This window comes from Telmatherina bonti (genome assembly GCF_933228915.1).
Source record: "Telmatherina bonti genome assembly, chromosome: 2".
NCBI classification, from domain to species: Eukaryota; Metazoa; Chordata; class Actinopteri; order Atheriniformes; family Telmatherinidae; genus Telmatherina; species Telmatherina bonti.
In genome coordinates, this window is record NC_136620.1 from 17,599,425 (window position 1) to 17,670,168 (window position 70,744).

The 70,744-nt window shown below is 38.7% G+C and overlaps 4 protein-coding genes across 5 annotated transcripts; 1 reads left to right on the forward strand and 3 right to left on the reverse strand.

Moving 5' to 3' along the window:
• Positions 1 to 24,436: 24,436 nt before the first annotated feature.
• On the reverse strand, positions 24,437 to 41,133 carry LOC306766248 (bromodomain-containing protein 1-like). Of its 2 annotated transcripts, XM_079253898.1 has the most exons (12): positions 40,947 to 41,133; positions 37,196 to 38,574; positions 36,204 to 36,360; positions 35,999 to 36,127; positions 35,488 to 35,616; positions 35,027 to 35,339; positions 33,440 to 34,186; positions 32,949 to 33,075; positions 31,646 to 31,776; positions 27,917 to 28,011; positions 27,467 to 27,621; positions 24,437 to 26,059 (listed from the first exon to the last, which is right to left on the reverse strand). In XM_079253898.1, the coding sequence occupies exons 2-12, from the start codon at positions 38,554 to 38,556 to the stop codon at positions 25,834 to 25,836; spliced, it is 3,570 nt and encodes a 1,189-aa protein (XP_079110024.1). In that variant the 5' UTR covers positions 38,557 to 38,574; positions 40,947 to 41,133; the 3' UTR covers positions 24,437 to 25,833. The 2 variants fall into 2 exon arrangements, with proteins under 2 accessions (XP_079110024.1, XP_079110023.1); XM_079253897.1 differs by lacking the exon at positions 27,917 to 28,011 and having other exon boundaries at positions 25,930 to 26,059.
• Positions 41,134 to 43,594: 2,461 nt separating this feature from the next.
• Positions 43,595 to 50,737, reverse strand: ftsj1 (FtsJ RNA 2'-O-methyltransferase 1). Its single transcript, XM_079255053.1, has 10 exons — positions 50,615 to 50,737; positions 50,057 to 50,126; positions 49,863 to 49,974; positions 48,621 to 48,699; positions 48,483 to 48,535; positions 48,355 to 48,408; positions 46,172 to 46,274; positions 45,778 to 45,861; positions 45,071 to 45,174; positions 43,595 to 43,972 (listed from the first exon to the last, which is right to left on the reverse strand). Exons 1-10 carry the CDS (start codon positions 50,733 to 50,735, stop codon positions 43,799 to 43,801), a joined length of 954 nt encoding a protein of 317 aa, XP_079111179.1. The 5' UTR covers positions 50,736 to 50,737; the 3' UTR covers positions 43,595 to 43,798.
• Positions 50,738 to 54,107: 3,370 nt separating this feature from the next.
• Positions 54,108 to 60,659, reverse strand: LOC306768277 (serine/threonine-protein kinase pim-3-like; the record flags this gene model as incomplete). The annotated part of the gene is made up of 6 exons (XM_079256565.1): positions 54,108 to 54,295; positions 56,271 to 56,447; positions 56,596 to 56,959; positions 58,366 to 58,416; positions 59,734 to 59,843; positions 60,587 to 60,659. 6 exons carry the CDS (start codon positions 60,657 to 60,659, stop codon positions 54,108 to 54,110), a joined length of 963 nt encoding a protein of 320 aa, XP_079112691.1.
• A 4,185-nt stretch (positions 60,660 to 64,844) lies between these two features.
• kbtbd13b (kelch repeat and BTB domain containing 13b) lies at positions 64,845 to 66,468 on the forward strand. Its single transcript, XM_079259955.1, has one exon. It carries the CDS (start codon positions 64,872 to 64,874, stop codon positions 66,306 to 66,308), a length of 1,437 nt encoding a protein of 478 aa, XP_079116081.1. The 5' UTR covers positions 64,845 to 64,871; the 3' UTR covers positions 66,309 to 66,468.
• The last annotated feature ends 4,276 nt before the right edge of the window (positions 66,469 to 70,744 follow it).

The window sequence follows — 70,744 nt, forward strand, 5'->3', positions numbered from 1 at the left end:
ATTATCTTCTCATCAAAGGCCTTCGTAAAACATTTAGGATGTCTGGCTTGTTTTATGACATTACGTGTGTGTGTTTGTGTGCTTGTGTGTGTGTGGGGGGGGGGGGGGGGTCAACCTTTTTTTTTTTTTTAAAGTAGACTTAAAGAATTCATTTAAACTGGGAAACAAAACTAAAATAGTAACACACAAATGCTGCTATCATCCTCTTTAGAAAGAGGACAAACAGCTAGTTGAGTGAAAGATGTGTTGCAATGTTCCGGCTGTCCCACGCAGCACATATAGTCATCCACTTTACCTGAACCCTCAATTTGTTGCAACCATTCCCAACCCCCAGATCTAAAGCAGTATTAAATAAAGACGAACAAATGTGTTTTCAGTGCAAACCTCAATCCGGGGTCACTAATTCTATGTAAATTCGATGGAGAATACTTTATTTTGGAATTAGTTCATTTGGAACAATACGCCAGAAATCATCAAACTGTGACAGAGTGGTTTTGGAAGCATGAGACCTAATTTTTACACAAAGACTGGCCACCGCAGAGACCAGACTTGACCCTCCGGGAGTGCAGCGGTTCCACTCTCACATCATCACTACAAGATTTTGGGGAAAAATGAAAGTAACTCAGAATGGAAATAAATGCTGTGATATTGCAAAAGCTAACTGAGACAATGTCACAGTGAATGTGGGCCTTAATCAAAGTTAGAGACAGTGTGTGTGTGTGTGTGTGTGTGTGTGTGTGTGTGGCGGGTGGGGGAGTCATCATCCGGAGGAGGCAGAATATACTCCATAGTATAGAGTATAGTCAAGTTTTGAGCAAAGCTTTCACCATGTGGTGCTGCAGTAAGTCTTAAAAAGAGAGTATAAAATGTGATCAATTAGATGTTAAGGTGTTGGAGGAGGGCACCACTAAATCAGATCCCAGGATTTATGGGAACTGATTTAAAAGGCAGAGCCACCCCAAATGGTCATTTGAGTTGCAGTTCATTTGCACTTCCACCTTGGCTAGATTTTGTTCTTTTTCTGTTTCTTAACAATTTTCACTGATCATTCAAACATAATGACCAAAGTTTAAGCTGGGTCAGAGTTTACAAATGTATTCAGTCAGTCTGGGTCCTGGAATTCGTGTAACCTGGGTAAAGTCTGTCCAAGATTACATTTCTTAGCCATAAATAAACAACCACGATATCTTCCTCCTTCACCTTGTAGCTCGGTTAGCATGGCAGCGATGGAGATGCTATCAGATGCTTTCAGCATTCTGCCTTGCAGTCATGTGTCAGCGATAGGTGTCAAGTCCTATTATCAGAGCATGGGTTGGTGTGGGTATCTCCGTTATCAGGCTGTCTCGGCTCTGTCGACAGCTCCATTTGCAGCTGCTGGGATGAATTTCTCTTCTCCTGCTCTTAAATCACACAGCCAGTCAAGCAAGAAATTTTTCAGTCTGATGTTGTGTTGCTGTGGTAAAGATATGGATGGGAGCAAATTTTCTAAATATCATGGCCCAGTTCGTGTAGAAGTTTTGCCCATAAGCACATCAGTCCTTCTCTCCTCTTGTTCCTTGTTATTGGTAGTTAAACAAGCTTTGACCATCAGAGCAGGCTAGATCGTTCATATTTGCCGTTTTCTCGTTGAATCAGCATCTGTTTATTACCTGCTTGGACTGCATTTTATAAACACACACACTAACACACAGAGCTGGTAACCTTGCACAAAGATTTCGGTTTTGCAAGCTCAGTAGGCAATTGTGTCAAAGCTAATTAAAGGTTTGAAATATGCTAATAAATGTGTTTGGAGGCTGACAGATATTCAATGCAATTCTATCATGCAAATGTGGTTCGGCTGAAAATGTTCCTGCTGTGTTTATGAATCAGCTGATCAATAAGTCATTTGATTGTGTTTGACTGACGGCACTGTATAAAAAAAATAATTTGGCTCTAACTCACAAACAATTTGGCACACCTTATAAAAGAAGAATTTGGCCCAATCCACAACTTGACCTACTTTCCCAGATTTATTAAGTTGATGGCAGCAAAAAAAAAAAAAAAAAAAAAAAAAAGTTGATGGCAGCAACTTTCTGCAATGCATAGAAAGTTAATATCACATAGATGTAAGATTATGCCCCAGAATTATTGCAACAAGTTAGAGTTTTGATAAAAATCACTTCTGTTTGTATCAAATCAAAATCCAATTTTCTTCCTGGGCTCAATTTGACATTAAAATGAAAAACAATCTGTTCTTTTGACAGAAGTAGATTGTACCACATTCACTATACTCAGTCTTAAAATTCCCATCCATCTATCCTTTTTCTATAACTGGTTATTTCAATGAAAGGTTGCAGCGAAGTTGGAACAATTGTGCTGCAGCAGAGAAACATTTTAACTTTCAGAACAGTTAGTGATCCATGCACATATTGGTCCTGTGGATTCAGATCTTAACAATCTATTGTAAAAATGGAAGAAAATATATTTAATCCATATTTGACAGCGCCCTTAGTAACATATGATTTTTTACTAGGAGTGGGACTTTCATTATAATTAATTATTTAACAAGATTTAACATGTTACAAAAATGAACTCATTTAATTGCAGTCTATGTTCCAAACAATGTGGAACTTAACAACTCTTACACCACATTTAATAAGGTTTCAGACCCCTGTGGCAACTCTGTGTCAAAGAAGAAATTACCAACATATCTGTCAACTTGTTTAGGTGCTAATGGAGACTTTTGAACATGAAAGCAAATATTGTTTACTTCTTCTCGATTAGCCGTGGGTGTAGAATCTCTCCTCCGTCCCGAAGCACATCAACTCTCTTTTTAACTGGTTTGGCACTGACATACAAGTTATTCTCACTAAAAACCCATTAATGCTAGAACCAGAAGACGGATACACAGACGGACGGATCGTTTTGTCCATCTCCTGCAATGGCTAAGTGCATAATTTGATCAGTGTTCAAAGAGCTTAGCCATAGGTCACCTGATGCAGAAAACAGGGAAATAACTTTGGAAATTACAGGGGCAGTGTTGAGTTGTATAGCTGACACACAGTCAGTTAAAGGAACAAACCAGAGAAGAAGAAAAGAAACTGGAAAAAGACTAACCAGAAACCACCAAGTAAAAAGCACCGGAAGAAGACACAAAAGTAGAGAAAATTTTATTCTTCTACTTTTTCTGGTGTTTTTGTGCGGCTTTAATTTATATTTTTAGCGGTGTACTGCTGACCAACCAGCTGGTGTCAGAACAATGAAGTGAACTCTGAACTTGGCACTGACAAACCTAGTAGATGAACTGACTTAACCGCTATGGCAATGTAAAAGACACATTGAAGTGTGAGAGCAGCAACATATGAAAACATTTTTAATAGATGATCCCATATTTGTACGTAAGGGAGTATAAATGGGCCTTAAATTTTACCTTTAAAATAATATTTTCTTACTTTCTTTCAGCCCAGAAATTGGCATCTAATGGCAACACCTGCATCCATCTGGATTTGCACTTACGATGTCCCCTTTTGTTGGATTTCTTGCTTGTGTCTTTTTTCACTCTTTTATTCTTGGGCATTACTTGTGTTGTCCGCCAGGGATAAGTGTTGGGCCCTAAATGGTTAAAAATAATTTTAAAAAATAAATTTAAAAAAACTTAAAATGTGTCAGAACAAACTATATCTGTATTTTTGCAAGTATGAACTTATGTATGTGATGGCAATTGTAAAATAGCACTTCAACGTAGCTGAATCATTGTTTTATCTGAAGAAACACTGAAAAGTTTTGTTCTTGTAAATGTTTTTTGCTGCTTTTGTATGAAAAGTTTTTTTTAAATAAAGTTTAATTTGACTTTAGGTAAAGATCTTCACATATTTTAGTAGTTCATTACTCCAATGACCCTTTCCAGTCCCCTTCACCTTCCAGTTTTAACAGTCTTATCCATTCATTCTGATGCCTAAGCACCTGTGTCAATCACTGCAACTGCTTAATAAGGCCCTCAGGGGGGTGGATCTGGGATTTAGCCATATCAGCAGTGATCGACCTCAATGATGGATGGCCATCCAAAGTTTGGGCTTGTGTTTCATATGCACTTTAGAAGCAAAATGAGAGCAAAGCTGAAAGAGCTAAATAAAGTCTTGTTAGTGTTAGTTCATATTAAGGAGGTGAGTCAATATGAGCTATATGGTAGAAGTGAAAAGTCTAAAATAGGAAAATCAACAAAGTAAAATATTCTGGTTTCAAGGGTATGCACAACCTTAATCTAAATGTTTGTTGAAGCATTTCTTTATCAAATCACACAATTCAATCTTTATTGCTTGCAGTATCAGCATGGAACATCTTGACTTGAGAATATTTGGCCAGTCTTCCTTGAAACCTATTCTATGAGATTGGTAGGTCATCTCCTGCACGACCCACTTTTGATCATCTCAAAGATTTTCTTTTGGATTTTGGTCTGGCTTCTGGTCTGGTCAGTCAAAAGTTTTAATTTTCCTCTGCAAAAGCTGTTCTTTTGTTAATCTGGATGTCTGATGTCATGATGAAAGGGAAAAATCTCTTCAGCTCCAGTTTTTCTAATAGACGCCTGAATATTTTGGGTGGAAAGTGGCATTTTACAAAACACTTGTAACTCATCCAGTTCAGTCACAAACTGCACAGAAGTGATTCAGTTTCGCTCTTTATTCAGCGCTCCGTTTCAAATCCTCACACGGACACACAGTAAAAATGCAGCAATAATGACATAAACACTTGAAATTTGTTAGTCCTTGTAGGGGCACCACCTCCAGGCCCAATGAAGGATGCTTCGTCTCAGTGTTAATACTTTCAAAACTAAAATCTGTGCATATTGTGCTTATTTTATGAAAACAATGTAAACATGAAAGAATCAAATTAATTTGATCCTAAAGTCAGGGTTTATTAGTATGATGAAAATATGCAGATTGTCATGAATTAGATAATTAAAATGAAAAAATAGAATTAAATCAGCAGAAATTCTGTAATCTGGCAGCAGTTTGAAAACACAAATTAAACTGGAATGATTAATCAATTTGAACTGAGAGAAATATGGATAAATAACCTGAAAGTCATTTATAGAGTTAAGAGGAATTCATCTTAACAGTAAAGTTTAGGCTGGGAACAGATATAACTTATATTACATTAAGCTTAGCTTTAATCTTACAACATCAGCCAGTGATCCCCTCGGGTCCCTCTGGGTTTGGTATTGATCATCTGGTATCCTTTGGGTCAGGTGGTCCAGCTAAAAAAATTATTCAACCCAGAGTGTAACTGAGCACAGAATCATTTTAGGTAAATAAAGACCAAAGTCTGAGCATTATGGCATCCTAAATAATTTCACAAATATTAACATTTTTTTACTGACACACTAATAAATTAAATCTGGCTTTGTGTACCTCAGGGATCTCCAAAATTCAGTCCTCAAACATGGGATCTGGAAATCCAGGGTGGATCTGGTCTGTACCACTACACTTCCTGTTTGAAGAGACCTTCCTTCATACATAGTGGTATGATCCTTATCTTTCTTTTGATGGAACTGCCTGCATTGGGTGCCCATTAAATTAAAGTCCCACCCCTTCTGATGATTTCACTCTCTGAAACAGAAATTGGTTCTTCTGGTTCACTACAAAGAATCAACTCATTCACATTACTATTAATCTTTGGTAAATGTCTAAGGTCCGTAATTAATATTTAATAAATGTATCAATATAAACCATTGCCCATTGTGCACAACTAGAGAATCACAGAGATAATAACTATGCCTTAATATCAGTCTCAAAGGTCTGTCTCTGTACGTGGCAATCGTGAAAAGTCGCGGACAGAACAGATAAAGTTCTCACAATACACATACACAATAATCACGCAACTTGTCCTTTATAACAATACTTTCAATCAAAGTAAAACCCAATTATTATCAATATGTTATACTTACATGCACAGTTATAAAAGTTTTCATTCATGACATTCTGTGCTGTCTCAACAGTATGAACTGAGTGGCTGTGATGCTGTTCATATCAAAATGGTCATTCGCCACTAATTCCTGGATTCAGCTCCTGGCAGGTTGCCCCTGTGCAGCTCCTTTCTGTGTATTCAAAGTATTTCTGTTTCTTATCTAACACAACTACCTAATAAAGAAACAATTCTAACAATCATAATAAATAAAAATATACATAAAAGTCAGATTTTGAGTTGGGAGTATTTGTCAGTGTCACAATTCTTCTCAAGCAAGAAATAATATTTCATCCATACAAAATTTAATTCAAACGGATTAAATTATAGTACTGTGTTTTGTCACCCGAAATGAGCTCTGAGTTTATTGTTATGAATGCAATATGCCCGACGTTTCTCTAGAAAATAGTTCCCTCTGATTATTTCACCTCATAAATCATTTAGATGAAGGGGGTGCAAAGTAATTTAGTTTAGACATACAAGATAAATAAAACCTTTACTGATTACTGGCTCCTCTGGAAAATGTATGAGAAAGTTTGGCAGAAATTCAGAGTAAATCTGAATTTCTATGACTTTGCAACATGTAAAGGAGAAGAACTTACAGGGTATATTAGGCATGTACTATTTGTCAGCGTGTTTATATGAAACCTTTGTTAGGTTTAGACTCAAAGGCAGACAAGAGAAGACAAAATAAATACAGATGTAATAACCAAAACCACTGCAGTAAGACAGCAAAAAAACAACAATACAGTTAATTATTGTCACGCAAATGAGATGATGAGACATAAAACAACTATCAGATGCATATGAAAGCACCATAAAGATCAAAAAATGCAAAACTGACAGAAAAAGACGAAAAAAATATACGCAGAGCTGGTGACCATACAGTTAAACACAGCTGTCAGTCTGTTTTATTCCTGGGGAGGACACTTCACCCTCCGTATGGCAGGTATTTGAATGTGAATGAATGTTTCAGTGAAAATGAGGTCCAACCTCATAAGATAGACCTAATAAAGTGGTCAGGGAGTGGATGTTAGTTTCTCTAATCATGACAGGCTCATATCAACATGTTTATCTACTTATATGATGGAGCAGCTTCAAGGCTAAATAATAAAAAAATATTACCGTCTAAGATGTCATGAAAGTATCGAAACATTTGTTTTAGTGCCGTGAAGTTAACTTTTAGCGTACGAGAGGAGAAGCTGAAGGGAGGAGGAGATGAAGTATAAAAGGAAGGATGGAGAGACCGGTTTCTCTTTCTCTGTGAAGCCTCTCGCTACATTGCCGCTAATGCCCTGCCACGGTTAACGTTCACTGCAGTGTGCTGTCATTTGGTGGCAGGTGGAGGTCATTGTTGGAGCCTTTCTACAATCTGCTGGTCACTTTTATTCCTTTTCTCTCACTCCTGCAGCCTTTTTGTGCCGCCCTCCTCCATTCTTCTCTGTTTTGAATTAGTTAACCTTTCTGTTCAGGTGTCACAGTGGGGTCCTGCTCCACAGATTAGCCACTGATGCATTTATCAAGGGATGACAAATGAGCTGTCCTTCCAGATGCCTGATTACTTGACCTTTATTCCAAAAGAGCTGGGTAGTTAGCGGGAAGGAGGGGAGATGTTTCCTGATGGCGCTAAGTGGTGCCAGTCTTGTATTCGCTGGCCCGTTGTGAGGGGAAACCACCGGGATGCAATGCCTCGATGCTGATGTGAACATGAATTAAGAAAGAAGTTATTAAGATTGGCCGGCACTGAGGCAAGGTAATTGAAATTCTCACATTCCCCAGAAACAGGCGAGGACCAGGCGTATCACTTTCTATCCGAGGTGAAGAGGCTGATGGTATCACACATTAAATCCTGGGCAGGGAAGATGTGCATCTATTGGACTCTGATTGGAGATCATTACATGAGTGGACAAGCATCAGACCCTGAATGTAGCTTTTCTTATTTTTCCTTCTGCCCACTTCATTTTGTGATGAGCAGTAGATTTTCATTCAGACTCGATTTCACATTTTTCCTTTTTTCTTTACTTTCTGCAGCCAGTGAACAGGGTTGTTGGTTAACATATCGAAACAAGACAAATAGACTTTCACAGTAGTCCGCTTCTAGATTTATAGTTAACATTGTCCTTCCTTTTAGTTGGCTGACTGAATCAGCAGTTTAACCAACTAAATTTCTCTTTTAAAATTTAAACTTTAAACCCTTTTTAGGTGCTCATGATACAATTTTCATCTTTTACCATGTTTTTAAAAAAACTAAACATTTATTACTGATGATCTGCATAATAGGTATACTTGAGCCTGCGTAACATTGTTACAACCAAAACAACACCACTGTGACGCCATTCTGCAAACAAGGAAGAAGCTGGAAGGAGCCGAAAAGAGCTGTAGTGACGACAGTGTCCATCAGGTTTTGTGGCAACCCAACAGGTCATATTTCAGTGGTTTTGCTGTAGCTTTTTGATAACTGTAAAATGGGTAAGAGTTTGTGAACAGTGTGAGCATGGAGGTGTGGCTGTGTATTAATATAGTAATTATGGTATTAAAACTTAATTTCACATCTCAGTTAAAAGAAAGGGAATATCATAGAGATAAAAAATGTCACATCTCTTAAAGAGCGTGTGGAAACTGATTTAAAGGTTTAAAGAAACTTGTAGAAGTAACAAAGTAGGAACTGATCATTTTAAAGAACTTAGCACAAAGAAAAAAATTTAAAAAATTCAATAATACAGAAACGTGTTCCTGTAATAACTTAATATAAAAGCAGAAAACTTCATTCATCTTGGTGTAAAACTTTACAAATTGTCCGTCCACTAACGTGAGCAAGAGCTAAAACTTTGAATAGGAGAAGTATTTTCTTAATCCTGTGGGTTCTTGGTAGTGAGGTCAGGACTTCATCAGGGCCCTCTGGGGCCCTCGAAACCCCTCTCTCATCTCTGCAGCAGATGAGGGGATCAGCAGGGTGTGAAATGGTCGTGGTGATTGCTTCGAGGCCACGGGGCCTCCTGCCCATTCTCAGCCCTGTCAGCTCTCTATTAGAGCCAGAGGAGATTAGAGATGACCCCACAGTTGCCAACCCCACCCCACCACCACCATTGTCACATTATTAAGGGTATAGTTAACTAGAGAATATTAAAAATGAAGGGAAAGTATTACCAAATTTCTCTATAGCTGCTTATAATGTTCAAGCTTTACTAACAACTGAACTGTAGCTGATCCTGTGTGGGTGTAATGATCATTTTATTTTGTTTTCATCAATATTTTATGACCTGATTATAATTTAGTTTTAGTTGTTATTTAGTAATCTGAATCATTTGAATATTATTCCTTTTTTAGTAAAATCAGTTAAAAGTCAGTAAAATGACAATGTTTGATCAAACCTTTACAGCAGATTTATTCAGCTATTGTAAAACTGTTAGAGTACTGCATACTTTTTTTTTTTTTTAGTTTTCCTTGAATTTCTGAAATTGTTATTTATACCCAATGCATTCACTGTGGCCCTGTGATGGACTGGCAACCTGTCCAGGGTGTACCCTGCCTCTCACCCAATGATTGCTGGGATGGGATCCAGCTTCCCCCTTCCCCTTAATTGGAACAAGCTGGTTCAAGTTGAATGACAAAGTCAACAGATACAGTGTGAGAGTTGATAGTTCATACATGCCTCTCAACTCAAAGTCCAGCAGCTTCCTGCAAGTGGTGATACCAGCTAGTAAATAATAACTGCATGTAGTCAGCTCCATCCTCTCCCTCACTCAGGTATCATTACACTGCAATCAGTGGTCTAATATGATACAAAACTGACTCAACTTGTGATTTGCAGAGCAGATATGTATGTCAATATGATGCAACATTGTGTCCAACATTTACTACACACACACTCACAAGCACAGAAATCTTCTCATCAAAAAAGACGTCCTGAAATGGTGAATGGCTGCAATTTATATCTCTAAGCAGATGTAGCATCTTCCATGTACAAGGAGTAAGCTGTGCGTGGCAACTCCTGCTAATTGTAGCCATGTTGTTTTCATATTGTTGAGTCTCAGAGATGTATAATTCATCACCCAAGTAATCTGGAACAAAACAAACTCTCCTCTAAGCTCCCAAGAGGCTGAGCGTGTAATGAGTTCACTCCATAAAATATTCATACCTCTGCAAAAAGGTACTGTCATCTTTACTGTAACACACATATGCACACACACACATATAAATACACCTAAAACACTGACGTTCTATTAGATAGAAGGTGAAGTTGTGCAATCTTAACACTGTGTTGATCGCTGTTACTGGTAGCTACATAATGTCTGTGTGAATGATCAGGTATGATAACAAAATGAGTTATAACCTAATAACTTTCAGGTTTTCCATCAGTTTTCTCTGAAACAACAATACTCAAGGAGAAGTTAAAAAAAAAAAAAAAAGTTATCTATAAAGTTACTCCAATGAAAAGACTACTTTGGTGAAAAGTCCTTAGTAACTGATTTAAATGTCTTATTAAGTTTATCAGAAATGATGTAAGCAAACAGACATTACCAACACCATAATGGTGATTTAAAAATTGTGATAAATGATAGCTAATGCTAATTCATTTCTCTATTTAAAAAAAAAAAAAAAAGAATTTTCTTATGTTGGTGACCAAATGTGCTCTTATACCTGGACATGTCCACCTTCTTAGAACCAAAAATGCATCTGGTCAAAATGTTGTTGTCTTAGTTGTCATAAACATTACTCATCATAAAACTGATGCAAGAGACATCAGGTATGCTCAGAGCCAAGCTAAGCTTGACTTTTTTACTAAAAGGAAGGTCTGAAAGAAAGAGACAGAGTCTGCATCCCAAAAATTGATTGGAAGCTGGTTCCACAGGCAAGGAGCCTGCATGCTCTCCCTCTCCATTTACCCCTGGAGACCCGAGGAACCACAAGTTGGCCTGCAGATAAAGAGTGGAGGGCTGTTTTGGGACAACAGAACAAGGAAGTTTTTCTTTAAGACAGACTGGAGAGGACCATTTAAAGCTTTATGTGTTAGTAATAGAACTTCAAATTTGATCCTGGAGTTCACATGAAGCTGATGAAGTGAAGCCAGAACTGGGATGTATGTTCCTTCCTCATCAGGACTTCTGCAGCTGCATTTTGAATAAGTTGGAAGCTGTTTAGAGCAACTTTATAAAAACCAACAAATAAGGAATTACAATCATCAGGTCTACAAGTAACAAAAACTAAATGGAGAGAGAAAACCTGCCAGACTTAGCTTTGAGAAGGCAGATACAAATGCAGGAATGATGTATGAGAGGTCTTTATTAATATCACTAGCATAGCAAAGATCACTACAGACAGTGATAAGGTAAGGTCTGGTAGGAAATGACAAGACCACACAGGGAAGTCAACCGAAGACAGAGAAACATATGGATGATGAGGTGAACACAAGTGTTCTTCAAAAGGACAGGGGCAGGAGAATCCTGGGAAATGTAGTATTACTTGGTGATCAGTAGGCTTGTAAAGCTGAGTGAACCAGAGGAGGATGAACAGCGCAACAAAACCATTAAGGTAAGGCAATACAAAAATTAACTGAACATGCTGCAGGGAAAAAAAAATCGAAATCATCTTTTTAAATATAAAAATTGAAAAGGTATTTCTAACCAAATTAAGAAATTGTGTTACTTAATTTCTATTTTGAAAATAGCATTTCAAAATACATTTACAAATCACAGACTTTAATAATGAATTAATATTTTGGTTTTCAATTCTTTTCTAATATTTCCATATAAAATGTGTCATTACAAAACACTTTGCAAACTGTCCTTTTTATTTTATAAAGTAATTATTGAATCTTAAATTATGTTAAGCAATCTTTTTTTTTGTTCACAATTTATTACTTCTTATTAAAATGCTGTGTTGCCTTTCCAAAGATCTGCCTGGTCCTCTGCAGGAAACAAGTGACATTTAGACTAATTTAATTAAACTGGCACACATATAACACACTCTATTACACAGAGTATTACAGAGAAAAGTCAGAGACATCGTGATTCACCACTTGTACCTCTGATTCCAGTGAAGGAAGTTTTCTGCATGTTGATTGTAATAGAGACTTCTTCAACCCCTAAACTATCTTACTTTACATTCTTACAGACTGTAAGAAACTGGTGGGGGGTTGGGTAAGTGATGGGAAGGGGTGCAAGAGAGATGGTATAATGTTTGATTTGTACGCTCAACTAATGTGAGTCAGTTGGAAGGCCTGGACTTGGAAATGAACACTTTGGTAGCTTTTTTGTGAAACTGGGCCTGAGTTGTTACTGAGGCTGGCAGCTGAAAAAGGGACATACCAACTTCATAATGAGTAGTGACATGATTAATATGAATAACATCCTGTGTCATACAAATTTCAGGTGTGTGTTTGTGCCATGTGTAATTTGTTTGTACACACTCTCAACTGGAAACTGGTGAGTGTCATGATTGGGTATAAAAGTAACATCCCTGAAAAACTCAAAAGTTCATAAACAAGGATGGAGCAAAGTTCATCAATTTTTTTTTTAAAAACTACGTGAGCAAATAGTCCAACGGTTTAAGAACAACATTTTTCAATGTGTAATTGCAGGAATTTAAGGACATCATTCACAGCACCTAATATTATTACAAGATTGAGAGAAGAGAAATCTCGTAAGCTGAAAGGCTGAAACCAAGGGATCAAAGCCCATGAGCTTCGATCCCTTAAAATAAAATAAAAATTACTCAACAGAAGTATGTACTCCTTAAATCCAGAGATTCAGGATTTGATCATAATTTTAGAGAACTTTTTTTCTCAACTACATAGCAGGAAGCTAAAATGAAGATTTTAGAAAGCTCTTTTATTTTCTTATCCTAGCTGAGCTGGTTAGAAATACTAACCAAACTGTCTTCAGGCTGCAGGACATACATCAACATTCCACATAACGACCAGGGACTCAAGCATAAAGAGAATAGTGACCAGGGAAAGAAAGCACGTTTTTTCATTTCACGCTGAGAGCCCTCCATCCTCCAACAACCCCCTTTCTTTCCAGAGAAGAGAATTAAATCTAAAGGTTTCTTCAGAAAACCATCTTTCCACTTAAATATCCTCTGATGCAATGTGGCCTCTTAGCTAGCAAAGGTGAAAAAAGGTTGAGGACGGTCTTCACAACCATCAGCCACATCACAACGCCAGCAAGAGAACTACTGATTTTCATTATGATGGACTCCAGAGCACTTGTCTTATTAGGGGGTCATTAGGCTCTCCACGGCTGACAGATTGGCTGAACAGGAAGCAGGGGAGCAGGCAGAAGGTAATTGCGCTTGGAGTGACCACACAGGTGCCCGCTCACTTGGTGCTCCTTGATTGGTTAATTAGTGTGTTGTCAATCAGCTCTATCCAGCAGCTCACTCTCCAAGTACTTAAAAGGATGAGAGAGTTTCTAATGAAGCCTGAAACTTCTCATTTCGCTGCTTGTTAGAGTTCCAATTAATCAAACTTCGATTGAGGAGAGCCAACGCTGACACACTACAGTTAAAGGATGTTCAGGAAGCAACTGTCCACGGATCCTTTTTTTTTTTTTCTTTTTTTTAATTTCTTTTTTTTTTTTTATTATTATTATTATTATGCAAGTTCGGGAAAGTTGAATGTGACAACAAGAGTTATCATCTTGGCAACACATCAGATGGGTTCAGTCAAATTTAGAGTTCCACAGACAAGGAGCCTGAATGCTACCAGGCTCCTTGTACATATATATATATATATATATATATATATATATATATATACACTGCTCAACAAAATAAAGGGAACACTAAAGTAACACGTTGTAGATCTGAATGAATAAAATATTTTTATTAAATGCTTTGCTCTGTCCATAGTTGAATGTAATAACAACAAAAATCACACAAAAATGATAAATGAAAATCAACCCATGGAGGTCTGGATTTGGAGTTATACTCAAAATGAAAGTGGAGAAACACACTAAAGGCTGATCCAACTTTGATGTAATGTCCTTTAAACAAGTCAAAATGAGGCTCAGTAGTGTGTGTGCCTGTATGACCTCCCTACAACGCCTGGGCATGCTCCTGATGAGGCGGCGGATGTTCTCCTGAGGGATCTCCTCTGAGACCTGGACTAAAACATCCGCCAAGTCCTGGACAGTCTGTGGTGCAAATTTAGCGTTAGTGGATGGAGCGAGGCATGATGTCCCAGATGTGCTCAATTGGATTCAGGTCTGGGGAACGGGCGGGCCAGTCCATAACATCAATGCCTTTGTGTTGCAGGAACTGCTGACACACTCCAGCCACATGAGGTCTAGTATTGTCTTGTATATATATATATATATATATATATATATATATATATATATATATATATATATATATATATATATATATATATATATACATATATATACATATATATATATATATATATATACATATATATATATATATACATATATATATATATACATATATATATATATATATATACATATATATACATATATATATATATACATATATATATATATATACATATATATACATATATATATATATATATATATATATATATATACATATATATACATATATATATATACATATATATACATATATATATATATACATACATATATATACATATATATATATATACATACATATATATATACATATATATATATATATATATATACATACATATATATATATATATATATATATATATATATATATATATATGTATATATACATATATACATATATGTATATATGTATATATATATATATATATATATTATATTATATATATTTTTTTTGTGTATATATTTATACATATACATATATATATACATACATATATATATACATACATATATATATACATAGATATATATATATATACATAAATATATACATATATATATATATATATATATATATATATATATATATATATATATATATATATATATATATATATATATATATATATATACATATATAAATACATATCCCATCAGAACATACCAGATGTCCATATTCAGAGCTGTGGTGATGGGCATGGTCTGACTCAGCTGCATACCACATGTATCACTTGGGTGGTGGTAAATTTTGCATGTTGCTATTGTGTGTATCAAGCTCATTAGATTGTTTGCTCACCACCTGCCTTACTGTACAGCAGACAGCTCATCAGCTAGCTCTATTTTATAATATATGCTTCTCCCTCCAAGTGGTCAAACAAGAAAAATATCAAATTGGTAAGCGACAAATGTCATGCTATCATGTGTCCAAGCCTATCATTTGCCAACCTTCAACATCGGACATTTTCTGTCACTGTAACAAAGACTAATCTCTCTGTTACGAACAGGTGAGTTGTGGAAGAACCAGGAGTTGCCGTAGAACAAGCAGAAAGCAAATCATTAAAGGCCGAAGAGGCAGAGGACAGCTCCAGTCTCTGTCTCCGATTGTCAGCTTTTAATTGAGAAGTCAAACTTCACAGTTTCTGCAAGTCTCCCATCACAATGACCTGTTCCCAACACAGACCTACTACTTCGAGTGCTGCTTTCCCCTTAAATCAAAAAACAACACTGGTAATCCAACAATATAACTATTAGCCAGATTTTTTTTTTCCCGGTGGAACAACTCTCTGCCTAAAGAAAATCCTGCGTTCAATGCCAAAATGTGCCACGTGGGTGTGTATGTTTTAAGCAATGAAACGATTAAAAAAAAAAATTAAGACAACACCAACTTTGAATTTTCAGGAAAATTTACTTTAAAACATTCAAGTTCCATTTAGAAATAATTGATTTTCAAATAAGAACTAAGTATAAAATAATGAGAAAGGCCAAATATTCAGGGGCCTCTCAAGAGGAAAGAAAAAAATATCCTACAAAAACACTCTGTGCCAACCAAGCCCGTCATTGTTTGTGGAGGTGTAGGGACCTGATTGCAGGACAGAAAGGCAGGAGGCAGGCAGTTTTCAGGAAAAAGGTTTTAGTCCTCAAATTAAAACAAAAAGAAGACAGGAGCGAGACAAAACAGGTAAATACAGACAAACTAACACAATGAACCAGCAAAGAAAAACAGCAACTGAGGGGTATAAATACACAGAGGGAGTAATGAGGAACAGGTGAACTGAATCAGAAAATCAAAACCATGTGAACTAATTAACAGGAAGCAAAATGGGCAACAAGGAAGAACTAACCTACAAAATAAATCAGGAAACCAGAACTAAAGAGAGAACACAAACATCCCATCATGACAAAACCAGTTTGTGCCAGTTACATGCACACAGTAAACAGAAGGAGATATCACCAACAGCCCAGCTACAAAGTAAAAGAATAAAGTGATTACTTAAAATGAAAACAGAAATACTAAAGAAAAACAAGCCTGGCAAGTCCCAAACCCTCACAATTACATGTTATATTAAAACTGATGATCATAGGCGCAAGTTGTTCTTCAAGTAACACAATGAAATAAGAAGAAAGTCAAAAACAACCCCAGGCTGAACAAAGCATTACTGCTTTGATTCATACAGATTTAGTAGGTTTAGTTGTGATCAAATTGGGAGGTTGTATCATTCTGGCTGTGTATTCTAGGTCTAGTCCTAGAGCTAGACCTCCCAACAACTAGGGAAAAAAAAGCAACTAAAGCTCCACCAGTTTTGCTGCAGCTCCCAGGACAACCCGTGTTCTTACTATTAAGACTAGAATGATTAACATCCATCAAACGCAGCCTAAGAAATCTGGCTTTCTTTTCCTTACAACGCTGTAACTGCTGTGTAACTACAGCTTCGCTGTGATGCTTTCAGAAAAGGGGGCTGTGCTGCTAATATCAATAAAACTTCAAAAGTGATGAGCAGCTGCCGATATGCATGCATATTTATGAGGATGGAGACAGTGTTGGGATGCAGCTCATCAGTGACCGTGTGTTTGTTTCCACTTGAATCCTTTGGCTTCAGTCTCGGACTGCTGACCAGTACACGCATTTGTCATCATCAACTCAGAAAACTGAAATAAGACAAATGTTGCTTTACAGCAAACACAAAAAAAATATTTGCCTCAATACTTTCTTGAGGGTGTGATTCTGTAGAAGAGTGTAGGTGTGTTTTTCTCTTCTAATCTTTCAGTGTTTTGACATTTCTGAAATGCAGCATTTGTGCAGTAAGTGTGCAACCAACGGAAATCATCAGATGAGTGAAAACACCTTCTCTGCTCATAGTGTGGGTAAGATATAGTCAAACACTATGAATCATGATGCATACACAGACCATAATTCACAGGATGTCATTATGAATCACATTTAAGGATTTTATTGTTTCCATGGAAAGTCTTAGTTCAAATATAGCATCTTGTTCTTTCACCAAACGATTCAAATTCACCCACAGTAAAGAACCTGCTGGATGCACGGCTGAAGCTCATATCCTTGCTACATATTTTCTTCCTTCTAGGAAACTTCCTCAGGAATGGGATATTTATCATACAGGACGTCTGACTCAAAGCCTGATAGGAAAAATGTGACACTAATTTAACTGAGGCTAAACTGGTGATGGAGTGCAGCAATTTTGATTTCTTTAATCAACCAACATGGAAAAAATTGTGATCTGGTTTCCAGTTTCTGAACTCCTTGTAGACCTTATAACCTAATCCCAGCAGAATAAGTAGGTATGAACACTTGGTTTTACAGAGTTCTTATTGTTCTTACTGTATCACAGTCACACAAGGTGACTTCAACAGACTGGGACACATTTTCTGTTTCGCTGATCAACTCTACAAATACATTTATTAAAAATTAAATTAAATATATTCCTCCGGTATAGAGTGGAAAATCTCATATTCATTCCAGTATTTTTGCACCAGAAACATTTTGTGACATAATAAAAAAAAAACATTTAAAACTGTTTTTTTTTTTTTTTCTGAAAGTCTCCTGACTTAAGCTTTAATTCAACTTGCAGCACTTTTCAGCCTATGGCTACGGTAGGCTGTTGTGACAATGTATGCCAAACCGACACCGGCATTCCTCTGTTGTGGATTTGCATGTGGTGGCTGTGTCTATGAAGACAATCAGAGGGTGTCTTCATGCTATTTTTGGCGTTCTGCTGCGTAAATTGGGTCTCCCTTTTACATCCATACAAGATGGAGTATTGTGACCCAGATTGTGATTCCTCAGGTTTTCCGCTCTATGATTGCTGGTTTGGACTTTTGCTGTTTGCTGCACATGAGGTGGTGAGGAAACACTTGGTTTCAGTCCAGTTGATCTAGTGTGTGCGACCTTTTGAAGCTGTTGTGTCTGATGAGCCTCAGAATGTCTTGATAATGTCAGTGCCAGGCCTGTGCAGAAACAGGGGGTAGGTGGTCAAAGTAAAAGAAAAGTGGCACATCTAAGCTGATTTTATAAGACCGCATGTTGCGTGTGGTAGGAAGTAGTAATGACACAGTTGTTACAGTTGTGACACAAAGTTCTAGTTTATTCTGCAATACAGATAGATTTTTAAACCAGATGCAGTTTAGTTTAGAAAGAAGAGCTTCACAGGAAGAAGACTGATGACATGGTAACTGATAACACAACAAGTCCCCCACCACCGCTGTTCCTGGGTTCACTAAAATAATCCTGTTGTGGAGGACACAGAGTTCAACCAGATAACAGTGAACATGAGGATTCAACCAAGATTCAGTTAAAGACAAAGTCCAAGTTGTGAGACAAAATAAAAGCATTCATAATAAACGTTTTAGCAGGAAGAGACCTGTCATGAGGTAGTGCCATTTTAACAACAGAAGGGTTGGAGTCAGAGGTGGATGAGGAGATGTTGCGAGAAGGTGCAGCAGAGGTTCAGTTTATTTACTTAAGATTGTTTCTGTGAGGCTTCTTTTAACAACAAAACTGACTAGTAATAGGAAAATAAAATACTACAACCTTAAGGGAGGGCGAAGAAGGTCATTATGTAGATGTGGAACTGTTGCAGGAGGGAGGTATTTCAGATCGCACAGCTGTAGAAATGGAGTCAGTCATGACGTTGTTGTCATTCATTGTCATTCATCTCTTCCTTTCTCAGCAGGTATTCCTAGTTTACAAGTTTGGTACTTATTGACCCTTTTTTCTGTCCACTGCATTTCCAACGAGTCCAGGTAGTCCAGATTTCCTGCTTCTGATTCTGATGGAGGTTTTTTTCCTGTTAAGTGGGAGTTTTTTCCTCCCCAACATAACATAAAAAATTTGGAGCTCTTTTGTATCATTTTGCAAGCTTTATTCATTTAAAAAAAAAAAAGTCATGCCAGAAAGAAATTAGGATCCTACTATGTCTTAAAGACAGTGTCTTGGATTGTCATGGATAAGTAAAAATACTGTCTATTAAGGAGAAATGAACTTTTGTAGGGGAAAAAGAACAGGAAAACTCAGCCGTGTACTGCCCGAGGACCAAAAACAGGAAATATTGCTCAGGGATGTATGCTCATACCACCCATGAACTAAAATTGTCAATAAGTTTGTTTTACTGCACTTGATATAAGCAAATGAAAGGGAGCCGAATCTAGAAATTAATAAATTATTAATTCATCAAGTTTCAGTTTTGTCAAACTGGATCTCAGAACAAATAGCTTTTTTCATACTCTGGGTTTGCCCATTTAAATTAGAAGAAAGGATCAGGAGTCATCCATACAATGTTCTCTTTAAAGGCTCAATATTTCATTCATTCATACATTTCCGTAGCCAAATAATAGTCACGTAAAGGCTGAAATCTATCCCAGCAATCACTGGGCAAGAAGCGGGATACACCTGGACAGGTAACCAGTCCACTGCACGGGGGCACAACATAATTTATTGTATATGGAAAAATAAACCAGAATGTACAAATCTTTATTGGTCTTTGCCAAGATGACTCTTCCATTTCCACACTTTTTTTTCCCCCAGCAATTTTAGGTGCACTAATGGTGTGTGCGCACATCAAGTGTGTTTATTTATGAGGTGGACACTGTTAATTACCCATCTGCATGGATAATTAAATTCAACTTCAAAGACATTTTAACCTCGAGAGATCCACTGAGTCTATGTGAGGCTGAGCTGGACGACAAGCTCAGGACTTTAAAATGTCTGCTGCTAATTAGAAGATAATGATTAGCAAAATATTCACACAGTCACTCGAGTAAAAACTGAACCAACAGGGATTATGAAACGCAAACAACAGCCAGAGATTTTTCTCAGAATGAAAGTCATTAAAATGATCTTCAAAGGCAGAAATGACCGACGAGCCCAGCGTTAGCGCAATGCAAACAGAAACGTCACACAGTCACCAACTATGCATTTGTTTTTGGTTATCTTAAATATATGTATATATAAAACAAATTTTACAAATAAGAACAGGTCCAGATTGGATAAGATGGTCAATATGTTTGGCCCAAATATGCAAAGTAATTTGGCCCATATTTGGCCTTGACTTACAGCTTTGACTCAACCGCATGACCACCACATGAGGCGCAAAAGGAAATTGCTCTAGTTTGTGTTCAAACGAGCTCCTCAAATTTGGACCACATCTGGTTAGACAACACTTGCTATCCTCCATATTCAAGCCAACAACTCACACCAGGACCATATAAGGCCCATATGACACTTTCCAGACCCAAGTTAGGCCAGGATCTGACATCTGGAAAACATCTGTCTTGCACAAAACTTGCCAGTGCTGTCACTAGCCATTAGTCCCAGAAGTAGAACGGATTGGACCTTAACGTGTCTGCCCTCTGGCTGGGCCCTCTGGGCCTTGACGTGTTGTCAGTAGGCTAATAATCAGTAGGCAGTTGTGCTAGACTCTGCGTTCTTGCAGTGGGATATCAGGTGCCTGTCCACCAAAAGGACATGTCCCTTATTATGCCAAATTTTGAGACGAAATTGGTTATTAACAGATGAGTTATAAAAAAAATTTAAAAAAATTAAAAAAAATCTCTACCCCCACAGTAGTCATGAAGGTAAAACATGACCTCCATCCAGCCATCCATCCATCCATTTTCTACCGCTTATCTGGGGTCTGATCGCCGGGGCAGCAGCCTAAGCAGGGAAGCCCAGACTTCCCTCTCCCCAGCGTCATTTGCCAAATCAGCGGGAGGGATCCCAAGGCGTTCCCAGGCCAACCGAGAGATATAATCCCTCCAGTGTGTCCAAGGTCTCCCCCGGGGTCTCCTCCCGGAGGGACATACCCGGAACACCTCACCAGGGAGGCGTCCAGGCAAATGTATTCGAATAATGGAAAGAATAGGGCAACAGAGAGGTGCCTTATGTTAAATGGAAGACAGGTGAGGAGGAGGCAGAAAAGGGTCAGAATATTTAGGATATTTCAAATTAGCAGCAGCAACAACTCAACAACTTTGAGTTCATCGCTTGATGAATTGGTGATACAGGAGAGACGGCTGGTGTGTTACAAGCCAAACACAACACGATGATCAATAGTTTAGCTTTTCCGTGGCCCTTTTTTTTAAACCTTTCTGTGTCATTGACCCTGGTATTACTTGTTATCAAAACCTCATTCTAGTGCAGATGTTGCAGTGCTTTGTTGCAGAAGCCACTGTAATATCTAACATGAACAACTGACTGTAAACAATGTGACTGCATATTTTTGAGTGTTTGATATCAGAGATATTTTGTCACAATTCCATATGCAGTGTGTGTGTTTGTGTATTTGTTTACATGGTAAAGACGTGGCTTATTTTACTGCATGAAATAAACGGTGGCTCCTCCTTTGTAGGAACATACCTCCCCAGGTGGGCTGCTGAAATGAGCATGACCATAAGAGTCATGTCCTGACTTTTTGTTTTGAGTGTTTTGAGTGAAATCAACTGGACTGGTGGCGATAGTTGTGTGTCTACAGAACAAGTTTTAATGATTACCCAACTTTGTGTACATACATGTGAGTACATGTATACAGTATATGAGTTAGGGTGGTGAGTGTATGACTATTGGCCCCAGTCCAGCCCTGATTTTAAGGCAGGGATGCTTTGAACCACAATCTGCCAGTTTTGTAAAATATTACTATTTTGCTTTTTATGTGTATTTGGATGCTTCTTGGATCATTGGCTGCTTCAGTGACAGAATAGCAGCGCCACCTTGTGGTTAAATGATGGCATGTAGGCTGAAAGTCTACATGGGCCTTGTGCAATAATAAATGTAATAATGGGATTTCTGATTGTTTTTCTATTTTTCTCTTTTTTTTTATATCTATGACTGTTTGAGATTTTGTCATACATATATATATATATATATATATATATATATATATATATATATATATATATATATATATATATATATATATATATATATGTGTGTGTGTGTGTGTGTGTACATATATTATATCTTGTAACAGTGATGATTGGTGTCTAAGCAAGTTTATTTGAAAACGTAAAGTCAAAGTGAGGCCAAGTGTCCAACACCTGGACATAATCTAGTTAAGACTTACATTAAATGTCATCAGAATATTGCTGTTAGGTTGGTCCCTGCCCTGCCACTGAGATTCATCCATCAATTTTTAGCAGCGCTATCTTACCAAAGATAGGAAAAAGTTGCTGTTTGTTTCATATCAAGTCACTAAGAAGGGAAGACAGTTTCTTATCAGCTGACTCTCAGGTAAAAATAACATGAATTGTGTGTATGGGGAGTATGTGAGGGGGGGCAGAGGGGCGGCGGAGTGTGTGTAAGTGACGGGGTGGATAGGGTGTGTGTAGGGAGTGTGTGTGTGTGTGTGTGTGTGTGTGTGTGATTAGAGGGGAGGGAGGGTCTTGGTGCACTGGGAGTGCAGCTGGGAGTGCAGCTGGGGCGCGGCCTGGCTGCCAGTCGGTGGCGGTCTGGTTGTCCTGGCTCTCCATAGGCGTGGGCTGGACCCTCTGTCTGCGGGGGTCAGGGGCTGCCTTCAGGCTCTTGGGGCCCTGGGGCCCGCGCTCTGTCCGCCCTGGGTGGTCGGTGCCCGACGGGGGGCCGGGCTTTGCCGATGTTCGGGCCTGTTTCCCCTGACGGTGGGGGGCTCTGACTGGGGCCTCCCTCTGCCACCTCCTGGATGGGTGCATGGGGCTGGGGTCTGTGGCGGCTGGGGTCTGTGCTTGGGGGTGGCTGCTGGCTGCCCGGGTATCGGAGTTCTGGCCTTCCTCTCGCCTTTGTGTGGGAGAGGTAACAATGGCATGACCACTCTTCTCTGAACACGTTCCACTCTGTATGTTCTGCATGTGACACAGTCACTGAGTCGTCCTGCAGGTTTATTTACTAACAGCAGCTAGTTTTCTTTCTGTGTCTGTTTTAGCTTGTTCATTTCTGATCCTCCTGCAGGGGGAACATGACTCCAATGTGTATAAGTGTATGTGTTTGCATAGGTGGGTGTGTATGCGTGCTTATGTTTGTGCTATGTATATAGGTTGTTTTTTCTCTCGTTATTTCCTTCTCTCTCTCTCTCTTTTAGTCTGTAGGAGGTGTTTTTCTGTTTTTCTTCCTTTCGATTCTTATTCTGTCCCTCTTCTATCCTCTCCTGTCTGGTCCAGCAGCATAAACTTTGTAATACAAACAATTATGCAAAATAAATAGGAAAATAAAATATGAATCCAGAATATCAAGGGGAGCATTATAGATATAATGCAAAGTACATTTGGTCTGAAGAACACAGCAATCAGATAATCATTCTGCCGGCTTAACAAGACAAAGAAAAAGAAATAACAAAATAATTTTTTTGTTTTGTTTTGGGAAAAGGGCCTCTTGTTTAAAATCACTGCTTGGTTTATAACACACACACTGACAGATACAGTATCAGTCAAGTATCTAAAGAGTCCTATCTCTTGTTGGAGTGGTTCCTGACACATAATGTTGACAATGGCTTATATATATTAAGTGTCAAAATAATGAATCAAACACTAAATGTTCTGGTTCAGTAACAGCTTGTATCCTAAAGTCTTCTTCATCATACTGGTCACATTCTGACATCATCAGAGCAAAACAAACCCTAAGATATGACAACTTCTTGAGACAGTATTGCTCTGGTCCCTGGGGTGTGTGCTGACTGACATTGGAAGGGCCATCTAGGAGGATCTGGTTGTCCTGGGCATTAAAGGAGCCTTTGCCTTGGTGGGTGGGTTACTCTTGGGCCCCTGTATGTCTCCTGGGGCTTTCATTTTATGGAAGCAAGGCACTCTGGCTGGGGTCTCCCTCTGTCCCCCCTGCGGTTGGCTGGCTAGCATAGGTCCTCTAGGGTGCCAGCTCGCCTCTCAGGTCCTGTCGGCACCCTGGTCTGCCTCTGATCTTTCTGGGAGTTACAGTCACTGATCACTATTCATTCCTGACATTAAATTGAACATATAAGACTGATTTCTATCTGGTGTGTCCTTGTCCCCCTTTTCTCTCTCTCTCTCTTTCTTTTTCTCTCCCACTTAATGAAGCAAATAAAAAAAGTCAGGACACAGTCAGTGATTCAATATGATATTTTAATTTTCAGTGTTTTTAGTATAAAAATCCCACCGGCCTGCCATCGGCTGGTTTTTTGCTCCCGTTGGCTATAAGTGTGGTTTAATCCCAGAGAAATAGCTAAAGTACCAAATCTATTTACAAAACATCCACAGAGTAAACACCTACCCTGCCGAAGGAAAACATCAAGGACTATCACCTCACCTCTCAGATTTAATGCTATCAATCCAGAAAAAATAAAAACTCAAATGATTCACAACAGAGGAAAAGGGGCCTCTACGCACGGCTCCTAGCGCCTGTAGTAATTTTTTTCACCACACCTTCTCTATAAAGTGATGCATATACATTTTCTGCTTTACAATAAATAAGTACAGGCACATTCTCTTCTCCTAAACATCTTCAATTCAGGTGGAGAAGACGGTTATGTGACGTTTTACAGAAGACTAATTCATCACAGCACACAAAAGGCCAAACACCAGAAACACAACTGGAAAAGAGAAAAAAAAAAAAAGAAAAAAAAAAAGAGGGAAAAAAAATTTTTTTTTGAGGGAAACTTGTTGGCAGCAGTTGTTTTTCCGAGTCATTTTCTTCTCTTTTCTTTTGGTTTTGGTGTGAATGACGCACTTTAGGCATTTTAAACTTTGAGAGTTTCTATATAGATTTTATATAAATATCTACAAACAAAACAAAGTAGTCCAATAAAAACATTCAGGGGAAAAAAAAAAAAAGAGGGAAAAAAGGGACACAAAAAAATATTAATGCCACAGACTAGAGAACTTGAAGCTTGAGAACTCAATAACTTACAAAAACCGTACAAAAAAAGCTGAAATAAAATCGTTGAACACAGTATGCATGTTTGTTTTTTTTCTCTCTGTGGAGATAGCACCAGCAGAAACACAGACGCCGTGGGAGCTGGCTATGATGATGTGAATTATCACCTCTGACTGTATAAATATCAGAATGTTATGTACCAAAACAGACTGAGGGAGTGAATAAATTAGTGTTAGGCCATATATGGGATATTTACAGAGCTGCTGCTTTTTCTTTCTCACACAAACACGCGCGCACACATCCACGCACACACACACACGCAGATGGACTATTTCATGGCAGTTAGATAGTTGCAGCAGTCTTGCAGCACATTGAAAGTGGTCAGAGGTTAAACTCTGACACATTCAGCAGGTTTAAACCTGCAAATTTTTCAGTCCTCACAGCCATAGTTTTTTTCTTCCATTTCATTTCTAGCACTCGTTAACTGAGTCATTTTCATTGCATAGCTCTTTGACAAACAGGGTGACCATCACAACCTACAGTAATTCAGACGGATGGAACAGGTGTGTGCCGAGGTGATGATACGATTTGGTTCCAGTTCATAGGAAATGGTAAACACGATGAGTGTGTATGTGAGTTGTGCGCATGAGGCAGAGACAAGACTGTCTTTGCAGTGTCTGTGTTTTAAAAACGAAACTTAAAAAAACAAAACTATGGTTAAACAAGAGAGATAGTTGATGGGGAAATGCTTGAGCTGGTGGAGGTGAGAAGGTGGGATTGGTGGGAGGCCTCAGTTTGTGACAGCTTCAGGTGGTTCATGGCCCGGTCGAAGGCGATGCGCACAGTTTTTCGAAGGGAAGAAGCACGAGCCTCCGTCAGCTTCATTCTGTCAAGCACCTTGTTGATTCCAAAAGGAGCCATCTTGGAACTAGGAAGCCATTGCCTGAAGAAAGGAGGACATTTTTTTTAAATAAACCAGACATTTAATGGAAAGTTACTGAAGGCATAGAGCCTGGAGCTGCTAATGGTCAGACCGTGGATCACTCAGCGTGCCGTTTTCCATTGAAATGGAGGACAAATCATACTGTTTGCCTGGCAAGAGGGAGGAAAAGTAACCAAGAAAAGAAAAAGAAATAAAAACCAGGATAAAACAGAGTCTACATCAATGTAGCATTGACAACTTCTTCTCATGAGGGAGACAGACTTTGAAACTGGACGTTGCAGCTTTCTGATGGACATTTAAGTTAATTCATTCTGTCTGTAAGTTTATTTTGGAGTTTTGTTAGAAATAGGGCAGATAGTCCAACAACTACTTTATTTTTCCATTTAAGTCAGACAATTTAATGTTATTTGCTATATAAAGTGGCAGAGACGGCTAATTTATTAGTTTAGCTTTCAGTTGATGTTACTCCTCACAGAAATCATACCAGTAGGCAACAGTGTGCTTCTTTATGTTGTATTTTCCCAGAGGTTTTCCTCAGGTTTCATAATATATTTTAGCTAATTTTCCAAGGGACTATTAGAGTCTATTACCAGTAGGTTGGCATCAAATACATGGAGGGCATGCTTGTAACTTATCAGGGTGAACAATGAAACAGAATTATGTATTGTTCTGTACCTTACGTGACCCCCTAAATTATGCAAAACTTTGACATCTTCAAATTTGTGACTCTCTGCAATTTCCATAGCGGTAATAATTTGCTTAAAACAGCGTTGTGCCAGAGAGCACAAATCTGTTGTTGGCATTCAATTAGCAACCCACTAGATGGGAGTATTTCTTACACACTGGGGCTTTAAAAGCAGGAAAGACGGGGGGTGTGGTGGGGGTGGAGAAAATAAAAACATTTCCAGGTGAACGATGTGAGGGGAACTTAACAGAATAAATAGCTGTGTAGCCATCAGAAAACCACTAATCAGTGAGGAGAACTGGAGGAAAGGAGACGGGACTCCACTGAGAATCTTAGGGATGTGCTGAAGGTTCAACTCTCCCTTCATCAATACAAGACCTTGACAAAAAATGAATGCAACCTCAGATGGAAATAAACGTGATTAACAGAGGCTTACTGGAACGATGCCACAGAGAGCACTGCCGTAACAAGGCAAAGGACAGACCAATCAAATATTAGTGTGACTTTTTTTTCTTTAAAGAGGCAGCGAATTTCTTGTTCAAGGTCAAAGTTCAAATTCATTAGTACTGTTTCTGAATGAAAACAGTGTTTGAGCAATTTGAACAACTGTCAGGTGACTGTACGGCACGCATAAATAATACATAAATAATAACTAAACTTTCTGTTTTTCAGTAACTTGTTTCCAGACAGCAACTCTGCAAGCAAGTCAAGGAGTCCCTCACCAGCTGCGCCTGCTGTCGAAGAAGTGGACGAGGAAGAGTTTCTCTGCGGACCTGAACTGCATCTGCTCTCCGGCTCTGAGAACGTCCAACGGCGGCTTGGGAAGCTCCACCCCTTTGTGCTGGGACGCCGTCCTCCGAGCTCTGGGGTCCATGATCTGTGAAGACCGAAGAAGAAGAGCACAGCTGCTGAGTGAGGTGGCCCATTGGCAGTGAGGAGTCGGGAGTGTATCCTGGTGCGGTTGCTTAATTTTCAGACAGATGCATGCAAGGCCGAGATCAGCACAGAGCACGCTGAGCAAAGCGACCCACTTCACACACCCACTAGGCACACTACCCAGTCCACCTCAGGCCGGGATGTTCCTGCATAGCTATGAGCACGATCACAAGCTAAGGCATGGATAATGGAGGAGGGGCAGATGGGTGATGAGATACAGACTAACACTCACTCACCAGGGCGGGGAAGGAGGGATATCCATTACATTTAGCCCAAACTAGTTTAAGAGGCTCCAGAACAAATGGAGAAGCAGCAGTGGGTTTCCACACCTCTACAGGAGCAACGACAGGCAAGTTATGAAGGATTCACTGAAACAGAGAGCACAACCATTCTCAAAACACTGCCATACACACAGGACACAGGGGACGCTGACCGAGACCTGGTCCAACCACACAGCCAAGCATGCAGGAAGAAACAAGGACAAGAACACACACACACACACACATTCATTTAAACGTTACAACGTGCTGACACGTATTCTCTGGGTTTTTCTGAATGAATTATTACATCATGAATAGTGAATCAACACCAAATTAATTCATTCTTTTTGTCTTGAGGACCCAGGGAAGCGTAGCTTTGGCATTTCTAATAACTCATAGATCTAAACTAAAAGAAGAAAAAAAAACAGGAATCATGAACATCTGAACTATAATATGAACACACACCCGCCAGGGCCAGATACATAAAAGATGCATATGCCCTTTTAATGCACAAACTTGTCTGTGTGAAGAATAGATGTGATGACCCTGTGAATATTGATCCTTTTTATAATATATTCTCATATAGTTCTGGTTGACATAAATAACCTGGCTGTGTGCCAATTTAAAAAGAGAAAAGATTTCTGCTTTTCTCCAACAGGATTGTATTACACACAATTTTAGGCTTTTTAAAGCGGTTTAAACAGCTACTATACCGAGCTCAATCTGTTGATGATGAAGCAGCATGTCGTCCTTGTGATGCCATCCATGTATGAGCTGATGCACATTTTGTTTGTTGTTTGTAATATCTCTGCAGGGTTCCTGGCCATCAGCTTGTAGAGGTAGTGCAATACTTTTCCATTCAGCAGTTTGATATGTTCTTAGACCGCCACAAGTAGCAATATCTTTTAAGCAGTCGTCTTAAGTCTTAAGCAGCGGTGAACAAAATATTTAAATTTATGTGTACGCAAGTAATTGGGGAGGGGGGACATGGAAATAAGATGAAGCCCTTTCCAACATTTTAGCCTTTTTCACAAGCTCCACTTTTTTCCGTCTACCATCTGAAAGGCATATCCTTATAAATCAAGTTCATCTGCACAACTACAAGGGCTGTACGCATAATCTTGGTCTCAAAAATAAAATTGAGACATGTCAGATTAGTCCACAAGTGACAGAATCAACTTATCAAATCAAACTTTTTTTTATACAGCACTTTTCACACAGTTGCATTGCAAAGTGCTTTACAACATAAAAACAATGTCTCACACACACACACACACACACACACACACACACACACACACACACACACACACACACACACACACACACACACACACACACACACACACACACTTCCCTTGCTGTCCAAAAATAAAACTCAGCATCCAGGTTTCTGTCTCTATGCATTACTGTGTTGGACTAAACCCACATGAAACACAGTAGAAAATGTAAACGTTAATGGCGAACTGCTCATAGAAGAAAACCACATTCCTTCAGAGAAACTAAGAACATAGCATCCTATTTCATCGAAGATTTAGTCAGAAGCTAAAAAAAAAAAACACAAATAACCATGAGTAGTTCTACTGATGTTTAATTCAAAATTTACTCAGGTAAATATCTCATAAAGTCATTGGCCAATGATGATCGACACTTCTACCAATCGTCAGTCTGAGCAACCAAGGAATAAACTTCATCCACTGATCCAACAGTCAGCAAAGATCTTCTGAACTGTACAAATTACACTGCCGTCTGTACACAGGGCTCTCATCACAAAGACATTAAACTGGGTTTAATTTTGGCTTAGATGATTAGAAATCCAGAAATATAAACTCTGTTTCATGTTTTCACCATTTAGCTGTCAACAGCTGTTGATGCCACCAGATGCCTTTGTCTGGTATGACATTAATGTGTCATCGTAGCCTAATGAACCCCTATTCACAATAAACCCACAGTGACAATAACAGTCATAACGCTACCTCCTTCCCTTCAGTCATGCATTTCCCATTTTTATTTCCCTCTTTATTTATGGGCCTGTATACACAAAGCCATCTAATATATGTGAAGCCCTGCTAAATGTTGGTTTCTCTTGTCTTTGCTGTGTAATACCCTTTCAGAATTACTCGGAATCGAGATGAGCAAGACAGCTAACTTCGGCTATCAGTCAATGTGATGAGACAGAGCAAACTGATGAGCACGTTCAAAGAAAAGACCAGATCTGTGTGGCCTTTTTCATACATGAACACCAGAGATTCTCATGAGGAACTGCAGATAATTTGGTAGAAATGTCAAGCGCCGTCATTCAGACAAGTGTAACACAGCAGGACCTGCTGCTGGTTATGTGTGGGAGGTTGTTAAAGAACGGCTGTCGGGAGTACGCAGAAGGTTGAGCACGCTGTAGAAATAAGGCTGCAGAATTACGTGTCTTCATTACAACGTGATGAAGAAGCACATGATGCTCCTCACTGTGTGGGAAGGACAAATTCTCACCAGCACACACACACAGTAGTAGGAAATGACACATTCATACATTGTTTCACCCACTGATGACACTTTACTCTGGATAGGCAAAAACTCTCCTGATGAAGCATGTTCAGTTGTTGAATAGATTTGTGCTTTCACTATTAATCGCTCCAGAACATCTCCAGAACACTGCAGGACTCAAATCTAAGTTAACAGGCAAAGAGCATGCTGCTGTGTTTTTTTGCATTTAAATTATACCATTTCCCAGTTTCCCATGTTGTAACGACAGATGTCACGATTACTTTATTTCTTCATTAATTACCTTCGGCGAAGAGGTTTTGTTTTTCCTGCCGTTTATCTGTTTGTCTTCATGATAACTCAAAAGGTTATGGACGGATTTTCATGAAATTTCCATGAGTTGTTGGAAATGTGAAAAGGAAGAACTGATTTAATTTTGTTGGTGATCCGGATCTCTGTTTGGATCCAGAAATTTTTTTAGAACTGTGGCTCTTGGCGGAGGTTTGCACTCTGCAAGTGCTTTTCTAGTTGCTGTAATGAAATGTAAAGATCCCTCAATATTTCACTTTCCATGAAGGATGATGTCTAAAACATTTCAAAACTCTCATCCAAAAAAAAAAAAAAAAAGTTACACAATGTCTGGTGGTTACTGCTTGCTCTACTTCTGCAGAATAGGAAAAGGAACAGGAAGAGTTATTCCCTCCCAACCAACATATTAAGTCACGCTTGTCAGATTTCTTCAGAAGACAAGTAAAAGTTTCACAGAAACAGCAGGCAGCTGTTTGGTCCCCAAACCTTCATTTGTAGGCTAAAACCTACGACTGGAGTTTCAGTCTGCAGACTCTCTGGTCAATGATGCCACCGATACTCAGTCTCAGTGTGTCAGGAATCAAAGCCTCTGGTCAACAGCTGGTTTTGTAAATCCCCAGTTCATGGCTTTTGTACAGAAAGACTTTTCCATGAGAAGGCTGAACATTCAAAACACATTGTTCAATTATTTTCCTCAGTGCCTCACAGAGGTGAAACAGTAAAGTAAGGATGTAACGTGACTGCAATAAATTATTCTAATAAGCCATGCATGCTGGTCAAACGGTATTAGTATTCGTACAATGATATCCAAGTTAATAAGATGCTTCATAAGGTTAAAGTTGATCGATTAAAGCTTGCCATGCCGATCGATGTACATTTAGGTCTCTAATGTTAGGGCACTGATGCCACTTTGCCTACCTGAGGAGATCTTGGCAGCTTTGGTGAATTCTCCGTTCTCAATGCAGGGCATCAGAGTACTTTTGTCGTCCACAGTGCTTCGTCGAGCTGCCACTGGCCGTGCTTTACCACTTTTAGACATGATGACAGTGCTGAAAGAGAAGATGAGTAAGGCTTGGTCAGGAAAAGTTCCAGAAAGGCTTGGTGTGTGTTTATGTCTTTTTTGCTGATCAAATACATAGATGGACTTGCTTTAAGCAACAATCAACTGTAGTTTTTCTGAATGAAATTAAAACTACTATGTACTTTTTGTACTTCAGCAAGTAGAGTACAACTTTCCAGCACTTTTTAACTCTTCAGTTAATCTACAAAAAAATCTGTTTTGTTTTAATCAGTGGTGGGGTTCATCACACATTACTATTGTGTTAACACAACACGATGTCTTCAATTGTTTCATCACGTTGCACATTTTTCCTCCCAAAAAAATTATGGCTCACTGACTGAACACAGAAAAACTACAAGCAGAAGCTTGCATCTGATGTATCTGATGTAAACATGTCTCCATAACATGCTGTCAGGTGAACGCAGTGATCCTTCATTTCATTGTTTTTGTCCAAACTGTGTTTGGTGGTCATAGAAATAGTTTCAATGAGCTTTAAGTTGAGATTCAGAACTTTTTGTAGCTGCACCTGTGAAACTGGACGTGAAACGCTGTACCAGAGGTTGCTGGGTGCAGGATGATCAGCTAAACAGTCAAGCAATGTTAGAGAATTTATAAGCAAGAAATCTGAACCATTAAAGGTGTTACTGAGCTTTTATCTCATCTCCCAGTCTAGAAGATCTGAGATGCTAATCCTGCTTCCTGTCTGATCACTGATGGCTGATATTGATCAGATATTGTTTAAAAGGAAGCAGCTTTACACAGCTTCAGGTTCATCCTGCTGACTTTTAAGCTTTTAAATCAGTAAATCCTAAAATTTGTATGCTTCTTTGTCATAAATATCTGTTTTTATTACAATAATATTCAAGATGAGATTGAACAGAATTATTTTAACTTATTTTGTAAAGCGAAAACTGCTGTTAAAAGCTGTTTGTTTAGTGTTTGGAAACCAAATGATACTGTGTTTTCTTTACATTGGAGTACTTTTTTTTTTTTTTTTTTTAAATTCAAAGAGATTTTGCATGTTACATGCAATTAAATAAAATCTCATGTGATTATTTGCAAATACAAATTCTAATCATTGCCCAGTACCAATTTTAATATTAACTTTCATTTAGTATCAATAGAGTGGGCAACAAAAAAACTAGTTGGTTTCCTGGTCACCTTGTGCCGCAGAGGATGCTGCTGCTGGAGGATATGCTGGACTCTGAGGCGCAGCGACGACGTGGTTCCAGTAACCGTGGAGACGGCGAGACCGTATCCTCCTCTACCACAAAACCATTTGCTATACCTGAAGGAGAAATAGTTAAGAAGAAATTACTTGCATCTGCCACACCTGTCAAACACGAACGCTTGAAACGTAAAAATACCTAAAACACGACCCACGCAAGGTTAGAGATGTTCCACTTTTATCTTATGTCAATTAATGAATCTAAAATGCACTGTAGCTTTCACAGATGAATTTCATTTGGATTTCTCCAAATTTCTTAACACACATGAACAACTTTTTAATGTTTTCAGTAAGCAATATAATATTAGTGTAGCATGAACTTTTTACATTTAAAAAAAGAAAATTCAAGAAGGTTAAACATCCCTAACATTTTGTGAATGGTGTATTTAAATTTGGTTTGTATTTTCTCTTCTGAGTTGAGTACCTGTACCGAGACGTTTGATCGGCGTCTCCTCGTCCTCCTCCCCATCAGCACTGCTGCTGCGCGTTCTTTTTTTTGGAAGGAGGAGGGTCTCCAGTCGTGGGATCACCACTGACAGGAAAGTTTTTGCTCCCAAGGGCGGCGGTGACGCGGCAGATACCTCGTGGGTCTTGGGTGGTTTCTGTGGGCTGGCGCTCTTGGACTTGCGGAATAAAACATTGGTCCGTCGGTTGCAGGTACCAGAAGCCTCTATGTGAATGTCTCCATTGGGAAGTGGTTGGTCTGGAATGTGCCCATTGGGGGTTTCTAGGGACACTGAGGTAGATGTGTTGGTGTCATCAAGCTCCATGGGCATCTGGCCTGATAAAGATTTAATGGGCTTTAGAGATGAAGGCTCATTCTTGCTGGGGGAGATTTCAGGCTGGGATGATGAGGTTAACAGCTCTGATGTAGGTGAATGTAAGGACTTGACCTCTTGTGGTATGCAGGGGTCTGCTGGTGGCTTCTCCTTCAATTCGTTGGGGGATGGGGAAAGATCCAGGGATGATGGAGGGGGTGTTGGTGGAAGGGATTTCTTCAGGCTTATCTCATTACGGACTTCCATGATGGTCTTCTTCAGCAGCTTAAGCCTCTTGCTGCGGGACGGGCTGTGCTTCATGGCAGTGCTCAAGTCCAATTTCTCCAGAAGCTCTTTTAACTGATCCTCCAGGGGGGTCCGCTGACGGTATGTAGGAGTCAGCAGGCGGTCCACTGTGAAAGCCAAAACACAAATATTGTTGCATCATCTTAGCAATATCATATTGGTCTTGTATTCCCTTAATGATGCAACAAATCTTATCAATGACTGGCTTAAAACTGAAATTATGCAAACAATGGATTTAATGATAAACTTGTAAATGTAATAAATGTAAACTCAACTTTCATTTGGAATTTCAGATGTGAATAATGTGGATTTTACATGCACAATATTGACATTTAGCTTGTTTTCTAAGACACTGCAAGCAGCGTCTATTTTTGCAGGTAAGCATTTTGTTTTATTCTTCCCTTGTGAGGTTTAAAGACTTACTTCGGGCACTACTGAGCACATCTTTTTTCCTCAGATGAATGTTCCCTTGACCAGGGAAACAATAACCACAAATTAGTTAGACTGCTGTTAAACTTAAGAAATCTTCTACCTTGATGAATAAAATCTTGATATGTGGCCTTTTACTAGAAACTTCACACTGAAAGAAATATGATTCCTTTGTTTTGGTATCATCTCTTCCCACTGCTAAAGCCTGTCCCTTACATGAAGCAAACTCCTGCCTCCCCATGTTGTTGTTACTTTTTCTTGGGTCATCACACAGCTGTCTCATATGGATACATTCACTGATTCTGGTGGCATTGTAGTCCAAATAACAAGTTGACTGAAACAGGTAACAGCATCAAGTCTTTTGAATAATTCATTTGTTTGGTATTTCATAAACAAATATACCATAAGTATGTATTAAAATATTTGAGTTATTCTTTTATATGCTTTAAAAATAATATCCATAAACAACAAGAAATATATAAGGTAAAATTTCCTAACTGTAAAATGAACACACTTACCATCCTCCCAGGAGAAAGGAGGTGCTGCCTCTAGTTTTGGGGCTTCAGGCAAGTGCAGCCCGCTGGGGAAGTCGAAGCCAATCCGCTCAGCCTCCCTGCGGGCCCTACGAAGGATAACTCCGCCATGGTCCAGCATTCGCTGAGCTGCCTTGTAGAAAAACGTGTCCTTGGCATTGTATGACATGCAGTTAGCGATTATGAGGTTGAAGTCGGCCTCAAAGTCATCCAGACTTCTGTAACTGTGAGCATCGATTCTTTTCCTCATGGTAGAGAAGTCCATGGGGTTCTTGATGTGGTCCAGATAGTCAGGGACCTGCAGAGACCAGAGTTGAGGTTCGATTTATAATTAATGGGATTAACTAATGAGTACAAATAAGGTTTACCTAAACTGGAATTAGGCTTGTGCGTTACATTGGAGTGAGTTACACTGTCTAACAAAAGACCAACAAACAGGTACAAACCTCCTTAACGCTGACAGGCTGAGCGAAGATGCTGTACTGGTCCTTCTCCTGCATTTGACTGAGCACAGCCCTCAACAGGATGTTGAAGGGCGTCAGCTGGACCTCCAGGACAGACTGCTGGAGCTTCATCTGAGGGTAGATGAAGGACAAGGCCAATGAAAGCCAAGTAGCTACACACAATCATCAGACAAAAGGTTGCCGGTTTTAAACCGGACTGTCTAACCCTTAAGCTACAAATAAATTATTTTTGAGAGTGAATGCATAAGAATGTTTACAGAATTCACTCTGGACTTCTTGTAGATATTTCACAGCTAAGTACTTCCTGTTGTTACAGTACAGCAGTGAAGTGGATGTGGGGAACAGATACCAAATGATAAGTTTTAATGTGATTTGCGTCATCATTTCAGGTCTTCATGAAAACATTCAGTGACAAACGACAAAGTGCATCTGGTTGAAAGAAACTGGAAGAGAGGCATCACAAATAAAAAAGAATCAAACATGAAGCCGTTACCTCCTCCCTCTTCATTTTCTCCCTCTTTCTGATAAGCTCCAGCAGCAGGCGAGCTCGCTCCAGGTCATGGCGAAGGCGGTGCCATTCTTTCAGCTGCTCCTTCAGTGCCTGGTTCGTCTCCATGCGGTCCTGCAGGAAACAAGCTTTTGATCAGTGACAAGTATATATAAACACATGCAACACTAATGTGCGCAGGAGAACTGACCATCTGCTTGGCTTTAGGTGGCTGAGGGTTAGCCTGCAGTCTGCGGATCAGGGGCACATTGTTCCTCGACTGTCTCTTCAGCACCCAGTAGCTCAGCACTCGCTCAACGAATTGACGCTTCCTCTGCACTGCAACCTGGTTCAGGATCGTTTCGAAACTGAACCACAGGATACAGAAAGATAAAAAAACAGATCTGTAAAGATCTTTTTTTTTTTTTATATATAACACAGTGTTATATCCCTCGGAGGGGCGCGACCTGTCAACCACAGACACACGTAGAAGATTGAAACACTTATTTGAACAGGAATTGGTTGTGGCAAGATTATTGAACCTAAATAACACACAGCAATGTTATGAAAAACACGAGTGCTGATTGGACAAACAATCATCTTTCACTTTTCTTGAACGTCGGAGAAAAAGATTCTGGGGAAAACAGTGATTTTGACTGGTTATAAAATCTCCTGCCGCCAAGAAAAAAAAATAGTATAAATAATCACCCTTGAAAATAATAATACAAGCTAATATTATATATAGCAAATAGGGCTGTGACGATATGCTTTTGTCCCAATTTGATTCGATTCCAATTTTTTTGGGTGCTGATTTGATTTAAATTGAGATTCTCACAATTCTTCAATATTGCCGATTTTTGTAAATTAAAAACAAAAAAAATGTCTAAAAATTTTTTTTTTTACTTGTCATATTACTTGATTTCAATGAGGAAAAAACAACAGAGTAGCCAGACAATCGTTCTGCTGCTATAATGCCCAAGACGACAAGTAAAAAGATCAATAAAACAATAAAAATGACAAAAGTTTTATAATGTATTATTTTTATTTAATTGAAAAAAATAGATTTTTTTTTTTTAAACAAAAAAAACTATTTTAAAATTGTGAAGCACAAAATCACGATTTTCGATTTTTCGATTCAATTTTCCCATCTCTAATAGCAAAGAATACAGCTTGAGATGACGCGAACCTTTGTTGCCAGCTTACCTTGAAGCGGTGATGCTGGGCCCAGAGTTGGTTGGTGTCTCAGGTTCTGGTTCCGGTTCAGGTTCTGATCTCTTAATCTTTTTCTTCTGCCAACTTTTGGAGCGAGCCTTCTCCCCTCTCTTATCCACCCTCTTGTGGCAGGCTCCATTTTTGGGGTGAGGCTCCTTGTAGATGTTGAGAGGTCGGCGATCGCAGCCTTCGGGCGTGTGGCTGCAGCAGTAAGCAGTCTTTTTCACAGAGAAGGTGGTGGTTCCAGATGCAGTAACCTCTTTGACGGGCTCCATCTTCATGTAGAGACCGGCCTTCTGGGCGCAGCTGACATGGAAGGCCGTATAACAGTTCATCTTGTCACACTGGATGCAAGCTCCTGCACCCTTAGCTTTACAGAGGTAGCAGGTGAGCTTCCAGCGAGCAGGGGGGATGTTGCAGACACCGTCGATGGGCTCGATGAAAACCGTGTCAGAGAATCCTACTTCAGGCACCCACAATGCACATGCTACATGGCCCCAGCGATCATCATCAGTCTTCTTTAGAGCTCCTCCTCGGTTGGGGCAGAAGAGGCATTCAGCTGGTCGTGACGGACATTGCAGACAGTGGCGACACAACCACTGACCTTCCGGGATGTATGGCACGCCATAGCACTCCTGGTGCACGGGGATGTTGCAGGAATCGCAGAAAAGAATGACATTACTGTCTGCACCATCTCCGTCCATGCAGATGCAGCAGACGGCGTCCTCGTCCACCAATGACTGGAGGTCGTTTTGACCCTGTGAGGCTAAGAAAGACTCCTTCTCAAAGCGGTCCATGAGGAACTCAAACAGGTTGTGTGACACCTGGCTGATGCCCTCACTCTTCCGTTTCTCATTAATAAGCTCCAGCCAGGCATAGTCTTCCTCATCCATATCGTACTCCACCTCCTCATCCAGCTCCTCTGCCGTCCTCTCCGTGTATTTGTAATATGTCACAGACCGCTTCGGCACCACTGGTAAATTGTACTCAACTGTTCTAAACTTTGGCTCCAACAAGCCGCCGGTGCTGCTGCCGTGTGAAGCAGTGAGAGCTGCAATCTTCTTCTGCTGGTTATTTTTGAGGCGTACAGAGCGAACCAGGACCTGCTGGGGCTTCTCGTTGTTCTCCTTGTTGCTGTTGCACTCCATAATCTCCTGGGCCGTGGGGTCATCATCAGCGATGATGTCCAGCTTGTCATAGATGCTGAGTCGGTGTACTCGGCCGTCCACCTCCAGCTCCACCATTCGCTGAGCTTGTGCATACGTAAGTGTCTCCCTGTTGGGCGATGGCTTGATGGGGGAAGACTCCCTCTTTAGTACAGATGGGCGGTGGTTTCGGCCTTTTTTCTTCATGGTGAAGATGTGTGTATCCTGAAAAGCAAATGTTTGAAAGTGAGGTGATTTGGATTTTTTTGTAGCATTAACTTGGAATATGAAGCAACAACTAAATCAAGGCAAATGAAAATATGAGTTAGATCTCTCCAACATAAAGCAATGTTTGTTTTCCAATATATTTGCACAAGAATGACAGCATTTGTAAAACCCCTCCGGTCAAAAAGAAATTAAAGAATATCCAAAACATTTGCATCTATGACAGTATTTTGCACTTGTCATGGTAATCAAGGACATAAAAACTTTATTAAGCTGTCTACATTACAAAATACTCATTCATTGCAACACATTGTGTTTCACAATAGACTTATGAATTAGGAAATGCATCATATCATGTGAAATGAGACGTGATTTTACCAATGTGATCTCCCAGCCTCTTTACAGAAATCTATCCATCGTTACCTATATAAAACTGCTAAACAAAACACTTCTCAACAAATCAGAGTAACAGATTTCAGCAAAGCTTTTGATTTAAAAGTGCAACAATTGCATGCATGTATTCCCTTTTTATGCATTTTTACTATAAGTGAGAGGTGGCAGTAATCTAACAGTGATGACTCTCAGGGCTGCAACTTTTTGTTCCAAATCTTGATTGATTCACTGCACACAAAGTCTCAAATAAATTAAACTAGTATTTTTAGCAGTATTCTTAGCAGTTTCCTCTCCTGTTGTCTTCAGTTGTTAATCGAGCGTCTCTGGCATTGCAGCGCTGTGCTGTAAACTTCTCCCACAGCCGCTTTGGTTTCATTCAGCCACTGTTCCCAACTTGGTGAGTTTCTCGCTAAATCTGGCGACTTTTTTGTTAAAAGCGACTAGCGACAAATCTAGCAACTTTTACTGGAGTTATTAGAGACTTTTCTGGTGTTTTGGCGACTGACTTGAAGGCACATATTGTTCTGCAGTTACTGTAACGGACGAGCAGCGGGAGTCTCTCCCCGTCCTAAAGCACTCCCAGGCGGCCAGTCTCAGTCGGCTCCGGCTGCAGGTCAATGTAGAATAAATGCAGTAGGTTGTGGAAGTTCACAACAAAATAGTTAATACCATTGTCAGTGAGAACTGGCTGCATTATTTTCGTATACATATTTTGGCGAGTTAAACACTGTAATATTCCTCTGGCGCATTGCTATAGCAACACGTTAATCAGCAGGTTCAAATCAGCTGTCTTTTAATAGCAGAATGAAAAAAACACGCTGTAGCCTGACAGCGGTTGTTTGGCATAAAATGTACATTGAGGCCAACGTAAAATAGTTCCTATATAAGCAGTAAAAGCGGATTAAACAACCTGGAACCGTGCATTAGACGGTTATAATGTGCGACACGGAGTCCAGAACACTACGACGAGCAGCATTGTTTATAAATACTGGATAATTGTGTTAAATAACCGAGATCTCAATTTCAGTCAAAATAATCAAGATTATAATTTTTGTCATAATCGAGCAGCCCTACTAAAAACAAGGTCATTTTTGCTTCAACTACAGCTGTTAGCTGTCAAGGCTGGGTTATCCAATGGCCATTATGGGGCCCACGTATGGCAAACACCAGCAGTTTGTACATGAAACAAAATGTACATAAAAGCCAGATAGTTGCACCACAGTGTCTGGTGAATTGCTATTGGTACCACTGGCTGAGAGATGTTGGAAATGTCTTTTGCAGTGTATCATTCACAATTGTCCCAATGTTGCGGTGGGGAAGGGGGGCCCCTGAAACACTCTGGGCCCAGGTGCCTGTGCACTTTTAATCCGGCCCTGACCCTTGTAAGGTTTCTGGAAGGACACGTGAAGTGCAGCCTGCACCTTTAATTCATGAGACCAACAAGCTCCGAGTTAGCTGTGTGAGGGGCGGAAACATCACCAGATGAATGAAAGACATGTACAGAGATCAGAGCGCCTCCATCCCGGCTGCGGTGACCCAGCGACAGACTCCAGCAGCCAAGCTGAAGCCGCGGAGCTTTTTGTTGCTGAATGACGGCAGCGCTGCAACAGCTTACCCCTTGCTCTGTGGGTTGGACCGTCAGCTAGCCACCAATAACTTCAGCCCAATATAAGTAAAACGTTCATCTGAAAGATAGGTCAAACCTGCTCTAAAGTCCCAAGGAAAGACGACTGAGCGATGCCCCGTAGCAGGCGGTGGCCTCGCCGGACGCATTAGGACACTCCGTCCAGAAATGTAGCTAATGCTGCCATGCTAGCTGCAGGCGGAGGAAACATGGCGACCAACACAACAAGACACTATCACAATTCAAAGAGTTGGTTTTTCTTCAGAGCAGCACAGGAAAAATTTCATGTTTAAAAGTACCTGGATATTAGAAAACAAATATAAAGGTGGTGTGGAGACATTCTGGCGAAACCTACCTCGCTATTTTCACGAATTCAGCTTGGAAAAACAGCAGCAATGGCGGTGCGGCCTGCAGAATAAAGCCGCAGTTAAATCCACATTCAGTCCGCTCACCCTGTTCGTGGCCGTGGTTCGCGCTGAACCGAGTGAAACCTGAAGATGACCGGCGGATATCCAGGGTGACGGACACAGTTTCAGGTGTTATACGTGTATATGGTGATAAACAACGAGTGTGTGAAGTGTGGAATAGCAGTGAGAAGCGGCACAGCTCGGCGGCTGCCTGGGCTTCTCTTCCCCCACAACAATGCGGTTGCGTGAGTCGCCACGCTGCGACGTCATCACGTACACCCGAAATATCCAGGAAGTTAACTCGAGTTCCCGGTTGGGGGGGGTGTACAACCTTTTATTCAAAACAAAACCGAACACTGCGTACATTTAAAAGAGGACATTTTCTTTATTTTTAGATTTTAAAAAAAAAAAAAAAAAGTGGAAAAGGACTTGACATTTTTTGTACAACTTGTTATACTCATGGGGAGGTTTCATATTCATATCATTCATACAAGGAAATGGGCTGACGGCAAGCCGAGCTTTGCAATGTTTTTACAAGAACTTTTTCAACACAGCACCATAATTAAAGATCTTAAAAATCCTACGGCCTTAAAAACTACGGCATATTGGACAAATTCTTATTTCACTGATATAGTCTCACTGATATTTTGTATGTGTATGTGTATAGACGTATACACAGGTTATGCTCAATTTTTATTTATTTATATTTTATTATTATTATTCTTATTATTGTCCATGGTCTGCAAATTCTTTTTGTACTTATTTTCATTATTTCTTTACCCCCCGACGTATCAGTTTATGTTCTGTATTTTTTGTTCAATTGTGTAATAAAAAAAAATAAAATAAAAAAATATAAAAAAAGTTTGTCTCGGGGGAGGAGACGAGAGTGTGTGTGTTTCTTTAAAACATCCTAAAACAAAATAATATAAATATAATATTTTATAAATATTTAATATATTTCATCCAATGTAAGTATACATTCAATGAACTAAATTTACATTAAAAGTTGAAAAAAAAAAAAAAAAAGTTAAAAGTTTAATAAACCAAAAACAAATGACAAAGTGCTGTATTTCATGTTTTTGTTAACCAAAAATACTTTGCAGTGGTTAGGGGATATGTGGCTGAAAAAAATATTTTACAAGGGGTACTGTATTGCACAAAGGTTGAGAACCACTGAGCTAAAGCATAAGCAACAGATTCTAAAAATGCATATTCATCATGTTTGTGTGCATTTTTAAAGGAAATACTGCGGTCTTAAGTGACAAAGTAAGTTGTTCAAAAAACAGCATTATGTATAAAAAAATAAAATAAAATAAAAATACGTCATCACCACTGCAATATCTTGAAAAAATACAATCTGATGAGCTTTGACAGCTTCATTAATTTCTCTTTTATTAAATTAATTCACAGATGTATCTATTATTTAGTACCTGAGCCTCTAAGCATATGTCTGGAGAGACAAAACAGCAGCAGAGTTACCAGAAGTGTGACAAACCATGACTGTGAGATCCACTATTTTAGGACTAGTTTTGGGCAGACAGCCTTTTCTGTGATGAATTCTAAGTTATGGAACAGGCTCCCAACAGACCTTGGGACCATACCAGATTTTAAAAGGTTTACTTCCAGAATTAAGAACTGGATAAAGACAAATCAGGTCAGCACTCACTTTTAGTATTGTAAATTTTCCATGTGGGTGGCAAAACAGTAGTTTTGATTAAATTTATTGACAATTTTCTTATTTTGGACTGATTTTTATTGACAGCCTTGAATGTGTTTTATTTAATTTTACATTTTGGTGTATATATACGTATTTGTATTTTGTATGTATATATAAAGGCACATATGTGTAACTTTTAATTTCACAGTGCTATGTAAACTGTGTATACTTTCCTTTTATTTTTTCTGTTTTAATTTTCTTTTACTTCTGATCGCTTTTATTGTTTTATCTTTTATTCCCTTAACTTCTATTGTTATAATCTCACTATGTCTTTACTGTTCAGCACTTTGTTGCAGCCGGTGCTGTGTGAAAGTGCTATATAAATAAAGTTGAGTTGAGTTGAATTGAGCACTTTCTTATTGTGTAAAAGCCAAACTAGGGACAGGCATTGAAAATTAGCCTTGGCTAAAATGCTGCAGTATGCGCCATCATTCAGCATACTGCATCATGGAGCATACTTGTCCCTATCAAATAAAAATAAATAAAATTCCAAATATTCCACTGTTTCCATTGTATTTCAAATAAAACAAAAATGTTTTCATGTAAATTAATTTATTTTATTAGTTTGTTAGTTAATTGTCTTGATAAATGTTGATTATGTATATCTTTTGTATATCGGTATTTTTTGTTTGTTTGATTGATTTAAACTGGCAGTATTGACTTAAGTTTAAGCGTAAAAAGTTTGAATGTGACCTTTTTTCACCAGATTCTCTTTCTGAAGTTGTTTCTAGAAGAAAATAAACTTTTTTTTTTCAAGGTCTAGTCAGTTGAAAAAAAAAGCCTGATTGCTGTCAGATCATTTTTATTTCTTAAACATAAAACATGTACAGTCTCTTTGTTATGCATGAAAAGCTCAGACTTCAGTAACACATACCGGTACATTCAGATAAAAGAATAAAAACTCTGCCTTGGTCAACCTCCAGGACCACATTGCTCCTGCCAAGTCAAGCTGAACATGTTCTGGATGCGTCACATGGCTTGACAGACTTAACTCAGCCACTTTTCCAGTAATAATTGTGTCCTTGGTGTCCACTTCTGTTTTTCCCACTAATCCTCAGCAGTCCTGGGGTGGGTTGTAGGGAATCAGGTGGACTCAGTTGATGGCTCCAGTTGCTCTTGGCTCTGGCTAGGACAAATAGATGGCACCTCCTCTTTGGACAGCTGGTTGTTCTTACGAAGTTGGCAGGCCTGCTGGTAGGGTGGGCATATGGGAGGCTGGGTGGGTGGAGTGTACTGGTACTGCTTACCAGCATCAAGCTGGAAAAGGAAAGAAAGAGCCAAGAGAAAGATACCATTGAGCCATATCTTTACCATAAAAACTCCTAGCGCTGAATTCACCAGGAGGAGCGTCATTGATCACTGTCAGTTGCAAAAAGGACGATGAGGATGCAAATAACATAAAATGAAGACATCAACTTATTTGATAATTACAACAAACATCAATGAGATTGTGGGGTAGAAGACTTTCCATAAGATAAGGTATCAATGTCAGTTGTTTTATTGATAGTATGAAGATGAAGAAAAAGGTAAAAAAAAAAAAAAAAAAAAAAAAAATTAGAAGAGAATATTTAATATAATTAGAATATCACGAGTACAAAATTCCTATAATAAGCAATGTATTCTATTTTGGCTGTCTGAAAGTAATTCTGTTTGCGTCATATTTTATTAGACGACATTTTTAGGTCTTGAAATGTGAAACTGTGTGAGGAAGGGGGACCATTCTTTCTCTGTCTGTCTCTTCGGAAGTTATCATTTCAATTATTTGATTATAACTGGGTTACAATCAGTTAAACTGAACTCGACTTACTTGGACGGTATGTTTGAACTGGCATGCTTTGACTTTTGCTGTGAATTGGTGCTTTATAAAAAGGTGAATTACAAGTGATGGGTACATTTTCAGAAGTTTAGAAAACAGAAGTAGTAAGTAAAAACAAACAAACAAACAAACAAATTAATTGTTGCCAAATCATCTTGATACAAGTGACAACTAAAGAGACAACTACTCAGTGTAATGAAAAGAGACAAGCGTAACATCTGGCTTGGCATACAAGAAAACATATATCAGACACACAGCCTTCTGGATTTATGGCTACAAATGAGTGAACCACATCAGAGTTTTTCTGAAATAATAACGGATTAGTGGGTTGTTTAAAAAAAAAACCCACATTCCTTTACAATGAATCCATCATGTATTCACACACACTGATGGTGGCAAGCTCCATGTGTAGCACTGCTGCCCAGACTGACTGAAACAAGGCAGGAAACATCCTCTCCAACCAACAAACATTCTTACCACAGTGATCCTGACACTAGAGGTAAAAAAGGTTAAGTCTGAGGCGAAGCAGGAATCCTTACTTGAAGGGGGTAGGTTCTATCCGAGTCAAAAGCACTTAGGTCACCGCATGCCAGGAAGGGGACGATGATGCGGTTTGGGCCCTCTAACTGGTTAAAGTCAACATCTGCAGAGCAGGAAACAGAAATCAGGAAAGGCGCACTGAGACGTCTTCCTAGGGTCTACCTACAATAAACTGAGCAATCTGCGTTCTATTGTTGAGCCTTGCTGAGTCTGAATAATGACAAATGGCAAAACACTTCAATAGAGAACTGACTCCATTTCAATCTGATCTTCATCGCTGCCATCTGTTTGGAAATCTCATGGTGAGTTTTTCTTCCAATTCTGATGACCACATCACAGATTAAAAAAAAATGCACATTGATATTTTACACACATTTTTTTTTACTTCCACTATTATAAATGTGATTTAACACTTTGTATACACAGGAGCCTTTTTGAACATGATCCTATTTGTGATGCTAAAAGTAAAAAACGACGCGTAAAATATGAATGTTTGTGCATTTTTGCAATTTGTGACAGTGAAAATTTATGTTGTGTTCTTAAATGCTAAATGTGTGTACATATGATATTGTTGATTTGGTATATACATGTCTGCAAGTTCCCCCAAGTTGCATACATACAAAATGGTTTACACAATTTACAAATCATGTATTACACATGCACAATGAGTCCATTTTTTTCTCCATTATATGAATCATATGGTTACCGTAGGAATGATCCAGTAGAGGGTTGGACATGTTGGGGACGTAACCTTCAGGGGGAGAGTAATTCTGACTCACAACAAAGGCTTCTGCAGATTAAAAAGCAAATTATGTGAGTTTGAGAACAGAGTTAGTGACAAATGATGAGAAGTTAAAATCAAGGCTAAAACACTAACTGAGGCATCAATTTTCTCTCAATGAAAGATAATATTCTGTTTTTCACTGCATAAAATAAAAACTTACTGAAAATATTACTGAAACATAATACAACATCTTGTATCAAAAATGACATCAGATAGTCTTTCATTATTAATAACATTTATTATTAATAAAGTTGCTTTCAGCTTTAGGAAGTTGCTTGCTTTGCAGTCCCATTGACCAGCAGCAGCTGTGACTCACCGATGCTGGAGTTTCTGCTGCTGCGAGGCTTGGCGCAGGTCACACTGCTGAAGAAGATCTTCAGCTGAGAGTACAACAGCGTCACATCTTTACCTCGGAAGATCTGACACAAATTGAATTAAAATCAATTTTAAATAACTTTTTTAATCCCAGAGGGAAATGACAATAAACAGTGAATTGTTGTCTTTGTGCCAATCACACAAACAAAACAGACATCCCAAAGTTCAGCTCATGCAAATTTGGTCAATTTTCACACAGACTTTGTTTTAGCTCTTAAACATCTACATTCCAAATATTATAGGTCCAAAAAAAACTATAAAAAATAATTTAGGTAATTCAACAATTATAGAAATATTGCACTGGGATAATTAAGGAAAGAATCGATCATCAATATGACAAATGGCAAGTAATAAATTTTAAACAAGCTATTCTGGTGCTAATAAATTCTTTTAATCTCCAATACTGCCAGTAAGACAGACATCTTGCTTCTAAGAGTTTAATCTGCATTCTGGCTGGGTCACATTACTACTACCACAGGTATTTACAGCTGCTGGCTCCAAGCAACACTAAAGGGAACACAACACTCGGGAGCAAAAACTCATTTTCAATGACAGTGCTGCAGTCTGGGCTGGAAAAAAAAAAAACTGAAATCTTCTTTAAAGGAATATTAATTTGCCAACTGCAGTATTTCACACAGAGGCTCTGAGTCTAATAGCAAAAACTTGGGGAAAATTAGACCCACATTTTCACCAATTTAACTAAACACAGCAGCTGGCAGCTAAATTTTAGTCCCATTGTACATGACTGACATTGCTCAAATATGATAAACTAACCTAATCATCTTAGAATGTCACAGACAGACTGTAATGTCATTTGTTAATTGTAGCTGACTTAGCAGGTTTGTCTCATGAAAGTTTGGGTTTGTTATTGGACCTCAGAGAACCAAGGATAAACATACTGGAAGTGAAAAATGATTTAATTGGCTTGTTTTAGTTCACCATGTTTTATCACCATTTTACTGCCCCCCTACTCAACTTCGGCAGATTTTCTCACTACAGCCCCCTTTAACAAAGGCTAATCTGTCATCCGTCTTGCATCCTGTCTCTTTTCTCCAGTCAGTAAAAGTCAGTTCCATGTTGATGCTCATCTTATCTCTTGTTCTGTCATTTTTCCTTTTCCTCGCTTCCTTTAATCGTTTCATGGATAGTGGTCACTTTGGTGGATACCTATTTACAAGCTTTTTTTCTTTCATATTCATGAAACAGGGCAGTATATTTGTAAATGAGTGAATGTTAGTGAGTCGTCCAATACATTACCAATCACTTAAATACATGATATAATTGAACAGAAACATATACATTGTAATTACGCAAGTTTGACTTTGTAATAAATAGTATAAGGAAATGATATAGCTATATTTTCATAGAATATTTACATTATATAATTATGTATTATTTTATTGCTATTTTATAGAATACATTAAAATAAATGAAATACATTCAAAATATCACTAATAAACAAAAACATATCATTGCATATGTCTGTGGAGGTAAAATACTGTATCTAAAAAAGGTGGCATTGTTTTCTATCAATGCATGCATGAAAGGGCTAAAAAATGTCTTCTTGCATTTCTTTGATGGAACAGTCACAACGTGTGTTAATAATGGCTCCAGGAATATACATAATAAAGGTCACTGTGCCACCAATATGAGTCAGAAGTACAGAGTTTGAAAGTTAGATGAGTGTATTGCTAATATAGTTTTAGTCACAGATTGTTTAGAATAAAAACAGAATTAGATTCCATACATACACCCAAACTGATGTACATTCATGCTGCATTAAAGTACAGGAAAATATTTTTTTTACTTCATTGAGAAGTAAAGTTCCCAGAAGTGTGACAATTAGGCTGAGGACAGAGCGACACCAGCCGCCTTGTGGTTTCTGTCTACAACATTGTTGTTCAGTCGGAGTTCATCTACAGTTTTCGACAAGTCAGTTGTTTAAAAACAATTGAAAAGTCCCTTAAAATACTCAAGTTTACAGCCGACGCACCAACCCATCACTTTGCATATGTACAACAATGAAGGAAGATGTATTTGTGACCTCCTGACGTTACAGAATCACAGCATCTTAATAAACTGTGAATTATTCATAAATGAGAGGAATCAATCACTTAGCCTCACCTTGGCCACAAATGTTCCTCCAGGTTTCAGGACATGAGTTGTGATGTTCAGAGCCTGAGACAAAGACAGCTGTCAGCATGAAATCACAAAACATCGGACAGCAAACACCAACGCAGCTCTGTACTTACAGCCAATAGGAGCTGAGCTTGGATGTATTCATCCACATCATGGAGGCCGGTTACTGTGAAAAAAAAAGGTGACAACTAGTTAAAGAGACAGTGGAAACTTAACATCAAGCAAGTGCATTGAGGAAATGAGCGTCTCACCATCTGGAGCCCCGTCACACACAACCAGGTCAGCTGGTTGCCCCTCAAAGTGATGAATTATCTCCTGAGCTGTTGACACCTGAGAGACAGAAGAGATGGCAGGTCATTTAAAAAAAACTTATGCTCACTTATTTATGAGGAACCTTTGGTTCGATGTCATGTTGCACAAAGTATAAAGAAATGAATTATTCTTATGAAGAGTTAGAGGCATAATGTGAATAACTTTGAGCAATTACGATGGTGTTACATTTTGAATATCTGTAAATATTTGAATATCTTCAAAACTATTAAAAGAAAGGAATGCAATGGATATTTCATACAAATTTGGAACAACTGGATGTTGTATGTGAATATTGTTAAATGGATGATCGTGAAATTAGGGGGCAGATATCATAAGATTGCTCTTCTTTCTGCTCTTTTTCAATCAAGCCATATTTAATTGGCAGTCTTATTTTGTATTTATTTTTATGTTGTTTTGAATTAAATAAATCAAAATGAAATGAGAATGAAAAATTGTGTAAGGAAGAAGAGCTGTTGCCTCTGAGGTCTAAAAAGGGGTCTTACATGTCAAAGACAATCACAAATTCTTCCAGTTTCAACTTCATGGTTTAGAGGTTTCACTTTCCTTACTGAAATTATTGAGTAATCTTTTCACTAAAGTAACATTAAATCCAACAAAGTTTAAAAAAATTTTCAGACATAATAAGAGTTAAAACAACTGATTAACAGTTTGTCATTTTTAGTGAAATCTCTATCAGACTGTGGATAATTTATGGTTGTCAGCTGTTACATTTGAATTTGTGTTTCTCACTCCAAAAATATTTACTAGCTGTTGATTTATGCCGGTTTTACACTTCTCCACTTCATTGTAGAGTCAGCGAAAAAAAGAAGTTGCTCAAAGTATCATGCAAACAGTGAAAGACAAGAAGAATGTTGGTTTTGTTTGTGTCGTTTAGGAAAGCTGCAGAGAATTTGTACTTTTCTCCCCAAGACTTGAGAGCAACTCAGGAATGAGACATATAGTTATAACAATAAAACAAATATGGGATAAATGCCAGATTTCAAGAATCTGGAACAATCTTTTAAGCACATCTTAAAGGAAGTACAGAACCCCTCTATGTTACTGCAACAGTGGAACAGATCCAAAGTTATTGCTCAGAACAATAAACATAAAAAGGTAACCAACAATAATGATTAAACATTAAGCATTTGGTCCCTGTGGTTGATGTGTGTAGCCATCACCTTGGTGATGTCTCCCTGTATCTGAGTTACTCCTGGCAGAGGAGCCATGGCCTGCAGGTCCACTGCCACTATCTTTACTTCCTCACCCCCATCACCTTTCTCCTCCCGCCCTCTATGTTGGGGGAAAGAAAACATTTAATCATTATTTTATATGTGTTTAATAAGATTGAGCCATGTAGATGATTGGAACCGACCTGAGTTTCCGACTAAGGACCTGACTCCAGCTGCCGGGCGCTGCACAGAGATCAACTGCTCTACTGACACCTGAGAGAGGAAAAAATGAGAAACACACAGGACAAAAGACCTTTCATGATTAATAACAGAAGATTTGAGCTGTAATTGTTGTTAATTATTCAGTTCCATCTTCTTAAATGCTATTTTACAATCTTTGTCATGTAAAATAGCACATCTATCCATCCATCCATCCATTTTCTGCCACTTAGAGAGAGTTGGGTTGCAGGGGGAGTGAGTCTAAGCAGGGAAGCTCAGACTCTACTTTTCACAGCCACATTCAGCCGATCATCCTGGGGGATGCTGAGGCTTCCTCAGGGTCTCCTAGAGGGATGTGCCCAGAACAACTAAGTAGGAAAATGTCTGGGAAGTATCCCGACCAGATGCTGAGCCACCTCATCTTGCTTCACTCATTGTAAAATAGTAAGGGAAATAATTATGTTTGAATGATAAACACATTCAATAGCAAATGAATTTATTACAGTCATTTTAATCAGTACATCAGAGCTCTCACATCTCACCTTTGAAGAGGTTGAACTCCTGGTCGAGTTGCAGCAGCTTGAAGGCACTCCTGGCTCTCCAGCCTTCTTCTTTCGCCAGACGGTAGTAAATGTCCCGTTTATCTTTGGAGGAACGACCCATCCTTAGCTCTGTTGAGAAAAAAAACACGAAGCAGTAACACACCAGTCATGTTTTCATGGGCTTTTCAGTAGTTGCAATGATGCAATGGCAGCTTGTAAGTTTTGATTTTTGTCTTTGAGTTGTAGTTCGTTTTTACTAATCACTTGTTCTCCTGTAACAACAGTTGCAAACCATGGCAAACCAAATATAAATATATTCGAACTTAATTATGTTCTCATCACGTGAAAATAACTTAAAAATGACTAATTAAGCTAACTAGACCCAGCATCCAATCACTCTACATATTGTTATGCCATAACACGACTAAATGAAATACGTTGTAGACCCAATTTATCGACATTTAGGGACATTTTATCATAGCCTAACGTAACAACCAAAATGTGAATTTTAAAATGGTCATTTTTATAATTAATAGTTCACTCTTAACCACTCAACCTTGTGTTAATTTCTTAAATAGGAGCTTTGCTATGAGTGCACATCAGTCTCTTCTTGTCAACGCCACCTTTGTTGTCTCATACGAGGCTGGATTAAGTCACTGGATCATCAATAAATTTATATTTATACAGATTTAAAATGAAAACAAATACACATAATCGTACTTTTACATTGCCTGAAATGTAAACACGAACCTACTTACTGTTCACGTTTTGGTCTTATGTTGACGGTGGAAAGACCCCCTTGGTGCCCCGGTAGCGCCTGATCAAAATAACAATAAATAAGTCAAAATTATTTCAAAAGCTCAGTAATGGAAAGTTCATAAACATTTGTTTAAATACTCAAAGTTTAATCTTTTGAGAAAGTGTATTCAGTTTTATGCCTTCGTTATTTTCAATAATTTTCTATTCTCATTCTTGACCACACGATGGCGTCGTTGTCTTGCTGGGATAAATAAGGTATTTTTCATTCAATTTTATTTCAACTACTGCGAATATGTGTCATTTAGAGCTGAAGAAACCATGAAAAAATTATGATTCGTTACAAGGCAAGTTTTGTCAATATCAAAACGACTTGAAAATTGTCCAGTGGTGATTAAAGCCCTACAACGCAGGATTATCTTAATAACTGGAGATGAAATAATAATTTCCTCATATCTGGATTCCTCTCAAAACAAAAGCCTTTTGTTATATGCTAGAAAAATGGTAACATATACATTTTTAAGTATATAAAATGAATTTATGAAAAAGATATTCCAAAGAAATTTCAATGTTGTAGTTTTTTTTTTTTTTTTTTGCTTGATTTACAGCAATGAATAAGAACAATCCTAAAATGAAGACGGGTGATGACTGCTGACAAGAAGGATCTCCAGTATTTTTCAGTCTTGTGTTGGAGTCGAAGGCTTTCTCTGAAGAAACTCTGGTTTGCAGTGTTGTGTCGAGAATGCATAATCTTTCATTGTTTTCAGCAGATTAAGCAGCATTTGGCAAGTCATATAGCTAATTAAATTAAATTATGATCATATGAAAAATGCATGACTACATGTAATGCTACATTTTTTAATGAAGAAAAAGCAGCACAGTAGCAAGACCATCATTCTGCTCCTACAATGCCCAAGAAGACAAGTAAAATGATCAATAAACAGTTTTTAAAAAATAATTTCATAATGAATTCATTTTATTTGGGGAAAAAAATTAAATTGTGAACCAAAAACCCACTTTTTGATTCAATTTCCCACCCCTATTTGTGCATAAAAGTCCTAACGCACTTTGGTATTTTAGAATTTCAAAATAAATTTAGAATTTAATATTTTTACAAACTGAAGTCAAATTTCTCTTTAAAGTGGGATAAAAGTTTATTTTAAAAAAATATAGTAAGGATTAAAACTTATTAAACTGAAAAACGATCATTTACTATAGCAAATCACTGTAAATCAAAGGCTGAAAAAAGGTTATAAAAAAAAATTAAAATCATTAAACTGAGTTTATTTGTGAACAAAGTTTATTTTTTCTGAGAAAAGAAAAAAGGAAAAAAAAGCAGCTTTGCCATATTTTACATTTATAGACAATATAACATGTAACAAATAAAAGGAAATTAAATTTCAATGATACAGCATTGTAGGAAGAAAAAAAAAAAGTTCATTTAAATAACCACAACAAAAGGAACATAGGAAAGTAACACATTTACAAAATACAATTTATAAAAGGACACAAAAACAAATACATATATTCAAATAGAAAAAATATTTGCATTGCCTGTGCATTTTCCACCCTGACTGCAGAGGACACAGCCGACTGCAGGCCTTTCCTGAGAGACAAACTAAGACTTACAACCAGGACCGTTTGTGGGACCTCTAAGTTTCTGGAGGGAAAGAAAAACTTCTCAAAAAACAAAATATTCAAATAATAAAAAGAGCATCCATACTTTCAAACAAAAACCAGCTCTGCTTGAAAATGAACACGTGGACAACCACCTACCTAATGTGCTGCAACTAGAGTCAACGATGGATGATGCATGAACAAAACATTTCTCTTCATTTGTCAAGTATGAAAAAGTCACATTTCTGGTGTTTCGAAGCAGTCGCAGCTTCATGGAGGTGTGTGTGTTGTTAACTTTGGCTGAAATATTCCACAATGTCTGCAGGTAAGTGTTCTCATTGCTACTATAAACTGGCCTTTATGAATCCCATTTCTGTCACTGGAAACAGATTTTTAGCTGCTGGTCTGACAAAACATCCTGCAATGAACACACACAGTAAGAACGGGAATGATAATGGAAGCCTTGATTTACTACAGTAAACATGTTCTGCTACCTATCAGATGCAAAGCTACAAAAAAAAAAAAAAAAAAAAAAGGTGTATTAAGACCAGTTTTCACCTATCCAGCTACACGATGAGGATACTCAGTGACATTTAACTTGATTCATGTTGTGTGACCTCTTCAACAAAAAAACAAAAAACAAACATTTGTCCTTCTCATTCACATAACTGATTCAAACCACTTGAATCGTCTCAAAATTACAAGAAAAAAAAAAAGAAACCAAAACTGAGTAACAGCTCTGGACCACTTCTCTTGATGTCAACAAACTGCTATTTAAACATGGCAGGCATAATAGGCTGCGTCTTCCACACACACACAGCTTTCTGTCAAATCTATTTATCACCGACAAGACCAGATGTCGGACAAAGACTAGAACAGCAACTACCTGCAGGCTGAAGGCAGCCTGGCCTGCAGCGTTTTCATACGATTCTTCAGCAACCCTGTATTGTTTGTCAGTCGTCTCGTGGTGCTTGTACACACCGCTTTCACTGACTGCAAGCCATGAGGTGTCCAACATATGAGCCAGCTCATTCACTGAGACATTTGCAGTCTGAGATTGTGTGGACCAAGTTGCTGGTGGCAGCTGTCAGTTCAGTTCAAACCAAGCTCCCCAGGCCAATCAGAGGCTCTGCAGGCTTGAGGATGAGGGTGATGAAGATGAGCCAGCTGTAACTGAACAAAGCGTGATGCTGCTGTCATCTGTGTGCTGTTCACCGCCCGTCACCCAGGGGTGGAGGAGGATCTGCTCCAGGGTGGGTCGTTCAGGCGGCTGCTGCCTCAGACACCACTCAATCAGCTGCTGGCACTCTGCAACAGGATCACAAGAGGAAGAAAACTATTATACAAAACAGCATCACCGAGCTCAGTGGCTTCAGTCCCCCCTCCCCCCCCAATTTTTTTTTAATTTTTAAAAAAAATATAGTGCCATTTCTATTCATACCTTAATAATGTCTGTATGTTGACTGCTTAAAAGATCTAAGCTTTTTACATAAAAACCTGAGTTTTAAGGGTTAAAACTGTTTATCTTGTTTAGCCTTGTTTCAGCATGTCATGTGATTTTACAGATATTTGGACAATAGTGTTTAAACACACTGGACCTAAAATTACACATGGAATCGAAGCAGGGAAATGTTTGAATTTTTTGTTCAAAAATACAAACATGCTTATATGACCACTTATAACTTGTAATGCAAATATAAATGTATGTATAACTGTATTTATATACACATTTTTATTTTTGTTCCATCTACAAAACAATCAGGTGTTAACATAACACTTAAAGCAGAGGTCGGTAATCTTGCTAAGAGATTACTTTTTTTTTTAAAAATTATTACTCGTCCTCGTCCTGATTGTAGTCTATACATTTTGTAATCATAAACAATAAATATAGCTAGACCCCTCAGTTTACTGTAAATCTGTAAAAACTGACCAATCCAAGCATTCGGACCAACATGGAGTTGTTCATTTCTGATAAAACAAAAAGCCTTTGATCACACAAGGAGAAAAACTAGAGGGGGAGGAGACAAGACAGGGTGCCACTTTCAAATCTTGCTAGCTCCACAACATTACCTACCCCAGCTTTACCCCAACCCTGAAAAACAGTTGTTGTCCAACACAAGACAGAGTGGACCTCACAGACTTGACATTAGCAGGTACAGTCCACCTGGAGGGAGCCCTTCAATCTGGACACTCCCACAACTTCCTCTTCTCCCTCACCTACCACGGCATGATGCTGGAATCATTTTTTGACTGGCTAATGTGGTGATTTTTAACAAATAGGAAAAGGGGTTTTAGGATTTTTGTAAAAGTCTTTTTTCCATCTCTCCTCTGAATATTTTTAACTGGAATTGTTTGTTTTTACCAATTTGTTTTATTTTTTTTATTCAGGAACAAATATTATGTAACGTACATAAAACATAGGCAATCCATGTTTTATCTTCACTCTGGTTTTACTTGGACACAATGTAAAAACTGCTATCTAGTTTAAAGTAGAGCCGGGCAATATAACGACAAAATGTCTATTGTTTCATACGAGGCTCTATCGTTCGCGCAACGATAATGTGCTTTACTGCAGCACGCTGCAATACATAAACAAACATGGAGAAAGACGGTAGCAAATGCGTTTCAGAGCAGGATAATTCACGAAAAGATGACTAGTCAACCCAAACCTATGAGTATGTTCATAAAAGAGCAAATTTCTGTCGCATTGATGCGGTTTGGACATAAAAAGACCGACATGGAACCTACAACAGACAAGCTCACGGCCCCAACAGCCGACTCCGATACAACAAACTCATTTTATCACCTGTGCAAGAATGAGGATGAAGAATACAGAATAGAGTCAAGAAGCAAAAGTCGCAAATGCAGCGTCAAGTGGTGGCGAAAGCGCTCATAATAAACTCTAGATGCAAACACAGCAACAGGCATTTACCCATTAAACGCCATACGGCCACAGTTCCCGCAGATGGAAGGGGATCACTGCGGCTGATGCAAAGCACATCTGACAATTAACTGTTGACTAACAAAATTACACAAAGAGTTTCATATTGTTATGTATGTCACTATGGAGGTGTAAAATTAGCTATATCAGGATAAGAGATTTTGATCATATCACCCAGCCCTAATTTAAAGTCTGCACTTTAAAAAAAAGTTGAAACTGGGACAGTGTGTGGCTGCAGCTTGCTGCCATGTCAGCTTAACTTTCTGTCTTGTGATTTGGACCCATGAGTGTGTCTGCAGACCCTATAGAGTTAGCATGGTTCTCCCAACCAGCCAGACTGACCTGTGGAGATTTTGCGCCTGAAGTACACCTGCCCTCTCAAGATTTCCTCATCCTGTTCAAAGGGGATATCCCCGCAAACCATGTCATACAGGAGAACACCAAGTGACCAGATGGTGGCAGATCGCCCGTGGTATCTATGGAAGCGGATCCACTCTGGAGGACTGTAAACCCGAGTCCCTGCAGGAAGGAGAGCAGAGTATTAAGAACTTTCCAGTTTGCTGATGAGTCATACGAGAGAAGTAAAACAAATATTAAAGTAGCAGGAGCGGTGCTTTTCATTAAAAAAAAAGGGTTGCAGACTTATCAGTTAACCGCTCAGACTCACCATCAAACTCGGTGTAAGCTGTTTCTTTTAGGAGAGCCCCTGAGCCAAAGTCGATAAGTTTGATCTGTCCGGTCCTCAGGTCCACCAGCAGGTTTTCATCCTTGATGTCACGGTGAACAACGCCACAGGTGTAGCAGTGACGCACCGCCTCCAGCACCTGAAAGAAGAAGGCCCGTGCCACCTCCTCATCCAGCGCGCCGTGCTCTGTGATGTAGTCGAACAGATCCTGCACTGGCTCAGGACGCTCCATCACCATCAGCCACCCGTCTGTCTGTTCCCACCAGTCCAAGAGTCGCACCACGCCACCGAATGTCCCACCCACCTTCTTCAACAGCACGATCTCCAGAGGAACCACGATGCCACACTGCAAAGGGATTTTCCATTAAAAGCCAACAAGTTTTAAAAGAAAACAAACCGACTAAATGAATCCTGTGATCAGGGCTTTGATGAACTCTGGATAAATAAAATGATAAAGACAGTTCAATTTTTTTCAAGTTTACATTTGGTATGAAAACTTTCTTCTTCCCCACAGCCTGAATCCTTTTAGGTGCATTCACATCAGGACAGTCTGCTAGACTTGGTCTGATTTGAGACTTGGCTCAGTTGTAAGGGGGTGTATCCATGCAGAGAGAAATCACGTTCATGCTGCACTTTGGTCAAAAGAGCCAAACCTTTACAATAATATATCCCCATTCCCACCAAAGGTGGCGCTGCACTAGTATTTAGCAAAAGAGCAGACAAGACCCGCATGAAGAAAACTTCCTTCCAGCTGAGTTATAAACATGAAAACGAAACAATCGCTGTTTTAGGGTTTTTCTTTTGTCTTATGCAAGTATACTGCAGAAATTCACAGCAACAATACGAGCAGTAGGAACAACAGACAATGCAGAGGACTCTTAACACGCCCCAACAATGCAATGCTACATCAAATGCAGGAAGTGATTTTTTTTTGTAGTGCGCTTGAAACGGACCGAGACCTGTGTTTGTAGGCGTACAGAGTCCGCTTCTTTGGTTCGACTCAGAATTTGTTTGCCGCATTCACAGCTCCCCAAACCAAGCGGACTTTCCGAGCAAATAAACTCAGATTCGAATCAAAAAGGCTGATGTGAATGTACCCTTAGTAGTCTTCAGGAACAGTTCTCAAGGTCTTTAGGGGCTTGTAAAACTCTTTATTTGTTGTCTGTCATTTGTTCAGTTGAGTCAATGGAGAGCGTGCTGGAACTCAAACTCAAACATGCGTTTAAGTGATAAAAAAACAGTGCCGTTCACATGTCTGATGAGGATTCAACACTAACACTGTAGAAAGCTCAGGGAACTCGAAATAACATAATAGGACCCCTTTAAGAAAAAGATTTTTCATCTAAAGACCTCTGAAAATGAGAGGGAAAATCAGCCAGAAAACTATTAGAAATCAGAAAACTATTAGTCGACAAAGTCTGACTTCTTCTACAACCCTGAGCTTGCATTTACTAAATTATATGGATCAGAAATTCAAACCAAAGGAAAATGATGAAGCAAATGATGCAAGATGGTAACTGTGAAGCTGCTCAGCTCTTCATAAAAAAGAAAAAATTATTTACAATAAAAAAAGAAAAAGAAAAGAAGAAATGCCATCATGAGACTTAATTAAACTGAACAGATCAAACAAAGAAAAAGGAAAAGGAAGCTGAAACTGAAAAGGTTTTAAATACTGTATCAGTCCGAGTGATGATAAATGTGACAGTGTCAGTATTAAACATATAATTGGTAATGAAAATGACCAAGTCTTACCAGAGAGCCCCATTCAGTCACTCGGTCTCTGCTCACGTGTTTCACTGCCACCTGTATTTAAAGCACAACACAACTGTGTGACTTTTCACAACAACCGCCCAGTCTACAGCTTTTGCCTTTAAATATTGTGGTTTATTTCACAGTAAACTCATCTCACTGTTTTGGTTGTTGCAATGAAATCATAAAATAAGCTACTTCTTAATCCCAATTGGAGACTGTAAACATCAGATCATCTGTTCGACGCTAAACCTACTAGACACTGGCTTTCTTTGTGAAAACAAAGATGCATGTGGAGCAGGAAAACACTGTCAAGTTTCAGAGCTCGAGAGGTAAACAGGAAGTAGACAGCCTTCAAAGTAAAAAACACACTCATTTAAAAAAACTGATAATTCTTTTTACCAATACAGAAATTTTGCACAAAAGATCAAGATTGTTATGTTTTTGCTCATTTTTAGGGATCAAAAGGAGTTATGTTTGGGATAAGCAACAGTTTTGTTTATGGGTGGGATCCATGGAAACACCTGCCAAGATTTCTCAACAGTTGATTTTGCAACTGTATTGTTTTCAGCTTAGTTTCAACCCCAGTAAACACTTATTAGATCAGCTGGGGTTTCTGCTGGTATCAGGGTGACCGGCACAACCACACTGACTGGTGACAAATGCTGGTTGAAAAATGGGACACCATCCAACAGCAGTTTGTGACTGCTTCATAATGGTGACCAGCATGACGAAGAGTTACCAGGCTGTTGTGGTTGCGCAGTATTTCCCAACATGCTACTGAAGCCTTTGTTTGCTAAATGAGGAAAATGTTGAAACATTAACATGTTTCACTTGTTCAGATTTTAGTCATCCAATCCAATAAACATTACCAAACAAGAGTCTATAGGAGAATGAGCTGCTGTAATGACAGAGAATGTTTGAAAATGTTTTTATGAGTGGAACCCATAAAACTCACCCTGAGCTCCACAGCTGTTCAACCCACGTTTTCCATCCTGCACTTTTATAATTTAAAAAGGGAAATCAACTGGATTTTTATTAATGTGAGATGTATTATCAAGAAGTATTGTTACAACAAAAAAAATATACAAAAACAATGTAATAGTTTGTCTGTGCCAAGTTTACCTTTAAATGCTACAGTTAAAAAGACAAAGATCTTAACACCATTAATGTAAAAAATAAAATAAATAAAAATCTAAAGAGTGTTTAAAACTTTTCCATATTCAAACAAGAATTCAGTAGTTTTCGAGAGTACTTTAATTTGAAATGCTCAGAGCGGAAATGCCGCCGCTCGCTCGGTGCTGCTTTGAAGGCGCGAGCAACCATGTGGTGGAGGGACCAAAACAAAGCGGCACCTCCGCGCGCTCTTACCGGTAGCCCGTCGGTCAGGCGGACTGCGGAGTACACGGTGCCGAAACCTCCGCTGCCGAGAACGGAGCCCAACCTGTACAGCTTCTCAAACGTCTGCTTCTCTGCTTTAGCTAATTAAAAAAAGCGATAAATGAATTATTAAACATTCACAATGTTGTACCCATCTGTGATTCCCATTCCCGCCCATTAGTCCTGCTGTCCCCGAGGTGTTCCCATACTTTCATACAAAGCCATGATTAAAGGTTCATAATAATAATAATAATAATAATAATAATAATAATAATAATAAGTTCCTACTTGTGTGATTAAAATCGAACATACTAAAAACATCGTCCTTATTTAGAAAATTTGAATCAGCAATTAAACCAAACCGGAGTCTTTCGTGACCCCATCTAAAATGCTCAATAATCTACACAGAAGATAGTTAGTCTAAATTTTAAGACGTTATTTATCATCTATGTACGGCCTTTCGTTACGGGCCGACGTCTTTGTTGTCATGTGCTTAACCCCTCCAACATATCCACTTTGTGCATTTTTTTCCCTGAATATTCTCATAAATATTTATATTAAATTATATCCGGTAACATATATGACGGCTAAACGTCAGTAAATATTAGGGAAATCGCCATTTTCGACACTGATTTGTTTATACTGCCGGCGCACGTGCTACGCCAGAGGTGACCTAGATTTTATGACCCGAATAGAAATGATAGTTTCTAATGGTTTGGTTTTAAATTAATTAGGTTAGGGTTATGTAATGTATGAAAAGTAAATGAGTAAATAAACCTCATCGACAAGGTCACAGGAAACCTGACGGTCCAGAGAAAGCAGCAACCAGCGGTGTGTAACTCACCTTGCTGCAGCTTGGCCGGAAGATCCACGCTGGACGAAATATGAGAGAATGATCCCAGTTTAGAGAGCAGCATTCCGCTCGGGAATTCTCCCCAAAAATGACAGCACACTAGCGAAAGATTAACAACAAAAAAAATCTCAGAGAAGAACCTTTCTCACAGGCAAAATAAAAAATATGAGGCAGCTAAAAGCAGTCGTTAGTCCGCCCATTTTTTTTTTTTTTTTTTTTTTTGTTTTGTTGTCCAAGACCAAAGAATCAGTTAGAGATCCTGAAACGTATGTGAGGCGCCACGCTCTGCTCCACCGCTTTAACGCCGCTGCCGCTTCTCTTAGCAGCATCAACTAGATCCTTCCGCCTGACCTTTAAACATTAAATGGGACTGTCAGTGTGCTCCAATGAAGACCTTATTAAATGTTACTGGGTAATGCAGAAACTGGCGCATCACAAACACACATGTACCAGTAGTGTTTTTATTAATATAGAAGTATGAGTTTGAAAGTACATAATTTTATATTCAACAGCACGATGCTTTGTTTTGAATGTTTTACAAAGCATGAAGACTAGTGTGTTTTTCTGCGCAAGGATTTTAGGGTCACTGCAGTGCTGGCACAAACAAAAAATGGGAGGGGGGGGGGTCATTTTTTAAAATTTATTCATTTGTTTGTTTTGTTTCATTTTATTGATTATTAATTTCCTTTAAATAGAAACATGATAAAATGTGTTTTTATCATTTTACTTAGCAAACTTGACAATTGAGATCATTCTGTGTCAGTGTTGATTATTAACTCACACCCAAATTGCAGCTGTGTTGCTTATCTGCTTTTTCAGTGTTTGTAGGGGTGGAAAATTTGGAAAATTTTCGTTTTCACAAAGCAAATAAGTTTTTGGACTGATGATGGGATTTCAAAACATGAAAAAAACACATTTTTGCAGGCCAAACTTTGATCATTGTAACAGCATTATTTGGAAACCTAATGATTACAGCCTGTTATAGTTAACTTTTTTCCCATAGAGGTTTTACATTTAAGCAAAGCAACATGGTATAAGTTGGCGTGCAGAGTGACAGTGACAGTTGTGATTGGCTGTGATTTTGTCAGCCTATTGCACATTGTTTCAGTGCAGATTCACGTAAGCTGAGACTGCCTTAAAGTAATGCATGGTCATCATGTTTGGCTTTTTCTGTTTTCTTAGCTGTAGGAACTCTGTTACACTAAGTTTATTTCAGAAATGATCAAACTATGTAGGGCTCATCACAGCAAAAGTTTACAAATAGATTAAAATCAGTCCGGGTTTTGGAAATGATGTGGTAACAAAGACCTGAAATAAATTTTAAAAAGTGGCAGACACATGATTATAATTGTGAAGTAGCAGCACCAACAGCAGTCTACTCATTCTGCACACTGAAAGATTGTCCCTATACTGATGGCAATTAACTAAGTTGGACCTATTGGACCCATTTAGATCCCTTAACAATGGTTCCTGCAACACCTAAGAGGTAGAACACATGGCAGGACTGACAGGATAACACGTGGAGCATGTCTTAAAAGGTTGGAACAGAACCAGGTTTCCCATGTAGCTGTAACAGCTCAGTTGTCTACTTTGTGAAGACTTTATTCCTTGCGGATTCCTTGCAGGTTGGAGTTGGAAGTTTTTGCAGTGGGTATGGAAAACAGGATGGATTTAGCAAATTTCTTAACCTCTTACCTTTAGGTCCTATTGTATGACTTTACCTTTCTAGGTAGCTCTTTTTTATACCCCATCATGATATTGAACTGTTGCCAATTAATCGATTTGCAACATGCGCCTCCAGCTTTTTTTCCCTCCCTTTTCTCCCATTCCCATGTTAACTTTTTGAGACATGTTGCTGCCATCAGTTTTATGATTGGGATAGTAAAATATCTCAGCAATTGATTGCATTTCTGTGCACTGTGAATTCAATAATGGCCTTGACTTTTCTAAAGTAAGGATTTTAAACTGTGTGAAGTATAAAGTGCCTTCAAATCATCAAACAGCAAAGCTTAGGAATAATAGCTTCTCAGGTCACCAAATAAATAAATAAATTAAACAAAGATAAGTCTAGATTAAGTTACTTCTCTCCACAAAATTAAGTCTTTTCACAACTTAGTACTTCTGAGTTGGTACAGATTTAAGCTCTGGGTCTTTTATCTCTGGATCACTTCATTTCTTCGTTGCAGTGGACCCAAAGAAGCTTTTTCTCGAAAATACTCCAACTTTGCATTGTCATGTTGTGTCCAGGGTGTGCAAACGATCACAACAGTGATGCAATTGTTCAGTTTTTTTTTTTCACTCTCTGGCTCTGATGCTGCTGCCCAGACAGATGTCTGCAAGGCCAACTCTTCAACTGCATATCTGTAGAAAGTACCCAACATCTTGTTCAGATAACCAAGCTTCCTCAAGAATTTCCCTGCTCTTCACTGTTATTCAACATTCCAGCAACTTGTACTTTGGAGTTTACATCTTGACATCATCCTGACACCAGGTTATGCAAGGTCCTCTGTGCTACTCAGTGTTGCATAAGCCAACAGAATTAATTGACAGATTAGACCAACTTCAGAAAGGAGGGTAACTGTGTTTTTCTTTTTGTTTTGTTTTTTTTGTCCAGAACTACTGCGGGACCACATCCAGAGGTATTTGAGATATTTAATCCTACCAAGGAGGTCCAATATAAATCACAAGCAAGTCAAATCTTTAAAAAATATCACCAATTCAGCTTTACCTCAGATGAAATGTGATTAAAAAAAAAACAATTACAAAATATAAAATCATGATACAGAAGTTGTGAGACATGTGAGACATCAAGCAAACCATTATTCTCCTATCTTTAATATTACACATTTACAAAAACATGACACTTTAAACTGATGTTTGAATGAGAAATCTGTGCAGGGAACGGCTAAACTAAGAATGATTGCCTGTAAATGTATGAAATATGGTCATAAGTCTACATAATCCTTACAAGGCAAAACTATGCTGGTACTAAATCCCATGACTTTTATATCAATAGGTATTAAAAGGTATAAGAAATTACAGTTAGAAAGATTATATTAAAAAAATAATTATAATATAATGTGAAAAATAAAAACTTATTATCAAAACGGAATAATTTAATTTATTCCTTACTGCTTTGGGTAGGCCTGCCTACCCTGACTGTACACCAATGGATACAGGAGAGATGGGCTCAGACCAAGAAAAGACATCATTTTCCTATATTCCTTCCTCTGGTCCAACATCTCTAGGAGTAGTCTTCATAAACTCTCAATGAATGACCTGGTAAAGCAGCACCCATCTTTTCTACCATCCTTTTTTTCAGTTCGCAGTCTAACAGGTCACGGTTTTTACTCGGGCTTTGGTGCAAGGGTCATGCTGCAGTGAGCCCAGTTCACAGCCAGCATAAAAGAAGAGTTCTTCACCCTCCAATTTGCTGTTAAATTCTTGGAACAATAGCTTAATCTCAGAGGGCAAGGCTGATCTTCTGTCAGCTATCATGGTTTAGCAATTTTCAAAGGCATCATGAGCCAATAACCCAAATGTCAATGGGTGAAAAAAAATTAAACAAGAACTAAAAACAACTAATTCTGACAGGAAAAATCCTAAGTGGAGTACTTTAGACAGGTAGCATGAGCTGGAATTGTGCCCTCCTCTACTCTATTTAGAAACATAAGTCAGTATAACTTTGTTGTCTATGTGTCAATGCATTAAGAAAGAATTGCATGTTAATTACCCCTATAATTTTATTGCATTAGTGACAACCCTTCTTTTTTCACGTTAGTATCGGTTCTATCCGAAAACTTTTATAAATACAGAGTGCAAAATACTCATATCGACATAGCCTTTTGGCCCAATACTGATAATGGTGTCAGTACCTATACTGATACCAGTGTCGGTATTGCTGCATCCTTACTCTTCACTGTAAGTCACTTTGGTGTAATGTGATAGGTGTCCCATACGCGTTGCCGCAGACATACCATACCACCAAGACCCATAAACTGTCGTATTTTGCTTAAACAGATCATCATTTAGAAATATAATACATTGCCGTCATTGTGTTGCCTGGTCCATTGAAGTCCACAATCTGAAATTGACTCCAACCATTTGCTGTCAGCTATGTTTAGCTGTTTCTATTTTGAAAGCTGTGAAAAAAAACTGACCCTCATTGAAGAGAGAGGCAGCTACAGATTGTGCTCCACTTCAGCCCCTCTCCAAGACTTCGGGAAATACTTCAGCCTCTTGTGTCGAATCTTCTTTAGCCTGTCTGGTAAACGTAATGTCATTTCACAGCGATAAATCAGAAGAGGACAACGGTAAGGATGGCAAAATGTACCAGCCATGCTCTGACTCTGGTCTCGTCTCACCCAAGTTAACTATTGTAGTCGGAGACACACACTTCTCTGAAGAGAAGATGCTGCTTATTCAGAGTTGTGACTATTTCCAAGCTTTGTACCGCTCTGGAATGAAAGAATGTCACCAAGAGAAAATCCACCTTGGGTGTTTGCGTGCTCGAGGCTTCCTTATTGCCTTAGCCGTTTTACGGGGTGAGATACCGACGCTGAATGAAGATGACATCGTTGAAGCCATCGAATGTGCTGCTTTTCTACAGGTGACACAGCTGACCAAGTATCTCATTGACCTACTTGACACCGACAACTGTTTGCTGATGTATCACACTGCAGCAACATTTGGTCTCATGGGTCTTTATCATGCCGCTGGGCTCTTCATTCGAGACATGTTCAGTGACCTGGAGGCTGAGGTAAGAAAAGCCTTACCATCTGAGCTGATATCTTACATAGAATCTTTGGCGCCGAGCGTTTTTGTGGCTGTGGGAGCCCATGTGACGTGCTGTGAGGATAAAACTGTGCATGCTGCCTCCAGAACAGTCTGCTACTTGGATGAAACTGGCAATAGCTGGAAAATACTAGCAGATCTTCCACTTGAGGCCAGCACCTCGATGGCTGGAGTAACTGTTTTAGACAACAAACTCTACATTGTTGGTGGAGTTCATGGAGTCCATAAACAAGTTGTGGAGTCTTGTTTCTGCTACAGTGTTGAAACCAACAGTTGGACCAGGATTTCAAGTCCTGCACAGCTGCGCTATAACCTGAGTCTTGTGGGTGTGGATGGTTGCCTTTATGCAATTGGAGGAGAATATGAGCGAACGGTCATGTCATCTGTGGAAATATACAACATAAAGACAGGGAGGTGGACGTTTGCTGCTCACTTACCACGGCCAGCAGCAGGAGTGGCTTGCACCAAAACCATGAGCAGGATATTTGTATGTTTGTGGAGGCCAATGGAGACCACGGAAATCTACGAATATGTCTCAGGAAAAGACGAGTGGCAGCTCATTACCACGCTGATCAGACATCAGAGCTACGGTCACTGCATGGTCGGCCACAGAGATAACCTCTACATCATGAGAAATGGCCCATCTGACGACTTCCTTAGATGTTTGATTGACTGTTACGATCTCAGTTCTGGTCAGTGGTCATCCCTGCCGGGACACTTCGCCAACAGCAAAGGTTCCCTGTTCACGTCTGTGGTGAGAGGTGACTCTGTGTTCACACTCAACAGAAGCATGACACTAGAATACATAGTTGATGGTAAAAACTGGAAGCCCAGGCGACAGATGAAGGGGTTCCCCAGAAGTGGATCAGTGTGGACATTTCTGCTCCGGTTGCCAGAAGCCTGTATGTGGCAGAAGTGATTTTGTTTGGTTCATATTCGCTGAATGTTAAACTCATACTGCACACCTGTTTATCTATAACTATGATACATCTTTCCTTTTTATTGTAAATTTGTACCATTGTCTGTTGACTCTGTTAGTATTAAAAGTGAATAAAGTGATCAAGGGTGCTGGACTATGTTTAAAATTAGGAGTGCAAACCTGGGTGGAAACCTGTCTAATGATCAGGAATGTTCTCACACAGAAAAATTAGGTTAAAAAACAACAAACGTTTGCATTTTATGCCACTTCAACTTGTACATTATATAAGAAACAGGAACAATAAAACTGTAATTGGTTGTAAGAGTGTTGGGAAAACAAAACGATACTTGGATGAAGGAAATGGTTGGCAGAAGAGGAAATTCATAGATCTGCCTGTTGATTTAGGGTATTTTATTATTATTATTATTATTATTATTATTATTATTATTATTATTATTATTATTATTATTACTAGTGGTAGTAGTTGTATTAGTAGTAGTAGTAGTAGTAGTAATAGTAGTAGTTGTAGCAGTAGTAGTATAAGTAATATTTAAAAATTAAATAGAGAATTTTGTGTGTATTGACTTTTGATTTGAATTGTTTAATTATATTTTTGCAATCTTTTTTTAACCAAAGCCCAGTTTGAACCAACATCAAATTTATTTTTGGATTATAGATCAGAACAAAATCTGGTGTATTGCCAAGACAACATGGAGTAGGTTAAGATCCAAAAGGTGGCTAGTTTTAGGATTAAGCAATGCGAGCAAGTGATTAGATTTAGGATTAAGATACAGGGAAAGGTTATAAGTAGGGCTAGGCACATTAAGGCATTATTATTGGATTAACACATTAATTAATTAATGCTGTTAATTCGTTTATCACATGTTGTTTTTCTTTTTCTAAGTTCTGGTTCACAGCTTCTGAGCACAGATAAACCATGTGCAGAACCTTGAAGTCAAATGGTGGGTCCCTAGACAGAGGGGGGCTCTAAAAGGCCTCTACCTACATTTATCATCCTGTTACAGCAGTTTGTCTTTCTTTGTTTGTTTCTTTCTTAATCCTGATGGATATAAGTTTAAAAAACAGGGGCATGAAACTTTGTTCTTTAGTCCCTTAAGTCCAGGTACTGATAGTTGGAAGCAAGCGGTTTTGTTAAAAAAGTAAAGTTAACAATGCAAACATTATCCAGAAATCTGGATTATGTACCATTAAAGGTGCATGGATGGAAGCTATTGTGCATTTTATAAAGATTTAAGATTAAATTTAACACAATTATTTTAACTGTTAAAATGCTGTTAAAAAATGTTTGTTTAATGTTTGGAAACCACAAGTTACTGCATTTTCTTTATAAAGGAGTAGTTTAAAAGAAAATGGATATTTTGCATGTGACATTTGATTAATCACAATAATTGAAAAATTTCATGAGATTAACCATGGTTACATTTTTTAAGAAAAAAGTTTGGTTAGAAAAGTAGTGGGACTATGTTTTCAGATCAATTTAGAGCAGTGACCAGTGACTTTTTAGGGGTAACATTTTGGGTATGCTAGGGAATGCTAAACAATTGTGAAGAATGCTAAGGAATGCTAAAAAAATGCTAGGGAATGCTAAAGAATTCTAGGGAATGGTAAAGAGTGCTAGGGAACGCTAAAGAATGCTGAAGAATGGTAGGGAATACTAAATATTGCTAGAGAATGCTAGAGAATTCTAGGGCATGGTAAAGAGTGCTAGGGAATGCCAGGGAATGCTGAAGAATGCTAGGGAATGCTAATTATTGCTAAAGAATGCTAAGGAATGCTAAAGAATTCTAGGGAATGGTAAAGAGTGCTAGGGAACGCTAAAGAATGCTGAAGAATGGTAGGGAATGCTAATTATTGTTAGAGAATGCTAAGGAATGCTAAAGAAGTTTAGGGAATGGTAAAGAGTGCTAGGGAACGCTAAAGAATGCTGAAGAATGCTAGGGAATGCTAATTAATGCTAAAAAAAAAAAAGGCTAGGGAATGCTAAAGAATTCTTGGGAATGGTAAAGAGTGCAAGGGACTGCCAAGGAATGCTGAAGAATGCTACGGAATGCTAATTAATGCTAGAGAATGCTAGGGAATGGTAAAGACTTCTAGGGAATGCCAGGGAATTCTAAAAAATTCTATGGAATGCTATGGAATACCAGGGAATGTTAGGGAATGCTAAGAAATTGGAAACCTCACATAGTCAACAAAAACCACACATTCAGTTATGTGTGTGTCTGTGTGCACCTGTAAAATGTCATACTGACAAAACAATTTGAGAGCATTAGTTTTAAATATGAATGTTGAAATAAAGCCATGATTTACAACAGACTGCAGTAAAACACTGTTCAAAGTGAGCAATAAGTTTAAAATGATTTGAATTTAACTATGTGTTGTAGTGAATGCCCGGCCTAAAGCATCAATAGGATGTGTTCAATGCAAGTTATTGTCCCACAACCAGAGTGTCTCTGTGTGCTGCTGGCACCACTGTTTGCTTCCATTGTTTACAGTGAAGTCCAGTGTTTGCCCTCAAACAGAGCTCCTGTTTCCTGCCGCAGCTTCTGTTTCCTGTTGGCACCGAGCAGCCATGATAAAGATGATGATGGAGGTTAACGACAGGCCGAACCAGGCACCACGGCTCGCTTGGCAAGATGCCAGTAACGGGCATGCAGCCTGGGGTCAGGCCAGGACATGGCACTCAGGCCAGCAGAGTGAGTCTGATGGATGATAAGCAACTATCTGTAGCCATAATCATGTCATTGGTGTCTGACCACAGGATGGAAAGGAGTTCTGACTTCTGTGTAGCTTTGCCTAAACTCATTTCAAACCATTGGTGCAGTCCAGGGTATACGCAGGTTTATTGAGTATACCCACTTCCTTTTCAGTCAGCATAGATTATACCCACTTCTAAACCCCCTGTAATGCTGCTTTTATAGTGACAAACATCCCTACACATGTATATACATCACCCAGCAGCGCAGCTAAGGCTACCTATGCTACACTGGTGCAGTTGACAATCAGCTGCATAAACTTTAGCCTGAACATAGACATAATAAAGATGTAAGTATATATGTCTATGAGTCTCTCACAAATCTGTGTGCCAGTATTGGTTTAGTCATTCCATAAATCTTCCTCCCTGAAACCAGAGAGCAGAAATTATGTGACAATGAATAAGTATACTGATGGATTTTTGGGATAAACTAAATAGAGTAGTTTTACATGTCACTTTTTATGAAACAGCATTTTTCTGGGCCAATTTTTTTCTGATTTTAAAACAAGGGCAAAAAAATTGAGCGTATACCCACTTCTTCAGGGAGCACTACACCACTGTTTGAAACCAATACTTTTAGCTTCCTTCAAACATAGTGGATGATGGGACACCAATATGCCATTAGCAGCAAGTGTTAGCAATACGGTAAATCCACCATGTTCTCAAGACACTGAAACGGCACTATTGAACTTTTGCTGAACAGAATTTTTCACTGATACTTCCAAAGATGGCTAATTTAGCATCTGTTTCTAGCATCTAATCTAGCATCTCCTCTCTGCGCGCTCTCCAGCCAGTAAAAGTCAGTCTGATGGAGTCTTGTCTCGTCTTTGTTCTGCTCTTTTTTTTATTTATTTTTTTTATTGTCCTTCTTTGTCTTTCTCTGTCCTCTCCTAACTGTGAGGTTCTCTGGCTCATCTCACTTCACCCACCACACCTGGGTTCCACTAAGCTCATCAGCCTGCAGATTAGCTGAGATGGATTTTCCTCTCTCTTTATTGCCAGATTGTTGTTGATGCTGGTTGTGCAACACACCTATGACAAATACTTGTTCCTACATAAAGTTTAATGTGTTTTATTTGCATAATTTAAGAAATAATTATAAAATATTTGCCCTCCTTGATTCACTTTGTCCTCCCTGTTGTCATGTAGCCACTTTCAGCTAATTTGTCAGGCCTGGCTGCCACCACTTGGTATGACTCAATCTGCCTGCAGTCATCTGGAATTCAACTCTCAGCATCTTTTTGTTTATCTGTAATAAATCGGCATCATCTTTCCATGCTAAATCCTGCTGGAATGACGTGTTTAGGTTATATAAGCCAGATGTTTGTTTTATTTTAAAGGAGCACAAAAGGTCTGGGAGGATTTGATTTTTACCGATTTCAACATATTTTCAGTAGCACTTATCTGTGATTTACTGTTCACACCATTTTAAACCAGAGATCTCCAGATGTTTCTGTCCTGCAACACAAATTAGAAGCTTGAACTGAGCAGTTCATTTTATTTAAGTAATGTGTGATGTAGGGAAACATCTAAAACCTGCAGGACAGCAGCTAATGGACTAAAGATGCTTTACAATATGTTCTGTTTCCTCTGCACTGTAATTATAACTGTGTGACTATTGTCATGTTTTTTCTATCTGTTTATACACTGTGCTTCATATAGA

Bases quoted from the DNA above. Each gene is read 5' to 3' on its own strand.
- ftsj1 (XM_079255053.1), bottom strand. From the start codon at position 50,735: ATGGGTCGTTCCTCCAAAGATAAACGGGACATTTACTACCGTCTGGCG. The intron at 49,975-50,056 runs GTCGGTTCCAAT...CCCCCAACATAG, and splicing joins GTCCTTAGTCGGAAACTCAG to AGGGCGGGAGGAGAAAGGTG. The intron at 48,700-49,862 runs GTGATGGCTACA...TCTGTCTCTCAG, and splicing joins TACAGGGAGACATCACCAAG to GTGTCAACAGCTCAGGAGAT.
- LOC306766248 (XM_079253898.1), bottom strand. From the start codon at position 38,556: ATGAAGAAAAAAGGCCGAAACCACCGCCCATCTGTACTAAAGAGGGAG. The intron at 27,622-27,916 runs GTGAGTGAGTGT...CGGTCTTCACAG, and splicing joins ATCCCTCCTTCCCCGCCCTG to ATCATGGACCCCAGAGCTCG. The intron at 26,060-27,466 runs GTGAGGGACTCC...TCCTTTCTTCAG, and splicing joins TTCGACAGCAGGCGCAGCTG to GCAATGGCTTCCTAGTTCCA.
- kbtbd13b (XM_079259955.1), top strand. From the start codon at position 64,872: ATGTCATTTCACAGCGATAAATCAGAAGAGGACAACGGTAAGGATGGC.